Source organism: Lytechinus variegatus, chromosome 9, assembly GCF_018143015.1.
Source record: "Lytechinus variegatus isolate NC3 chromosome 9, Lvar_3.0, whole genome shotgun sequence".
In the NCBI taxonomy this organism is placed as follows: Eukaryota; Metazoa; Echinodermata; class Echinoidea; order Temnopleuroida; family Toxopneustidae; genus Lytechinus; species Lytechinus variegatus.
In genome coordinates, this window is record NC_054748.1 from 20,014,008 (window position 1) to 20,086,096 (window position 72,089).

The following is a 72,089-nucleotide window of genomic DNA, read 5'->3' on the forward strand; positions in this document are numbered from 1 at the left end:
CATGCGCAGTGTGGTCTGATAAGCAGGCAAGGCGGGAGATTCAAAATCACTAGCCCAGCAGCCACCCACGCCGCCGCGCCCAACAACACGCTGGGATAAAAGTTCCCGTAATTTGCTTTCACATCGCCAAAATACCTGCGACCTTGGAAAAATCCCCACAAAAGTTCTCGTAATTTCGCCAAGTACCTACTATTTAGCGGGTATTTTCTTTCGGGGAAATTACGCGTAGTTTGCTTTCACATTACCAAAATACCTGGTATTTTCTGATCGGGGTAAATTTCCCGATCAGAGAATACCTGGAACTGGCGAACTTCGAGGCGGTCTGAAACCACCTATTGACAACTCATGGGGAAATCGAGGCTTATCTCGAACAGAGAAGGGATTCAAGTCTTTCACTTGGCTGCATGCCTGGGGGTGTTATGTAATAGACGCCGGCATGTCTGGGAGGTCTTGAGAGCAATTATAGACTAACCAACCAGATGTAAACTGTATGTTTTCACTTTGAATCATGTAACTTCACAGTGGCTATCTATTTTGGTTTAGCAATCAAGAGACCTGCCATGAGTCTAGGAATTGGGATTGTTGGAAACTGGAACTGTGATGATCCGAAGTAAATAACCATCACGAGTTCGGTCAAATTCGTGCTTTCCGAACTTTTATCGCATTAGTCCGACGGGCGCTCATGACGGACGGATTATATTATGCAAGTCAATTGGCCTTTTGCAAATTTCGTATTTCCCCATGATTTGTCAGTTGCTGGGCCCTTTAACGGATTTGGGAACAACTAAAGAAACCAGAGTTTGATGATCGAAGGGACCCGACAGGAGTGTATTTGGAATTAGGTCATGTTTAGCATCTTAATATTACAAGTGTTGAAAAACTATTTAACTCTTACACTAATACACAAACCTATACCCCACTAGTACACATATACATAATATGTGCTAATTTGTTTTTTATCTTTAATAAATAAATGGAAAAATGGGATGCTTCTCAGTTCGGTTGATAACAAATCTTAAAAACAGGGCAACTCCTGGACAAAAAGGAGAAAGGAGTGGTTGGCAGGCCTGCTAAGAATAAGGGAATATAGGATTCTTAACATAATATACATATATTAACATTATTTCAGGAATGTTTCCTTTCAGTTGAAAAAAGGATATCATAGAGGTCCTTTTATAGTTTGTGATGAATAATAATAATTATACTTGCTTATAGAGTGCTTAATACTTACTTTGTCAGAAGCCTCTAAGTGCTCTACAGTATATGCAGCATGAATAATAATATGTCCATTTATATAGCGCAGTTACTATGTGCATATACTCAACTGCGTTTTGATACTTGGTATCATATTATTACCCCGGCTGTAGCTGAGCCGCCATATTAATAGGCGCTAAAGCGTTCAAGGAAAAATCCTACCGGGTACCCATTCACCTCACCTGGGTCGAGTGCAGCACAATGTGGATAAATTTCTTGAAGGAAATTACGCCATGGCTGGGATTTGAACCCATGACCCTCTGTTTCAAAGTCCGGAGACTAATCCACTGGGACACAACGCTCCACATAACATGGAACTTTTGTGTACAAGTACTGGTATTTGTACATTGTATTCACAAAGCTGAATGAATTAATATCTGATCCAATTGAATTCAGTTTAAATGGTATATATTTTTGTAAGATTAATGTGATGTGAACCCTATTACAGAATCTAATATCATGAACCTATGTCAGAAAACCTATAAACAAATGGCCTTAATACTAATCTAATGACATCACATTTAATCTACATGTATTCATGATTAAAATTCAGCTGCAAATTTTAGTTTGATTCTAAATTTTTTTTACAATCCTATAGTCTATTAGATTTCTAAAAAAATAAACACCAATAACTATACACCATAGTATGTACCATATCATACAGATAGGGTCAAAATTACGCCAGCATTGTAAAGAAATTCACATTAATTTTCGCAAGTCGAATATGGGCCTCAAAACAAAATCTGAACATATTGCAAAGTTGTCTGATCTACCTTGATAATTAGCCCACATTGACACTTACAAGTCATACACAGTGTAAAATGAAATCATAAAATAAGTAATATAAAATGGTTTTGCAATGATTGATGCAAAAGAAACATTGTTTACACAATCAACAGTATTAAAAGGATGAGATTTGGCAAATAATTATAAACATAACATGTTATTTCAAGAGAAAGTCTTCTGTCAGTAGCTTAGACAACACCCATGATTGTATCTCCCCCCCCCCAAAAAAAAAAATCAGACAATGAAGCTCAACTTAGGGGGCAATGCAAGAAACCTACATTCATTTGCAGATCAAGGGTAAGTCCTAAAACTTAAGGATAAAGGGGTGATAGAGGAAGTTCAGTTGGAATTGCATGCACATCAACTACAAATTTGCATTCAACGAAAGAACTTTTTAGGTATGTATTTTGATTAAAATGCAAATTTGAAAATTTGACTAACTAAATGAAGTTCAACAACTTAGGCCCATATTCTGAAGTCAGGAACACTTTAAACTCTGGGGCCATTCTTACAAAGAGTTACGATTGATCCGATCGGTCGTAACCCTATGGAAATCCATCAATGTCATAATTTTTTCTACAAAAAATTTGCACAAAGTCCTTTGTATGCAAAGAGAAGCACGGTGTATTTTCAAGATAACAATGAATGCATGAATATACAGCATAGCTAGAAAATATTTTGAACAAACGTGCATAATAGATGTTGACTTTGCTGGCTTTCCATAGTTGCGATTGATCGGATCAATTGTAACTCTTTGCAAGACCCAGGCCTTACTCTTTGTAAGGCCCAGGTCTAAAGAATCAGCTCAAACCAATCTTAAATGTCTGGAAAGGATAAATGAGATAGTTGTCTTCACCATTATTAGGAGCACAGTACACACAAAAACATACATTGAAAACAAAATTTGGACATTTTTGGCTTCCCATAATTCAAGCACAGTCAGACCTTGGTCTAAGTCAGACCTTACTTAAGAATACAAGCCAAAGATCAGGGTCCCGTCTTACAAAGAGTTACAATCGATCCGGTCAACCACAACTATGGAAAGCCAGCAACACCAACATCTCACATGCATGTTTGTTCAACATTTTTTCTAGATATGCTGTATATTTTATACATTCTTCTCTTTCTTGAAACTTCATTGTTCTTCTCTTTGTGTAGGAGGACGTTGTGCAAACTTCCTGTAGAAAAAAATTATGACATTGATGGATTTCCATACAGCTGAGATTGATCGGATCAATCGTAACTCTTTGTAAGACGGCAGAACTGCCAACCTCTGGGAATAAAAAATTGTATTCTGTTATTAAAAAAAATGTATTAAAAAAAAAATGTATTTCATAATAAAATGCATGGCGCGCGCGCTTATCGCAGCGCTCAAGCTGCATGCAAGCTAAAATGCGCACTGCTATTGCAGATGAAAAAAAAAACACTGAAACATATGTGTATATCTCACCATGGTTTTAACAAAATGCTTGAAAAAAAACAAGTTACCTGAAATTACATTGATCCAATATCGATATTTGTGTAAGTCTTATAAAATAGAAACATATAGAGATGATTTTTCTCAATAAATTACAATTTTATAAAAAAATAAAAAAATGTACTGGTTGGCAGCTCTGAGACAGGGCCAATTAAACCACGTGACTACAGGCTTCCTGTAGAAAATATGACATTGATGGATTTCCAAACAGATGAGATTGATCGGATCAATCGTAACTCTTTGTAAGACGGGACTAATTAGACCAAGTGGCTATAGACAAATTGACAGAATACCATTACAAAGCCCCGCTGAAGCTGTTGTCGTAGTTGGCCACCGGTGGATAGCTATTTGCTTCGACGAGGGCATCGTAGACGAGATGATGCTTGAGCTCGGCCTTGATGGTGATCGTCTGGAATTCTCTGATGAATGTGAAGTAGTACAAGAGAAAGGCGATTGCCACAACCCACTCAGAAACGGTGGCTACTATGTGTTCACGGTAGCCCTGCAATGATACAAACAAACAAAATAGCTGAAATGTATCAACAGGATAAAAACCTTAGCGATGAAGACACAATTATGTTCATAATGAAACTTGATGATAACATAATTGATAATTTCTGTAAGTTCATCAAAGCAAGGTGAGTTTTAACATCAACTACATGTTTTTTTTTCATTCAAGCTATCTAAAATCCACCAAAGCCACCAACAGCAAAGATATATCCCTAACATTAGACATTTATATTATTTCCTGATCTGTATTCAATAAATAGATAACTTATATATACATGTATTGCATTATGCAATACCTTCTCTATTTTAAATTTCAATTCGTCATTTCTGTCTGTATATATGTATAATAATTGCAAATGTATGGAAAATGTATAGATGTATTTCTGATTTATACGACATAGTTATGAATATTTTTGTTTATGTTATTGTATATATTTTAAAACAAAATGTTCATGCCAAATGATTGAAGTTTGTTATTAAATTCAAACAAACAAAGATGTGTTTGATGCATGTTCTTGCTTTGATATTGTTTTCATGGGAGGAGAATTGGGGAAGGTGACAAGAACTGATCAGGTATCATCTGTAGAGTTTTTATTATTTACATGAACACAAGTTTATTTGGAAACAGTGGCTACTATGTGTACAGGATGGCCCTGCAATAAAAAGCAAACAAATAAATGTGACTCAAAGATTTAACCCTATCTAGGCCGGGGGGGGGCCTCGGAGGCCCCCCTCAATGAATCGCGCAATATTTTCGCCGCGCAAAATTTTTTCACCGCGCCGCTCGCTGACTTTTTACTTTCAAGTCTTGCGCAACTTTTGAGACCAACTTTGCGTCACCCTGGTACGTGGTTCCAAAATTACAAAACATTATGTAAGTGCATGTCAGACCGAAAATTGCTCAAAAACGTGATTTCGTGTACAAAGTCAATGCAAATTGTGTTTTCAACCAAAATTCATAAATGTATGATTATTTTTAGTTTTGCTGGTCTAAATGTATTCATTTTATGCTTTTTATGATCACAGAAGAGTCCCCAACAAATTTCTTTGAAAAAACAATGAAAAACAAAAGGTAAAAAAACAAAGAAATACATAAGAAATTGCAAAAAACAATAAAATACATAAGAAAATGATTTGATATCGCAATTTTTTTCATGTACACTTGCTAAGAACACCACAAAGAGTTTCTATACCAAAAATTAGTACATTTGGAGCTTTATTTAGGGAGTTAGAGGAAAAAGTATGATTTCGCATACTAATTACGCATAAATTAGCATAATCACTTAATAGCGTTTCGCATTAAATAAATTAGTATACAATCTTGTAGATTATGTCCCAGGCAACCCGCGTGCCAATTTTCGGTGCAATCGCGCAGTTGACGGCCGAGATCTTAAGGGGGGCCTGGGAGGCCCCCCCGCCATATGAACTCCCAAAAGGATTGTTGCTTTCACTACATAATTGCTTGTTACCCCTTAGAAGTAGCCATTAAAATGAAAGAAATGGCCCCCAAAATTCTGCAATTCCCCAACGTGGGGAAAAGAACGCCCCTAAAATAAAAGTGACTTCCTTCCCTGATCTAAATGCATGAATGAGCTCTTGTTACTCAGGCCCAATCTTACAAAGACTTACGATTGATCCGATCATATCGTAACTCTACGGAAATCCATCAATGTCATAATTCTTTTCTACAAAAAAAAATTGCACAATGTCCTTTTTAGGCAAAGAGAAGTGCAGTGAATTTTCAGGGAAACATTGAATGCATGAATACACAACACAGCTAGAAAATATTTTGAAGCATGCATAATGGATGTTGACGTTGCTGGCTTTCCATTGATGTGATTGATCGGATCAATTGTAACTCTCTGTAAGACAGGGTCCAGATAAGCTTCAGAAAGACAGCCTTATCCGAAGGGCCTGAAAGACATAATCACCAATCCAATGATTGCCACCTTGGAACTAATACACTCAATAACCCTAATTAATGCATTGACGTCATCGTGCCATCTTAGAGGCTGAAGCCATAATTTTCTTGCATGCATTAGTAATGTACAGCTGGCACATCTCTGACAACTCAGTTTATGCACATTCCTATATCCTCTGAGGGAGGGCGCAATGACGTTATGTCATATACATAAAGCCTATATGAACTTACCCCATCTTCAGGTGCCCAATGAAGGATAGATCCTGATTGATGTGTCAGCTCCTGAGCAATCAAAGTAAAAATTGTACCTGATGGGGGGGGGGGAAATTAAGGAAAAATCTAAGACAATGTTACAAATTTCGACCTGTGAACTCAGAAGCAGCCTAGGAAAGTTTTTTACTCATGCGCCACTGGATGCTATTAATGTCATCCCCATATTAAAGCAATGATTGAACTGCCATTGTGTTGTTTTTTTTTTGGGGGGGGTTATTTTTAGTCTGTCTGACAAAAACAGAAGTATTTTTTGGAACGAAGCTCTTCAGTTTACAAAATATTAGGGTCAAAAGGTTTAAACGCTGTTCACACAACCATTAAAAGCATAAATGTTTATTTCATCTTAACAGCTGGTTAGATTTAGGGCCAAGTGGGGGGGGGGGACCTTCTCAAAATGTTGCAGTAATTTCATGTTTTACATTATTTTCATGAAACATAATAAAACAATCTATCAAGAGTCAAGAAAGATGGTTTCTAACTAAACCAAACAATATCAAGAAAATAAGGAAAATAGATGGCCATTTCATGGACTTAAAGATGCAAAATGTAAAATTTCAGCAACTATTGGTGAAGTTTTTTTTAAATCCTTGTTTATTAAACGATTTTTAACGTTTTGAAAATAAATGTAATGACTCAGGCCTAAAAAATATCATCTTGACAATTTGACACTGATGATCTTTCTTTGTTCTGTTAAGGAATGTTGCTAATTTGACAATGATTATTGTTGTTCATTCAGTTAATGTTTGTTGCCAATTTGACACTGACCATTGTTATTGGTTCAGTTAAAGTTTGTTGCCAATTTCATACTGATCATTGTTATTTGCTTAGTTAAGGTTTGTTGCCAATTTGATACTGATCATTGTTATTATTTTTTTCGGTTAAGGATTGTTGCAACTGACTATTTTTGTTCGTTCAGTTATGGTTTGTTGCCAAATTGACATTGATCATTGTTATTATGTATTCGTTTATGGATCGTTGCCACTTCCTACACTGACTATTGTTGTTCGTTTGGTTAAGGTTATTGCCAATTTGACACTGATCATTGTTATTATTTATTCGTTTAAGGACCATTGCCTCTTCCTACACCGACTATTTTTGTTTGTTCAGTTGAGGATGGTTGCCAATTTGTTAAGGATACACAGTGTAAAGAAGATTGCGATGATTACTGAGAGGATGAGACGGATGTGACAGACGAGGATGGAGGCGTGTCGAGGGTACATCTTGTACGACAGCCATGCCTGCAGGAAACCGTACACTGCTCCGGGAGCAAACAGAAGAAAGGCACCACTAAAATGGACTGGCATTACATTCCCAACCTGAAAGATGTTAAAGATAAGAAAATCTTTAAAAAAGACCGAATATATTTAACTAATCTTGAGAATGAATGTCATATGGTGATGATGGTGATTTTTTAATTGGGGCCCGTTTCATAAAGAGTTATAACTAATGTAACTTTGCCATTATAGCAACTTCCATGGCAACTTTGATTCTGATTGGCTGCTGAGCCCTGTTACCATGGTAGTTGCCGTAATGGCAAGGTTACAATAGTTGCAAGTCCTAAATGAAATGGCGCCCTGATTGCTAAGAAAGCATGAATGCTTGTTAGCAAGCAACCAGGGGACCAATGGCTTAAGGTCCTCTCCGAGGGACCTGGTAATGAGGATTTAAATGCCTTACCAAAGGGCACTAGTATGGTACACCAAATGGGAATTGAACCTGGGTCACTAGAATCCACCCCCCCCCCCCTCCTCTACCGATTGAGCTTTCATGCCTTCCCATATGTGCTTCCAATCTAAAAATAATTTCTAACAGAATCCAATAAAATAACCACCTAAAAGCTTATACCGTTTTAATGTATAAAATGAAAAAAGAACATGTGCCTAATTATTCTGCTAGAGAATGTGTAATTGCTGAGAAATTGACAAAATAGGCATGGCATACTAGCCAGATGTTAAGTCTTTATATTTTCTGAGTAATAAAATAATGTAGTGTCCCACATGTGCTTATTTGTGTTGGTGATATTCAGTGTGATCACTTTCAGCTTAAATCCCAAGATTTGATTGAGTAATAGACCAGATAAATTTCATCTAAGTATCTTGTTTCATTAAATATTTCCCCGGTCATCATATATATTTTGTTTTCAAGTGCATTGAACCTTCGATTTTCTTAGAAGAATTCTAATTAAAACCCCTTGTTTATAAACAAACAGCTTTATAAACATCCCAGGGCCCTATCTTACAAAGAGTAAATAATTGATCAATATATCTCAAGTATGGAAAGCAATCAATGTCATTACTCCTCTCCTGAGTGTATGCATTGTCCCTTTGTGAACAAAATGTTTTAGCAAACAAACAAAGAATAGTAATACTAATAATGAATAATAATAATGGTATATTTACCCAGGGTAGCCACTCCAGTTCCCAAAAATTTCCTCCAGGTGGGCCTTGCTATTATTACTACCCCAGCTTCAGCTCAGCTACGTATAAACGGCGCTAAAGCATGATTCAAAGAATTTTTTCCTACCAGGTACCCATTCACCCCACCTGGGTTGAGTGCAGCACAATGTGGGGAAATTTCTTGCTGTTGGAAAACACGTCATGGCCAGGAATCGATCCAAGTCCCTTAGACTGAAAAACTACAGTCATAACCACTAGACAACAACATCCCAGTATACACAAGAATCTGAGATAATGAATGTGACTTATAAAGCGCTGAATCCACTCTGTAGAGTGCTCAAGGCGCATAAAGAGTTAAGAGATAAATAAAAAAAAGTTTTTAGAAGATTTTGAAAGTTTCGACAGAGGTACATTTTTTTTGTCTTCAGGAAGGCTTTTCCACAAAGTGAGACATGCAATTTAAGCAAATGATCTTTCCCCCCAAGTTTTTGAAACTTTTGGAATAACAAGGAAGCCAGAAGTGGATGAGTGCAAGACCTGCTTAGTCTGTATTGATTGATAAATGAAAGACTCTATCATGGTGCTGATCCAAGAATACTATGAAAAGCGAGCAACAAAATCTTAAAGATAATCCAATTTTTGATAGGGAGCCAGTTCAGGGAATTCAAAATGTGAGTGATATGAGAACGTTTATTTGATAAAATGACGATGCGAGCAGCTGCATTCTGAAGCTTATATAACTGAGACTGCGGTAAACTGAACAATACGATATTACAGAAATCAGATATTTACACTTGAAAATTCTAGCTGACAGTGTTCGTAGCTTTCCATACTTGCGACTGATCAGACCAATCACAGCTCTCTATGAGAACAGGACCTTGAAATGGGAACACCATGTTAACTTACCTGAAAATTAGCCACCACAGACATACCAAAGCAGGCTATGATCCCAAGAACCAGGCTTATTTTGTTAATCTGCAGCATTCTACCCCGTTTAGAATCATAGTCATCTGAATACAGTATCACTTGCTTGTATCTCACGTATATACCCGCAAGCCCTTTAAACAAAATTAATAATAATAATCATTAATTTAAAAATTTCCACTTATAAATAGCACTTTCAATAATCTTATTTTTCTTTCTAATGATAATAATAATAATAATAACAGCAATAACATCAACCACAACAACAATAATAATGATGATAATAATAATAGAAGCAGGCATGATATTTCCCTCTGAAAAAAAATCTGAAAAATCGTAAAGGATCGCTATTAAAAGTCACCAACGAAGTCCAAGGTGCCCTGGTCGAAAATGATTTTTCAAGGTGAGTTTAGAAAGCAGTAAAAAACAGCAAGAGAATGTTCTTGGGAAAAGGATTAAACGTACAAAAAAATAGAATAAAGAAAGTTTGAAATTTTTTAAAAAATGATTAAAATATAGGATGATAATAACAATAGAAGCAGGCATGGTATTCTCCTCTGAAAAACAAATCTGAAAAATCTCCAAGGGTCGCTAAGTCACCTACGAAGTCCGAGGTTCGGGGTTACGAGCTCTTGCATTATACAGCAATCGAAAATAATTTTTCAAGGTGAGTTACAAAAGCAGTAAAAAACGGCACGAGAATGTTCTTGGGAAAAGGATTAAACGTACAAAAAAATAGAATAAAGAAAGTTTGAAATTAAAAAAAAAATAATTAAAATATAGGATTTCTGAATCTAGTCGGGAGAATATCATGCCTGTAGAAAATAGAAATCATAGAGCACTGAATACATCCTGCAGAGTGCCCAAGGCGAATAAAACAAGAAAGAGATAAAGAAAGAATACGTATCCATGCAATGGTAAATAAAGAACTCGAGGAATGCACATTGATATCAACTTTGTCATTGATTGATTGAAGTGCCTACAAAGGGATTGAAAAAAATATTTCAAAACATGTTTAAAAAAACCTAGATTAATATGCTTTCATCTGTTTCAAAATTGAGATCGATAGAATGATATTAAATTTGTAATTGTTTAAATCAAGTTGCAAACTTTTCTTGCATATATTTCCAACTTGAAAATAGTCAACAGAGTAAATATTCTACATGTATATAATCTAGTTAGAAATGGAAATGAATGCCTCAGATGGAAATGTATTCACACAGTAAAAAAAATGAACTCAAACTCGAATTATAAGGTTTTAAAACGTCATGTAAAAGAGAAAGTTTTCTCTCTTCCCAATATAACTGCTTGGGGGGAGTCCACGTTGACCACTACATCGGGGTTTCCAATACTCTTATACGAATAGTGCAGTGGGTTCTTAACGTGCAAAGGTGTACCCCTCTCCTCTACACGGGGCCTCCATTTAACGTCCTATCCGAGGGACGGAATGTTTTCCATTTTAACATAGCCTGCATCTATGAAACATGGGAGAGACGTTTTACACATAAGGCACTGGCTTCAGTCTTTCGCCTGGGATGGACTCGAACCCATGATGATCTTTGGTTCGACGGGCAGACGCGTTCCCGACTGAGCCAACAACGTTCTCTGCCGTGATTAATCTTTTTTATATGTACCTCAGCCACATTATCTCATTTCATTCAAACCACCCATATGTAGCTGGTACAAAAATGTAAAAACGGCTGTTTTCGACCCGCCGTATGGTGGCCGTAGGGGAAATGTGACTGTGGTATAAGGTTTGTGGATTTATAATAAAATATTAGAAGACTCTTGTCCGATTTACCTAACCCAGCTGCCATGTTTAATAATTGTCCAAATATACAGCTTTCTGGTGGGACTGTACCTGAGTCACTGGAGGGGGAACAAGAAAGAACAAAGGAAAAGAGGGTATAGTAATTAATTATCATGATTATGTAACAGTATTACACGTATGCACCAGGGCTCATCTTACAAGGAGTTACGACAAATCCAATCAATCGTAACTCTATGGAAATCCATCAGTGTCATAAGTTTTTCTACACAAAATTTGCAAAATGTCCTTTGTACCGGTAAACAAAGAACACACCAAATTGTCAAGAAATCAATGAATTGATGGATATTCATATCTAGAATTTTTTTAACAAACATGCAAACTGGATGTTGACGTTGCTGGTTGTTCATAGTTGCGATTGATCAGATCAATCGCAACTCTTTGTAAGATGGGCCTCAGGCCTGTGAATCTGGAACATGAATCTTGCAAACTTCAAATTTTATATTGCATCTATAAACTGTAATAATCTCACAAATGATTGTTGGGAAGTTTTTGGAACTACACCAGGGCTCCGTAACACAAAGATTAGCGATCAATTGCTAAATGAACTGACAAATCAAGATCATCATTACAGACGCATGCTACTGACCAGGAACCAATCAGAAGTGTTCTCCCATATTTGCAATTCATCGCTAATCTTTGTGTTACGGAGCCCAGGGCAATCTTTTTTTTCCACATCGGGGCAACTGAAGAATTTCGGGGGCTCTATCTTTCATTTTAAGGGCTACTTTTTAGGGGTAAAATCAAATACCATTATTCTGCCATAGTTTGCATGTTGATTTTATATAATCTTGAATATTGTTTGTGACAAATCTTGGGGCAACTCTAGAACGAATGGTCGCCCCAAAGCATGCATTATCATGGAGAAGTTAAGGGGCAATTTCAGCTGTCATGAGGTTTATCATTGCCCTCATGTATTACCTATGCTGAACTATATATGGTTATTTTATTTCAAATCGAGTGAACAAATATTTGTATTCGAATAATTAGGACAGGCATGTATAATCTATTATACTGGGTGTCCTCATTAGAGGTCACGACCTTTATGAACAATGACCGAGTATAATTTGGTCTGTCAAAACACAGAATTGCACTTCCCTGGTCGAACTATACATGCAGCAGTTGATAAGGGACTGCATGTAAGACAGGAAAAAGGAAATCAATGGGGTATTTTCACAGGAAATTCATTGACTGATATCATTTCATTACAATATCAAACTTGACCCACTGATAACTGGATTACTGCATCAGGTTTATATTCAGGTTGACCAAGCCCAAATAATCAATGCCATCAATACTGACTTCATACATATAGATAATTATAAGGGCATAAATACTTCCGTTATTCAAGGGGGAATAGATCACCCCCCACACACACACACTCACACAACGACGTATAATGTAGGTTTGCTGCTTGAATTTACCACAATGTTCATAGATAAGTATTTATCAAGATGATTTGAGACATTTATAGAATAATCTTACCCTCTAAGTAGGTCACTTTCGTATTAATTTTTAGTTCATCGTATGCACTGTACGCAAATTCAAATACAACTACAAGCAATACAAGGGAAAAGGATGAACATGAAATAACATGATTCTAGGCCAGAACTTGTAATAATAACCAAGAGTGTCGCTAAGGCGAGCACATGATACGCCCGTTTGTAACACGAAAAATAGAGTTATTGGTCCAGCAAGAAAAGTGGAAGATAGTGACTTCACCTTTGACCTTCTGACCTCAAAATCAATAGGCTTCCTGGGATCCATGCTTGTATCATACACATCAAAATATATGAGCCTACATGTAGTTTAAGTTAAACTAAAGTTATTGTGTTTACAAGGAAAAGCTGAATGATGGACGGACAGACACCACACATGATACCATAATACGTACCGTTAAGACGGACTTATAAAAATGCCCAATTTCTGTAGCAACTGCTCTACCAGCCATTTGGATTTCAGTAAAACAATGCTAATTTGTCACTTTAACAAGTTTCATGAAACAGGGTTGAGTACTTGGCACGAATGATATACATGTAACAAATCTTGTATCACATGAAAGTCACATGAAAATTATTTTTAACCGTGATTTCATTATGCTCAAGTTTATGGTATTGCTTTACAGAAGGAAATAAACACTTATGATCTTCAGAAGTTACAAAAAGTAGAAGTGAACTTTAGTATCATCATAAAATGCCTCTTAACTGACTCAAGTGTGAAGACTCAATTGAATAAGTTTGCAGAAAATCCATGTGTCCATGTCTATTGTCTATGAAATTATGGTGAACAAAAGGGAGAAAAACAAATATTTAATGTAGAAGTGACTATTTTTCTTACTGTATTTCTATGTGTATGTTTGTTTCAAAATCGTTTAAGTTGAAAGTCATTTTATAGCAAAGAAGGAGTATCACCTTGTAACTACAGCTCATGTAATTAAGAAAAAGGAATACATGGGATAAAATTGCAATTTTCCATGAAAATAGGAATGTTCCTTGGAAAACTAGGCAGGTTTGCCTTCATGGGTAACCTTTGACCCCCCTCCCTCTCCTTTATCTTCTCTTCCATCTTCATCCTCCTTCTCCTCCCCACCCTTCTTTTCTTCCTCCTTCACTCTAAAAATATTGGGTAAAAGTGCTCCATGCAGGTAATTACATGTATATGTCCAACCAACATTAAAGGAGAATGAAACCCTTGGAACAAGATAGCTTGTGTGAAAACAGAAAAATCAAAGAAACAGATCAACAAAAGTTTGAGAAAAATCGGACAAATAATGAGAAAGTTATGAGCATTTGAATATTGTGATCACTAATGCTATGGAGATAGCAAATTGGCAATGCGACAAAGATATGTGATGTCACTTGTGAACAACTCTCCCCATTACTTTAGTATATATTTCACTTGAATTGCCTCATGTGTTCTTTCTACATGAGGGCATGTAATACATAGTTTTTAAGAATACATCATGGATAGAGAGTTTGTATCATCATAAGAAAAAGCAAAAAGAGACATTTTGAGGGTATTTTATGATCCACCAAAGGGAAAGTTGTACATCAGTGACATCACTCATCCTTGTCGCATTGCCAATTGGAGGATCTCCATAGCATTAGTGATTGCAATATTCAAATGCTCATAACTTTCTCATTATTTGTCCGATTTTTCTCAAACTTTCTTTATTCTTATTCTTTGATTTTTCTTTTTCTGCACAACCCTATTTCTTCCAAAGGTTTCATTCCCCTTTATTTCTTTGGGGCATTTTTATTAATCCAGTGTGATGAATATTTTGCCTATTCTAAAGTAATTGCTGCTCATTTATTAATCTTTAATACTGGACAATATGCTTCCCGCATTGGGTAAAATACTGCCCAAAATTGGTTGGACACATAATTTCCCTCGTGCTGGTTAAAATGGTTCTTCTTCTCCTTCTTCTTCAAGCGCTGCTTCAAGATGATTAAGATAAACTCACTGGTTGTGTGTGTATGTGTGGAACTTTTTACGTATTATATCTACACAGATTCCAAGGTATACATTGTTTATGGACTATCGATGTTCAATGAAACATGATGAATAAGAACTTTGAACTTGTGGAAATCCCCAAAACAGTAGGGTATTAACTGGATCATAAAACATAAAAAAACAATTCCAGGCATTGGGAGGAAGTGGAACTTTGCTTTCTGTTTCAGGGAACTTGCGTTCATGTGTCAGACAATCTTTGAATTCTCCCATTTTTGGGGACATCATTATTTTGTTTAGCTGGCCAACCCTGATAGCCAAGAGAGGGTGCTACATAACTTTTTAGAAGAACTTGCCTATTTGGGCAGGTAATTTTTCAAATAGTTGGAATATACTTGCCCCCAAATCTATTTCACTTGCCCCCCAAAATCCTTGAAAAAAGTTTTGCCCGATTTGGGCAAGTAGTTTTGGTCTTTTACTTCAAAACACTTGCCCAATTCTAACTTTTACTTGCCCCGGGCAATCGGGCAAGTGCTTATGTAGCACCCTGCAAGAAATGGGCATTAGATAAAAAGGTTAAAAAATACAAATATCCAAAGAAAAAATGAACAGGTTTGTTTTTGGTTGTTATTACCATTATAATTACCCTTTAATTTTTTTTTCTACTTGTACAAGCAAAGGAAATACAAGAAGGCATGTTTCTAAAGTTGCCCCAATATTTATCCACCCCCCCCCCCCCCCGAAGAAAGTTTAGAAAATTTTCTACAACCAGTAAAATGAGAAATGGTTGTATCACAATTGCTTGTTGCACACAACAGCAGCTTTTGAAATGAAAGAAAAAATTGAACAATCAATTGAATCATCCCAAATGTGGAAAAAATAGCCACTAAAAAATTTAAAAGAATTCCTATCCTGACTTGTACACCACTGCCCCCCCCCCTATATATAACCCTCCTCCATCTACAAGGGTTTCAAGGCACGCATTGTTTACGAACCATCAATAAAACGTGATGAATTAGTACTTGTGGAAATCCAAAGAAGGGTAAATTGGATCATAAAACTTTACAAACAATTCCAAGGATATAGGATGGAACTTTGCTTTCTGTTTCAGGGCCCTTGTGTTCATGAGTCACATTTCCCCTATTATAGATTCCTTTTTAGATCTTTTATTTACAAAAAAAGTACTCAAATAGAAATACATGTAGATTGAAACACCTCCTCCTCCCCCTCCTTCTTTTTGTCTTCTCCTTCCCCTCCATACGTTTACCTCTCATTTTTATTCTCTTTTCCAATCTACTTCCCTTCCTTCTCAATTATCTTTACCTCAATTTTCCCTCTTATTTTTTCTAACTTCCCTTCCTCTTTCTCTTTCAACTAATGTCAACAGCAGAAGGCCAGCTATTACAAAATAAAACAAAAAGTCCTCTTAAACTGCCAATAGAAATCCGCAATATTTCTTGTCTCACCACTTTCAAAAGTTCTCTTAAAACCTGGTTATTCACGCAAGCTTTTAGGTAATTGTTATTCTACCCCTTTTTTTAGTAGGTTTTCTTTCTTCCTTCCTTTCTTTTTCTTTTTCCTTTTCTTTTCTTTATTGCGCCATGAGCATCTTTTTGTGGTGGAAACCGGCGCATTACAAATGTTCATATTATTATTATTACAACTCATCTGCTGTGCAACCCTTCACTCAAGTTAAGGGTCTGAATGTGCAGCCTACTAATGCCTTGTGGACTGGAGGCCCTCCCGCTCAAGAATTGAAACAGCAAGTTTTGTATGTGCTAGTTTTTGCGTGGAGACTCACTTGTTGATCAAAGTTTCAATCAGGGTCTGTGACTGCAGACTACGCATCACCATCTCCTGAATCAGTTCTCAGAACCACTTCACGTAAAAGTGGTCTTGTTGCTATTGGAACACTCTCATGTGAAATTTGAAACCGCAGTGTACCATAGGCATTCTACACACAGTGTGTGGACCAGTGGACTAAAGACAACGTCCGGAAGAACGGTTTTGTCCTCACCGGCGCAAACTAGCTTAACGAAGCAGAGTTCATAAGAACCACATTACGAGGTGGTTTTTTCAAACTGGTTTGGAAGACCACTCAAGATTGCTTCCAAGATTGCTTTGAATGTTCCCATTAAATTTTTAAATATTGCAAATCAATTTGCAATATTTTGAAACTGTTAAAGTATCTATTTTACATGGACACTTTGCTGCACACTGATATAAACTGTTTCTTTTGATATTATTTCAACTCCAAGCAACATTAATTCCGTCTTTATTTACACGACAGACATACTTTATTTAAATTTCAATCACTTGACCTTTGCTTCAACTACACCACTCATTTTCTGCTTTTGTTCATTGTTGTTCATTTAGCCCTTTTTGTTTGTTTCTGTATTTTGATTTCAAACACAATAGTAGAAAATCGATTTATTGTCATTTCTACCAATTGCATTTGACATTTTATCAATGATAGTTCAATTTGTGTTTTTTCTCTCACCATTGCATAATTATACTATCTCTGTTGATTTTTTGCTTGTAAATTGAACATTTTCAGCCTGCGAGCTGCCTGTTTGATATTTTTTTCAATAAACCATACCAATTCAATTCAATTAAAAGTTGAATTACTTTCCAATAAACCGGTTTCCACTAAACTAGTTTTAGGACTGTAATGAGAACGGGGTCAAAACCTATGTTTAAAAAATATAAAAATTGACTTTTTATCAAATTCCTGTTATCATAATTTTTCATTCATGTTACATGTATATCCATCTATAATTTTTCTCAATGTATGAATACGATTAAAAAAAATAATTAACGAGTGTTGCCAATTTGAGAAAAAAACAAACATTAATTTTGAACTTAAGAAAGCTGCGTGGCGTAACTCTATGGTTTAAAAGTTTAGCCTTGAAGAGAGACTAGCACTCACCTGATGTAGGGAAATCCCGGTGATACATGTTTCAAGCCTACAGCAATGCAATACCTACAGGAAAGAGAAGGTGAAATCAAAAGGTCAAGAGAAGTCCCTTTCAGGCAATTTTGAATTGAATTCAATTGTCAAAAGTGATTATATCTATTGTCTTTTGTAGGAAATTCCTTTCACACCGGGTTTACGTAATAACAAATACATATGCACATAGACAGAATGAAAGAGACTTACAATACTGTTGGGATTACAAAGAAGAATGTTGGATACATTGTCCTAAATAGAAGAAGTAAAATATAACAAGGAAAGGCAAGCATACATAAATGGCCCTTATAAAACAATTAAAGAGAAATTACAGTAGTTGCAGTAAACACTGATTTCATGAGAAAGTCTGTAAAACAAGGCTTAATTGTCAGTATATCATCGAGGATCAAGATCTGGTACAGTTACAAGTACATTAACTGAACTTTGTGAAATCTTGAAATCTACGCTGATAAATGTTCACACAGTAGATCCCCAACACAGATAAGCGCACGTGGACAATGTATTACTTAGAGCGTCGGGCCCGACACCCTACCCGAATCCTGTGCTTATTTGCTGATTTCTCAGCAATTACACAATTTCTTCCAGAATCCTTTGGCACATATACGTTTTATTTATACAAACAGACACTTTGGTGGTCATTTAATTGGATTCTGTACGAACTCATTTTGATATCGTTACCAAAACTAGCATTTACCTTTAACATTATTGATATACAAGCTAATGTGCAGTAAACCCATTGTGAGGTCCATACAAATAAGTTTGATATCCCCTTTTATTGACTTTTAATAAATATTTGTCTTTTCATACAATCATATGAAAATAACAAAAAAATCTCAAAGTTACTTGTAAGATGCTAATGTACACATGAAACCAAAGTGATTTTCATGCAGGACAACCAAGAAAGCTAGTTATTGACTAAAACCATAAAAATGTGGTCATGAGTAGGTAGGGTGTATCGAAAGAAGGAAAGAAAATTAAATTATCGACTGCCCTTTTATTTCTTGACTTTGTATAAGACAAAAGTACAAGGAACACAAAACATTGGGGTCATTGCATCTAAAGCTTAAGTTAGTTTCTGTTTATACTAGAACATGGTTCATTAAATTGTTTCAGTTTCATATTCATAATCTACTGTACAAGTACATGTGCTGTATGTATTTTAGCCTTAAACCACTGGTATACATAGCATGCAAATGGACCAGCACAAAGCAAAGGTTTCAAGGTTGTTTTTTTATTCACATCTTCATGTACAGTGTACCTTTCATATTTTTGAACAGTATCGAAAACTGAATAAAATCATAAACTTCATCTTAATACTTATAGAGGAAAATTTTCATAAACAAGTGTTAGATAAAAACAATTCCCTATAAACTGTTAAATTGCATGCAAAATTTAAGAAATATTGATAAGAAAGCACCAATAATCATAAGGACCCTATATCTTGTAGTTTGTTAATAATAATAATAATAATCCGCTTTTATATAGCGCTTAATCCATCGGAACGACGTTTCTAAGCGCTTTACAGATATATTATTACCCCGGTCATCGGATTCAATCAGTCATTCCCGCACACAAAGTGTGCACATCCTCCACTCCCTGGGGAGTATTCCAGTCAGTCGCCTGTGAGGCGCACACAATACTGGACAAGCTACAATGACTTTCACATCCTACCGGGTACCCATTTAGCACCTGGGTCGAGAGTGGCAAAGTGTGAACATATCATTATTAGAAAATGAGAGATGTAGATAGCCTGAGCAAAAAGTAGAAGCATAGCTTGTTGGGGGGCATTCCAACAAGAGTTCCAAGACTCAATTGCTACGTACATTGCCTACATGTAGGCTTTTGCATCCTACCTGGGTGGAGAGTGGCTAAGTATGGATAGTTGCCTTGCCAAAGGATGTGAGGCCGCGGTGGGATTTGAACACAGGACCCTCTGATTGCAAGGCGAGAGTCAGGCTTAGAACCATATGTACACCATGATACTTCAAGATTGCAAAGAGCTTAAATACTTGTGGAGCGTTGTGGCCCAGTGGATTAGTCTTCTGACTTTGAAACAGAGGGTCGTGGGTTCGAATCCCAGCCTTGGCGTAATTTCCTTCAGCAAGAAATTTATCCACATTGTGCTGCACTCAACCCAGGTGAGGTGAATGGGTACCCGGTAGGATTAATTCCTTGAATGCATGAGCACTGAAAGTCAGCTCGAGCTGAAGTCAGGGTAATAATAATAATAACAAAGTGCCTCTGAATAGAATATTTTTAGATAGATGGCGCTATGTAAATGCCTATCATCATTATTATTATTAATACTTACGGTATGACGATACTGAGAGAAAGGAAAATGCCGACCAAGATGGGTAACCAACCGAGACCGATAAAGAACCAAGGATGCCAAGAGGGGCAGCATCGACATCGAGGAGACTCCATCTTATCTTCCGATGATGATGAACCACTTGCTCCTCCTGAAAAAAGTTCGATTCAATTCAATTCAATTTTGTGTTATTGTCCACAGTGTGAATTTGTTTTGCTCACAAAAATAAACATTTCTTATACAATGGCATTTCATTTATAAACTACACAGATTCCATGTTCAAGCTGTATGCAATCATGTACCTGTAGAATGACATAAGACAGTAACAAAACACCTAAATACTTGATGTTTTCAGTAATGAAAGTATAGACTTGTAGAAGTTTAAGTCAAGATGAAAGCCAGGTAAAAAAAAAAAAAAAGAAGTTAAGAACTGATACAAAAATTCAGCGGGTGAGATTACATGTACATCATGTATGCAGAATTGCAGAGATCAAGGCAATAATCTCAACGCATAAAAACATAACTTGAGAAGAGTGGGGTATTTTCGTTTTTCAGTATTCATTCTATTTCTAGTGACTAGTAGTATTATCGTTAAGCAGGCATCATTTAAATTTTTAGTCTGGCCAGTGGTGACCTTTTCTGCTTGTTTGTTAATTCTCTCAATTTTCCTAAATTCCTTCTTTCGACAACCCCTGTACAAAAAAATATTATAATTCCATTATTTTATACAGAATTACTATATACATGTACCCCTGCTCTACACATTCCTTGGAAGCTAAAGCATTCAAGGAATAAATCTTACTGAGTATCCTTTACTCTAACCTGGGTCAAGAGCAGCAGAATGTGAATAAATTTCTTGCTGAAGGAAATATATAATGAAGCTTCAAGGTCAAGGTCGATTTACTTTTGCTCTCAAAATGGTAACAATGATTAATTCATATTCCTTTTTAAACTTAAAAAAATCACTGCATGGATTTTGTATGATCTTAGCAGTCTTCGAAAAGATGGTTCCTATTCATTGGCTAGGGCCTTTTATAGAAGACTGGTCCTGTGTGGAATTTTGATTGCTTTAAATTCCATTGTGTGAATTGCACTGCCTAACACCTGGGAAAAAAATCATGTAATTCCTGTAGAGAAGTCTTTCTTGGCAAAAGAAGGCTCAGCTCCTAGAACAAGCATTTTCTAGGCTGTCCTCTTTTTTTTAGACAAGAGGTTTAAATAGCCCAGCCCAGCACCCAATGACAATATAGGGGAGACCAGGGTTAGTTGGAGCATGGGGTAAGTTGAAACATTGTAATTTTCTTTAACGCCTGTAAAATAAATTTATGCAATATTGCCCTCAATTTATTGTTAGTAATAATAAAACTGTTGTAGTATCAATAACAATAAATTGAGGGCAGTATTGCATAAATTTTACAGGCATTAAAGAAAATTACAATGTTTCAACTTACCCCATGTTCCAACTAACCCCGGTCTCCCCTACTATCAAACTTGACTTTACATACACAATGTAACAGCAGGAGTTTAAAGAGAAATTCCAGTAGTTGCAGTAAACACTGATTTCATGAGAAAGTCTGTAAAACAAGGCTTAATTGTCAGTATATCTTCGAGGATCTAGATCTGGTACGGTTACATTAACTGAACTTTGTGAAATCTTGAAATCTACGCTGAAAAATGTTCACACCGAAGAACCCCAACACAGATAAGCGCACGTGGGACAATGTATAATTATTGCTTAGGGCGTCGGGCCCGACGCCCTAACCGAATCCCGTGCTTATTTGCTGATTTCTCAGCAATTACACAATTTCTTCCAGAATCCTTTGGCACATGCATTTTATTTATACAAACAGACACTTTGGTGGTCATTTCATTGGATTCTGTACGAACTCATTTTGATATCGTTACCAAAACCAGCATTTACCTTTAACATTAAAGGTAAATTCTAGTTTTGGTAATGATATCAAAATGAGTTCGTTCAGAATCCAATGAAAAGACCACCAAATTGTCTGTTTGTATAAATAAAACGCATGTGCCAAAGGATTCTGGAAGAAATTGTGTAATTGCTGAGAAATCAGCAAATAAGCACAGGATTCGGTTAGGGCGTCGGGCCCGACGCCCTAAGCAATAATTATACATTGTCCCACGTGCGCTTATCTGTGTTGGGGATCTTCAGTGTGAACATTTTTCAGCGTAGATTTCACGATTTCACAAAGTTCAGTTAATGTAACTGTACCAGATCTAGATCCTCAATGACAAACTGACAATTAAGCCTTGTTTTACAGACTTTCTCATGATATCAGTGTTTACTGCAACTACTGGAATTTTTTTTAAGCACATCAATCTACCAGCTCTTAAATCCTAGGGGTGTCAAAAGCACAATAACGAAAAAAGGGTATGTATTTCACTAGGAAAACTATGTGTTTACAGTCCACTTTGCAAGGGTATAAAAAGACAAATAATATCAAGGATGTACATACTTTTTGCCCCAACACATGTTTAGGGTCCGAGTTGAGCGAGGTGTGTGGGGTGGTACTAAACCAAATGAAAGAAAAGGTAAGGCCGAGTTCAATGAAATAACATTTAAGATATTGTTGTGTTTCGGGGGTCAATTCAGGGAATACTTGTCAAGGGTACCGTTTTGTTTCCAATACTTGGTATTAAAGGGGTGCATTTTCAGAATATGGAAATACTTGTTTAGGGTACTTTTCGGAACCTCATGGTCACGCATTGTATCCATTCATCAATGTAAGTCAAGTTTTCAAACCTGCATGAAATATTATATTTTTAGTTGATTTTAGGTGCTAAAATCTTGGTGAAACACAACAATTTATACAGAGATATCTTACGTGTTGCATCATCTTGACGGACGTTTGGTTGTTCAAACAACCACTCCGGGATGAGAATAGAACTATCTGTTCCTCTCCTTCCTTCTCCCCCTTCTTCTTTTTCATCTTCTATTGTGTACACTTCTTCTTTTATATCATCTTTCAATTCTTTTTCTTTCTCTTCTTCTTTTCCTTTTGCTATTTCTAATACTCTTCCTCCTTTCCCTCTTTCTTCGTCTTCTTCTCCTCTTCCTCCTCCTTCTTCATCTTCTTCTTCTTTTTCTTCTTTTCCTTCTCCACCTTTGTTCTCTACTCTTTCTTCTCCATTTTCTCCTATTAATTTTCCATTCTTCTGGTTTTCATGACCTTCCTTCTTACTCTGCATGCCATCCATGTCCATTTTGTCTTCTCCTTCCTCTAATAGAGTTACACCATCCCCTTCATTTTCTAATCCTTTTCTGTCCTTCCCTATATTGTTATCCTCTTCTCCTAGTTCATCTTTTGAAATATATACTTCTATCTCATTCCATTCATTGTCAATCCTGTAAAGATCCTCCCCTTCAATTTCTCCTTTTGCTGTAAGAAGCTGCGCAGAGTTTCCTTCTTTCTGATCCATTTTCGTTTTTTAGTCGAGTGACAACTACATAGATTGATGCTTGTGGAAATATAAATCAGCTGAACAAGTTTAAGCAGCAAAGCCTGAGGTATTTAAACTCGTGTAGATAAATATGGCACCACCACTAAAACTGTTACTCCATAAATTGTAGAGACTAATATTAGATATATCCAACAAATGCACAACAGGTTGAGTTTTAATGCTCAAGAAGGGCTGATAAACTTCATCCTTTTTTCATACACCTATTGATGAATTGGATAATACAATGCATAATATTACAGTGTACATCAGATCAAATATCCTCATAGAACCATAATGCACTCTGGCTATTAAACCTCCTATTGAGTAATTCCACAAATTACTTGTGAAGAATCAACTAAAATATATCCAACAGGTACGACATGCTCCTCTCAGAGTTTAACATCTCTTGTAACTGCAAACATCTATCGCAGATGAATGTACAACTCAAAGTACACCTTGAAACAGTACATGTAAAATACAAAACAACAAATGTAGATCCGCTCCTTGCCAAATCCTCACAGCCACACAATTACAGATACTGCATGATGAGAAATATGCTTTCATTCAATTTGACGTTCCCAAGTTAGTGGCAGAAGTCCATTTAATTTTGCAACAAACCAAGGTGGTGTCAAAGACAAACTTTTTATCTGAAAAGTGCATGCTGCACTCAACTCTGATGAGACAGCATTATTCAGGCTATACCACCTGATGTATTGAATAAGATGACACAATATATTAAAACTTTTAACTCAATGCACTGAACAGTACAATGGATACTCACCTGACCAAAGCATCTTATCTGCTGACAAAAAAAAGTTTTGACGAATTCAAAGAGTTTACTGAACCGAAATACCCATTATGATGTCAAACCTTTGCTTTATTCAACACAGAGTACACACTGCATCCTGATTTAACTGAATTGTGACATATGTAATAGTGTCCAACCTAGATTATTCCTTTGTCAAAGCTACATGTACATGTACTTTTAAAGCACTGTCCTGATAAAATGATGTCATACCTGCCTATTATGACATCACAACTATATGACTTTTTGTCAGATAAAAACTACAAGGGTAGCAGGAAATTATTTTAATTTTAAGGGACTATGTTTTTGTGACATTAAGGCAATTGCTGATTTTTTTTTTTTTGGGGGGGGGCTATGAAGAGTAACAACAATGAATTCTACTCTCAAAGTGCTTACTTAATATGAAGTTCTGCAAGAATCTTCAGGATTGAAGGAAGCAGACTACACAGAAGAAGAAGAAGAAGTTTGTGTTTACAGAGAAAATGTTTTTAGCTTGTGTTTGAATAATTGCACGGGACATGAGCAGATGTTGCTGGGGAGACCATTCTCCCGGACTGCAGTCTGTGATTATAAAGCGACCCACATCACCAAGCAATCACATTCGCAATTGAACGTATGACCACAGCCACCAGCTAGCTCAGGGAATAATTTTCCTGGTATCTACCGTATCGCAATTTGCTCCACATTTTTGAAAGACTGCTATGCATAAAGTTTTTTGTATAGCATATTTTTATATAGGACCACTAGCGTACCTACATGTATGGGGGGCAGTGACCTCATAAGTTGAAGACCTTTTTCTTTCTTTTTTTTTGCTCGTCAATTTTTTTTCCTGGTACGAAGTCCTTTATTTGTGGTAGACTATTTTGGGGGATGTCAAATTTTTTGGCGGACATTTTTGCCCCCCCCCCTTGTGGAAAATCCTAGGTGCGCTACTGTATAGGACTGTTCATTACTAGTTTTCAAATCAACGGAGAAAGTTTTTACACATGAATAAATACATAAAAACTATAGGTACATGTAGATCTTCGAGTTTTCAATCCATGGATCTATGGGTTTTCAAAGTGATAAATGAAAGAACCATGCCCTAGGAAAGTAGATCTAAACTAGTTGCTTATCGCTCGAGTAGGGTCTACATCTAAAACTTTAAAGATACCTGGTTAGTTCTTTTTTTCATAAATTAAACAAAAATAATCCAAGCCGTTAATTATCAATGGTCCAAATTCGACTATGGACTCATCCTGATGATGGCTCATGTAATGCAGGCTAGCCGTAGCTTACATGTATGTACAAGATCCATCATCAGTCACCTATAACTGTTAGTAAGTCACTGTTTTCCCCCTTTTTAAGTTTATTTTTCCCCATTTTGGTGCGTTTCAGGCCAAAATGGAATAATAATCTTTATTTTGGTAGGCCTAGTTCTTTAATTATATACCGGTCATGCCGGTATGATGGGGTGTCCAAACTTCGCGCACTTTTCAAAAATATTCATCAATCTTAATTTTGTCCACAAATTATTCATAATTTATACAAAACCAATTCAAGAAATAGTAACCACACTGACGGCAAGATCGTAAACTATAAAATCATGGACGAAAATGTAAAGTAGGTCATGGGGTTTCGCCGGTATCGCGATCTCAAAATTCTATTCCGATCGGCGAATGAGGGCTGTGCTGGAAAACCGTTCAGAAAGAGTGTGACCTAACTTCGCGCACCAAAGCTCAAAAGTAAAATATTTATATCAGATTGATGGCAAAATGCTATGGAATCGGTTAGTACCACATTTAACTCACAGTTTTTATGATTTCTGCTTGTAAAATGGTGATATCGTGATGCTTGTTGCTTTCTTCAAAACGGGCGCTAACGGTGACAAATTTGCCGATCTTTTGCCAATATTTTCATAAATACTGGACTAATCCTAAAGAGACTTTCAGCGAAGGTTAATTTTTGGTCGCTTTTCACATTGATGATGTCAGATTTTAAGGATATTGGCTAGTTTTTTAGATAATGACCGTCCGCGAAGTATGGACACGCGCGAAGTTTGGACTCACTGCCATACAGTATTTATATGAAATAAAGAAAAAAATTGATGAGCCTCCTCATGGGGGATTTTGCATTGTTAACCCCTCCCTTATATATGGTGGCTGCATGATAGCGAGCCGTCTGTGCACGAAGTTAAGAGAAAAGAACTTTGAAAAAAAAAATTTAAAATTTAAAAAACTCGAAACAGACATGACAGACAGCTGCTGTCTACACTACACAGACTACAGCTACAGTATGGTAGTGGATCGTATTACCGAACACTTTTCATGAATTTGATCATATCAAACACATTATTCCAATAAAATTCACCAAACTTTCACCATAAATACACAAATACCTACAAAATACAAATATGCAGAAATTTTGCCGAAATTGTTTTTCATTTTTACGACATCAGCTTCCAATTGGACCCCTCTTCGCAAGTGAAAAATTTTGTTCACTTGAAAAGGTATCGTATTACCGAACGTGTGTTTTCTATGGGAAAAGTTGGGAAAACAACAAAGTCACTGATGAGCTATTTTGACCATATTTTATTGTTTCGAGGATATAAAGACTTCGAAATTGTGTTTTTGATAATTTTTCATCATTTTTCTATTTAAGTTCCCTTTGGAAGGAAGTTGCAAAGGTTTGAGCGTATTTGATTATTTTCTGACGCATATGATGCGCGCGTTCGGTAATACAAGGCCGGTCGGTAATACAATCACTCACTATACTATACACTGCCCCAATCCAGCCAGGCCATGCATCAGCTCAGGAGGTTCAGTCCAGACTCATAAACCCACTCACATCATTCACACTGAGCATGCAAGTCAAGGTCTAGCACACAACATATTTCTGCAGGGCTAGCACGAGCAGCATCAAGAAATTATGATATCAGCCATTCACTTGTGTGCATTAGAAATCGCACACATAGGAAGAGGCTGCGGTCATGCAGCTGCTGAATGAGTGTCACGGGCTGGTGCCCGTGCACAAACGAATGACGGTTCGACAACATCAACAACCAGCAAATACCATACATATTGACCATGAAATTGCCTTGGCATTAACAAAAGGGATCAGCAACTCAATTAGGTACCAAACAAGGTCATCTTCAATACCTGTTTTCAGGACAAATTGCTCGATGTAGGCATCTGTGGCAGAAATACAAATCCCCGGGTTGAATCCTCGTCAGCTGTTTACCTCAAATATCGCTATCGCGATCGGAAGCGATATTGAAACGCACGATACACAGAATTAGTGCATGCAGCGGGCGAGCGCGCGAGCTCAAGTGATTGCGTCGTGAACTTTGAAATTTGATTGGCTGAAAGTTTTTGATACTTAACAACGCAGACCCCTTGAAATTTACAAAATAAGATGTGAGGGTGGCTATGGGGCAAGATGAGAGATGGATCCGTGCCCGCGTCCGCGACTAGGACTTTTCCTTTTATCTGTTTTGCAGATTTTGAATCAAGCTAGCAGCCCCCCCTCCCCAAAAGAATTTAATAAAAATATCACATATTAAAGTTAATGCCAGTTTGTGGCAACATTTTGAAAACAAATTCAAACAGAATCAGAAAAACCTCACCATCCAAGATAATACATGCAGTGAAGTATAGATGGGGGGTGGCTCATGGGGCATTACCCCCCCCCCAAAAACAAAAGGGGAAAGAAAAAAAAATCGCGATTAAGAAGAGGGAAACGGAAGGAAAAAAGAAAGAGAGATAAAAAGGCATGATACTAGGAATTTTATGTCAAAGTCTATCAAAAAAAATAATAAAATAATAATGTCAAACATTTTGCTTGCTTGCTTCGCTTGCCACTGTTTAGATTTATTTATTTCTGATCAACAAAATTTTCATAATATAATCAAAGTAACAATACATATTCAAAAATAATACAGACAGATCAATGTCATTTCATAACAAATATTGAAGAAAAATTAAACAAAACTAAAGTGAGTTGCAATTTATTTTATCTATGAAAAGAATGTAGAAATGAACGGAGGTACTTGCATATCTATATAATTTATATATGCCAAATGTTTCTGGTATTGTACTGTATTTATTTTCCATCAAATAAAAATTACAGCAACGATAGATATCTTTACAATAACAAAGAAATGATCATCAAAAAGACGGAGAAAATTGGTATTTGGTGTATGTAATCTTACAAATTTCCTTGAATAAAACACCCTTTTCCCCCTTTTTAAACAGACCTGCTCTGTTAAATTGCAGAAAATTCCTGTTTTATGAATTTACAGAATGATTTTGTTATTGCTTTCTGCAAAATCTTTTCTTTCTTCTGTAAAATCACTCTTTTTTAACAGTGTGGCAATTAACCTTGATTTAAAAAAATACATATCATGAAATAATAATAATCTTTATTTAAAAAAATGTATATCACAATGTACAATATTTCATTTGTTATATGGCTGCATACATGCACTTCACTTTATTTTTTATATTTTATTTATAACCCTTGTATGTATGAAAAATGTAATATCATCTGTATAAAGGCTAAAAAACATCAAAAAAGTATAGCGATATAATCTCTTTGAAACAGCTACAGAGTAATAAAACAAAAATATAGTAAACATCTATACTAGTAATAACTCCGACTGCAAACGTCGTAGCCATGACAGTGTTGACGCCCTCTAAGTTCGTTGATGAGAAGTTACAGTAAAAAAAGTTACAGTAAAAACCTAAAAACTATAACTGGGCGTTGTGGCGTGCGCATGTAATCCAAGCTACGTGGGGGGAAGTTACAAATTGATGCAAAAGTTCGAGGTTCGAACCCTGGTCATGTCTTTCGGATGGTGGCGTTAAAGGTCGGTCCCAGACGTAAATAATCATATCTGATTGATACACGTCTGAAAAACTCAAATACACACACACACGTAAAAATATGACGAAGCTCAGGTGTTGCATATAATATTTTGATAGGGGGTCGGGTAAAAAAAAATAAACATGACGTTGTTTTGTGTATCAATGATGAAATTGATGGATACAATGGAGGTACACTGCGATACAGACGTCTATCTTCGCTCTCCTTTTCCGTTCATTTATCTTTTGGTTACTTCTCACATTATTTCACTACTTACAAAATCACAGCGGTCTCCCTGCCCCCCCCCCTCCGACGCTGGCACCATACCACCACTGATTAGGAACTATATCTCTTCTATTCCCATTTCCCGTCTATTCTTAGTCTCTCCTTCCTTTATTCATCCAAACCCCCCAAAGAATATGAAAGTCCACTATAGGGGGCGCTCCCGTCCACCCACTGGCGTAAATTATCATTATAAATTTATTTGGAAAGAAAGAATGAGAAAGTTTGGATGAGTGTCAAAGTGCCAATAACTAGTACAGAGAGAAAAGATAAGACTTCAGTTTAGAATTGAAGGTCTCCAGTGATTGTATAATTCTTAAATTTAACGGCAAATTATTCCAGAAAGAAGGTGCTAAGGCAGAGAAAGCTCGTGCACCATTTGAATACATAGTTACAAACAAGTAAACAAGAATAGAGTTGGTGAGGCTGCCTGGTTTTGGAAAAGGTTAGCTCAATAACCATAACACGCAGGTCTTCCTCCCCAAACCACCCCAACTCCATCCAATGCATAATGAAACAAAAATAAATAAGATGAAGAGAATTAGAGCAAAGGTGATATTGTGAACCGGTAAAAACAATGGTCAAACATGTGACTTGGTCACACTTTCAACTTTAAGCCAATCGGTACCTCCTCAATCTCCCCCCCCCCCATCACATCATTGCGTATCTACTGGCATTAACATAATAATCAAACATTAAACAAGCATGCAGTGAAGCAATCGTTCGGGGGGGGGGGTGATCCTGGGTGATCTACTGTTACACCCCTCCCCACTTGAATCGTATATGACGCCATGGATTGACGTCAATGCCCCCGCCCCCTTTGCACTGCACCACACGTTAGACCTAGTCTACAGGCACAGACCCTGATTGACACTTTGATCAACAAGTGTGTCTCCACGCAAAGACTAGCACATAACTTGCTGAGATGGCCTTCAGTACACAAGGCATTAGGAGGCTACACATTCAGACCCTGAACTCGAGTGAAGGGTTTGCACAGGAGACTATGTTAGACAACTGATCCGGGCACTGATATAAATGTTATCAGGGGCCCGTTGCAGAAAGAGTTGCAATCAATCGCAAGTCTAAAAATCACGCGCAACTTGATTTTCAACCAATCAACAGCGCGCATTTGGGACTTGCGATTGATTTTTTGACTTGCGTTTGATTTTTTGACTTGCGTTTAAACGCAACTCTTTCGGCAACGGGCCCCAGATACACGTTTACCCTTGCTCGCTTTTCATTCAATCGGATATAATTATTTGAAAAAGGCGCAGAGTCCCGGGGTCGAAGTATCTTATTTGGGATTGGAACCTATTTGCATCCACCCGTCATTTATCGGAGCACATATGCTTGCACCCCGTTTAATACAAATTGAATGGGAACTTGGTGACAGTTGCTCACGTTCTATCATTTGATCCTTCCGATAAATTCATTGAACAACCTTCTTCAGCTGATATTTGGAGAAAAAAGTATTTGTTGAGTGGTAATATCAGGTACGTATGCATGGGGATTTATTTTTATTTTCATGACAATGTGCAAAGTTTCACCATGAATTTTTTAAAAAGAATTATTCATAATAATTGTACTTGATCTAAAAATTGCAAATTATCTTAGGGAGCTAATGAGTTTACTGAGACAAAGTAATATACAAAATGTTTTGCTAAAAATTGCCAGTATTATGATAAGAAAGCTGCATTGTATTGTCCAAAGAACTCATCTGTCTAAATTCTGTTAGATCATCTTAATGATATAGGTAAAGTTATTTCTAACAATTAAATTATAGTGAAAGCTTTATGAATAAGTAAGCTTCATTGACTTAGCTGGTGACCTTGTAAAACATGTTAATGTTGCAAAAAATAAAACCTGTGATGGTAATTGGTGGAGTGGTTCGGTCGATTGGCTCTTAAGGTCGAGGGTTCGAATCCCACACGACGCTATAATGTCCTTTGGCAAGGCTTTATATCCAAGTTTGTTACTCTACACATAAATCCCTTCAAATGACAAAGGGATTTTGTTGGTGGCTGACCTTTTGACGACAGTTATTACTCTTTGGTATTTTGAAAATTAAATTTAAGACAGTGGCGAAGTGGGGATTCGAACTCACAACCTCGCGATCATGAGTCCAATGCTCTAACCACTAGACCATACGAACGGTTTTCATCTAATTTATTCAATAAAATCCAACTTGACATTTTATTGTTATACCTTTCATAATGTAGGGCTTTTTTGCTTCGAAATCGTGAATCAAGAGTTCTCGAAATGAAAAACGTTCTGGTGAAAGTCTTCTTTGGCTGTGTGTTATTCATCCTCCTCATCCTATTGGCTACTGAGCTGAGAAAATACCCGGATGCGTTGTCTAAGTACGGTCGCTTCAAGAACATTCCAAAAAGTAAATAAACAGTTTCAAAAGACGTCTTAAAAGACGTTGTCTCTTAGCATTGAAGAAGAATCACGAGTTAGACATTGATGCAAAAAAAGCAAACCATTTTTTTCTTGAAAAAGCAAATATTTTTTATCAGCTACCAGTGGCGTACCGTGGGTCACGCAATGGGAAGGGGGAGGCACCAGCAAAAATTTTAATAAAGCGCGCTCAATTGCCAAGTATACTGACCTAATAGAGATATTTTAAAGGTAAAGTCCAACCGGGGAAAAGGTTTATGTGAATCAATAGAAAAAAAAATCAAACAAAAAAGGCTGAAAATTTCATCAAAATCGGATGTAAAATAAGAAAGTTATGACATTTTAAAGTTTCGCTTATTTTTCACAAAACAGTTATATGCACAACTCGGTGATATGCAAATAAGAGAGTTGATGATGAAATTAACTTGCTATTTCTTTTGTTTTTTATTGTTTGAATTATACATATTTCAATTACCACAGATTTGATATTTAGGACCCTCTTGGTTGAACCACAAAATGTTTAAACAATGGTCATACCACAAAACTTTGTTTCTCATGACAATGAGGAGAAAATTGAAATAATTCATATTTCATATAATAAAATACAAAAGAAATAATGAGTGGGTGATGTCATCAATCCCCTCATTTGGGATACTAACCAGGATGTGCATAAGTAACTGTTTTGTGAAAATAAGCGAAAATTTTAAATATCATAACTTTCTTACTTCACATCCGATTTTGATGAAATTTTCAGTGTTAAAGCCTGTGTATAGCTTTGGTAAAGGGTCAATAATGTGACTGATAATCGAATATCATCTAATATGACAGTCTTACTGAAGCGTAGAGACCGTTAAATATTTTTCCAACTGCACTTCTCTGAGAAAATTTCAAATATTCAAATCTTGGATATATAGCGCCCTCTCTCGGCGATGCTTGTTTTAAATTAAAAAAATGGGCATTCAAGCACTTATCTTATAAATTTAGTGATTAGATATCCAAAAGTTACAGACAAAGAACATATCTTGAAAGTTTCAGTCCATTCCATGATTTGGAATAGGATTTAATTGAAAGACAAAAACACACAGATATTTTAATTTGATCGGGTGACCCGATCAAGTTAAATTTCCATGTAAAATCGCAAAATTTATCCTGTAAAACTCATTTTCATTTCATATCCTGCACATCATAACTGTTATAGGGCATATCCATTCATATTAGCTAGCAATGAATTGGAATAGTGATAGGTGCATTTTGGTGGATTTACCAAAACTATACACAAGCTTTAAGCTTGTTTGATTTTTCTCTTTTTATTCAAATCAAGTTTTTGTTGGGGTGGACTTTTCCTTTAAGGACTGTGCCATTGAAATGATATATATCTCACCAGGCGCGTACGCAGGATTTTTGAAAGGGGGGTTCGAGCTGATTTTTTTTTAATCTCCCGCCCAGTCTCTTAAAAGTGATGAGCGGGGGGGGGGAGGTGATGATTTTTTTTTCAGCGCTGCAAATAAGACAATAACATTTAAGTGGGGATGGGGTATGTAACAGTGCGGTCATGACCCGCGAGCGAGCAGAAATGTTCTCGTTTTTGCGTTGAAAACATAACCTTTTTGTCAATAGTTTGTTGGTATCATAGTCGATGCTACATGTCCTTCGGATCGTAGCACTCATGATATGGCCTTGATCAGAACACTAGAAACTTGAGAAATGTCATGAATAATTACGAGCGAGCCGAAATATTTGCGTTTTCCGTCAAAACATACAATTCTTCTCAATAGCTTGTTGGTAATGATTACATATTAGTTGATGATACATGTCCTTCTGCTTGTAAGTCTCATGATATGGCCTTGATCAAGAGATTAGAAACTTAAGAAATTTCATAACTGATTACGAGCGAGCGGAGTGAGCGAGCCGAAATTTTCGCGTTTTCCCGTCAAAACATACATTTCTTGTCAATAGTTTGTTAGTAAATCAGGTATTATAGTCGATGCTACATGTCCTTCTATTCGTAACACTCATAATACGGCCTTGAACAGGAGACTAAATACTTATGGAATTTCATAAATTATACGAGCGAGCGGAGCGAGCTAACCGACATTTTAGCGTTTTCCGTCATTTTGGTTTTCATATTGGTAAAACATATTTTGTAAGAAAACGTATATGTCTTTGTCTTGGTTCACTTGTATTCATAAGTATACATCATGATAATCATGTATGGCCTTGTTAATGGCGATACCGTGATCATGTCGGCGACATGCGGAAATAAAAGATATAATAAAATTGAGCGAGCGAAGCGAGCAGAAATTTTTTCTGTGTTTTTCGTCGGAAACATGAGATTCTGTTCATTATTGCTGTCATATACATTATTTGGTAGGGGAACTGTCCGTAACCAGACCAAGGAGTTATCAGGCGCTTGCCCGATAACCCTTGACCAGACCGACCTCTGGGGAGACAAGCAAAAAAAAAAAAAAAAAAAAGGGGGGGTGAACCCCCTAACCCCCCCTTGCGTACGCGCCTGTATCTCACTGATCAAATAATGCGAACGCGAAGCGCGAGCTGAACATTTTGATATTCAGACCTAAAAAATGGACATTATACCAGGGCACTGGCAACTATTTTTTTGACTGGGGGTGCTGATGTAAATATGACAAGCAAAAAAAAACACCAAAAACAAATAAAAATAGGTGCACTAAAAATTTGTTATTTTTCTGGGGCCTCAGAAATTTGACAGGCAAAAAAAAAGAAGGGTTTCAATAAAATAATTAAGATCACTTTCGTTCTTCACATTATTTTACAGATTGTTACGAAATAGTTGTCGGAAATACGTTTCATAGCATTCTTGCCATTAAAAAAATATATAACCTAAAACGTATATAGTGAATAAATTTATACGTTTTCAATGCAGATGACCATTCAAAAATTTGCAATTATAACCGCCGTCTTTGATTTTTATGGTAAAAAATAAATTTTTAACAAAATACCATGTTTATTGTCAATATATATTACTCGATATTGCTCTAAAATGATACCAGTGTGCCTGTGACAAGAAATCTCTCTTGTTACAGGCACACTACCGAATTGCTTCTTGGACTTTACTTGTTGGAATATCGATGCCTTGCTCTACCGTGTATACGGCAATTACTTCATTGCAATTCTCAATCTAGGGAAAACTGAATAATTGCGGGACTCTTTGCTCTGATTGTAAGCTCAGACACCAATAATGATATAATGTTTCGCGATGAACTTTTGAATGTTGCATGGGAGCATTGTACTGTTAATATTCAAAGCGTGGATTTAAAATGAATTGGTTTTCACAATGATGATCTAGGAATTCGTTTATAACCACTCATGGGCGGAAATCTGTCCCGAAAGGTAGGGGGACCACAGGGGCGGATCCAGCCTTCGCCAATAGGGGGGGGGGGGGCGATTTTTTCAGCCATATGTTAATCCCCGATCGGCCGCTTGAGGATATTTTTGTTTGTTTCATCGAAGGGGTAGTCCTCATGATCACTTCTTAGCTTTATTCTTATAAATCAACATAAATATATAATATCACAGTCCTTATTTATATAATGCGAGCGCGAAGCGTGAGGAATTTTTTTTGGGGGGGAAATTTTATGTATTTTTTCTTAAAATTTGAACACTCTGGGCAATGTTTGTTATCCTGAGAAAGATGTGTATGCAACTAAATAATTACTACGAACGCGAAGTGCGAGCAGAAATGAACTGATGGAAAAGGTACCTGTTAAAGACTGCTTGCAGTTAGCCATGTAGACGTTACATATTTCAACAATCAAATAATGCGAGCACGAAGTGCGAGCTGAAATTTTTATTTAAAGAATGGAAAGTCTAAGCACTTTTTGAAATTTAAACAGATAATTTTATAACTAAAATTAAGCAATTGATGCGGAGCGCGAGCGGAAACTGTGTGATTTACCCTTAGAACGAGACACTCTATTCATATTCTGTAAATCATGAAAAGGATGAGTAATTGAGGGTCTTCCTTACATTGATAATGCGAGTGCAAAGTGCAGCCAGGTAATGTTTGTATACGTTTAATTTGAACTGATCGAAAAGGTACTTGTTAAGCAGGGGCGGATCAAGCCTTCGCCAATAGGGGGTGGGCCAGATTTTTTACAGCCATTTTTTCCCCGATCGGCCGCTCGAAGATGATTTTTGGTTTTTATTGAAGGGGTAGTCCTAATAGTCACTTCTTAGCTTTATTCTTATCAATAAACATAAATATATAATATCATAATCCTTATTTATACAATGCGAGCGCGAAGCGCGAGCTATTCTTTTTATAGAAATATGTATTTTTCCTAAAATTTTGAACATCCGGGGCAATGTTTGCTATCCTGAAAAAGATGTAGGCCTATATGTGAATGAATAATTACTACAAACGTGGTGCGCGAGCAGAAATGAACTGATGGAAAAGGTACCTGTTACAGACTGCTTGCAATAAGCCATGAAGACGTACATATTTTAAAAATCAAATAATGCGAGCGCGAAGCGCGAGATTATTTTTTTTTACATTTTTACCTAAGGAATGAAAATTCTAAGCACTTTTCTAATTTAGACAGGCATGTAACCATAGAGATATATACTACATCTCTATGTGTATACAGCGCGTCTCCAAAAAAATATCGCTCTGATATGCGGCTTAATAACTTCCAAAAATAAAAATTATTATCAATGAAATGTATGGAATCAGGAAGCCCATCTCATGTTCTAACTTCTATAAAATTTCATTGGTCTCGCTTCAGTGGTTTTTAATACACAGCCTATTATGTAACAGTGGTGCTTTTCAACCCATTCCAAGTTTATATGCATGCAACACTGCTTTGTGTTCTGCACTTTCTTGCATATCAACCCCCTTTGACCATTCTGACCAAGGAGATATCACCTCTATCTCCTTGTTCTGACCAAGGAATTCCCTGATCTGACCAGGGAAATCTCCATAATCTAACCAGGCTCATCAAATCACAACCTTGAGCATGTTCAGAAGGGCAAAAACAGTATTTGACAGTTCATTTCATGTTTGATAAACGGGAGATGCACAATGATTGAGACAATGGGTCATGTCTGTTTCATGCATAATTCCAACAATACTGCATTTTAGTTTTCATTACTTTTTTGTGTTAATTAGCTACTGAGGTCAAGTTCAATAATTTAGTGTAACTGTTTAAAAGAAAAAGTCTAATTTTTCCTTTTCGCAAAGGGTGATTAACTTGCGGATTCCCCCTTTTCAGCTCATTTTACTCATCCATCATTCACATTTTCTTTCAAGTTGGTGCACTGATTCCCCTTATCAATCATCAAACAAAATTAAATTTGTATGTTTCTTGTCCTTCTGAACATGATCAAGTTTATGATTTGATGAGCCTAGATATGATTAGGGAATTATCCCTGCTCAGATCCTGGATGTAAGAATGGGGGTTAACATGCCATAGACAATGAAGAAATGCATCAATGCTGCAAACTTGGAATGAGCTAAATGCACCACTGTTACGTAATAGAGTGTGTATTCAAAACCGTTGAAGCGCGACCAATGAAATTTTCACAAAAGTTAGAACATGAAATGAACTTTCTATACTCATGAAAATTTATTTGAGAATCCTACCACATTTTAGAATTAATTCAGTCCTATGTCAGAGGGACATTTTTTGGGGGGTCGCGCTTTAACTAAACAATGATGCGAGCGCGAGCGGAAAAAAGTCGAGATTTAGTCCTAAAAACGAGACACTCTATTCATGTTTCGTAAATCATGAAAAGAATGAGTAACACGGGATCTTCCTACATTAATAATGCGAGCACAAAGCGCGAGCAGAAAATCTGAAACTGGATAATTATTTAGATAGAGAACAAGTTGAATATCTGAATAAACATGCGCGCTCGTGTTTCATATTTAGACCTAAAAAATAGGCATTCTAAATACATCTTTTATCATCAAATCAAAGCGAGCGCGAAGCGCGAGCTTAAACTATTTTATATTCCGTTCTGAAAAAAGAGTCAATTTCAGCTCTATATTTTAAGCACTTTGTAGGAAAATTGTGAGGTGGATATGGATCGCACTTAATTAAGAGCTGATATTTTTCATTATTATTACTTTGAGTTTTAACATAGGACGGGATCTTTTTTAGGACATGCACATGAAAATGCTGACCATCTTTCTATTCATCTTGCTAAGCGCGAGATGAAACAAAAAGGACAATTTAATTATTAAATTAATATCTTGTTCATTAATGCCTATAATGAGGGCGCAAAATCTGATGATATTATGGCCTGAAAACTGGATATTTCAAGCACTTTTGTTATTATGAATATAATGCATCAGTTAATCGAGCGTCAAAATCTTTGATAAACTGTTATGAAAATATCAAAATGCGAGCGAGTAGCGCTATCTGATACGTGTTGACAATCAGACTTGAAAAGGGATTTAAAAAAAAAATCAAATGGAGTACACGAAAATAATATAGGTACTTAATAAATCGAAATTTGTGAGCGCTCAGCGCGAGTAAAAAATTTCACTATTCAGACCATAAAGATGTCATTTTAACAGAGCACTTTTAAACAATCAGATTGTAAATCACACAAAATAATGAAAGTTCGATTTGTGAGGTGAAGTGTGTAATGTATATTGACTTCCAAACTTGATATTTAAGCTCCATATTGAACAATCACTTATGCATTATAGTGACATGAAAGATTACTTTTATTTTTACGGTCTTCCCTTCATCTTATTTTATTCACTCTGGAAAATTTGACATGCAATAAAAAACATTTTCACCCAAAATGTAAGGTCATTTAGTAGGAAATATACGTATAATTTCGAATGTGAATGATGTATTTTTTTCCATCATAAAAGAACCAAAATAGTAGGGGGACATTTGATATCATGTCCCCCCTACTATTTTTGGTATAGAGGGACACGTCCCCCCTGTCCCCCTGGGATTTCAGCCCATGTAACCACTTACTGTTCTTCAGATTTTCAGTGTTGTCAATCATGGCAACAAGAATTATTTGTTTTTGTTTTTTGTTTTTTTTGCTATTTTCAAAAAGAGTAATGTTGAAACTACACCGCCGGTGTTAAAAGAGGATGATCACACCGAGCGTTGTATATACACTACAGCGCAGTGGCGTAACAGGCGGGGGGGGGGCAGGCTGCCCCTGGTGGATTTCACCGGGAAAAAGAGAAAAGGGAGTGAGAAAGAAAAGGGAAGGAAAGGGGAAAAGAGGAATAGAGGAAAACGAAAAGGGAAAAAGTGAAAAGAATTATTAAGAATCCCCGCCGTAAAAAAAATGGAAAACGGAAGGGAAGTGGTAAAAGAAAAGAAGGGAAACATGTGAGAAAAAAATCATTCCGAAATATACACTGTTAAAAAACCCTGATTTTACAGAAAAGGGAAGAAGATTTCGCAAAAAGCAATAACAGATTCATTCTGTAAATTCATAAAACAGGAATTTTTCTGCAATTTAACAGAACAGTTCTGTTTAAAAAGGGGAAAAGGGTGTATTATTAAAGGAAATCTGTAAGGTTCCATACACCAAATACCACTTTTCTGTATACGCAATCTGGTAAGATTACATGTGTTCTCGAAACTCTGCTGTAGGAACTTCGTTTATTTTAGGGATAAAATTTTCTAACAGTGTATAGGCTTACTAATACATTAGCATGATTAGTAAGAAAGGAAAATAAGTTAAAAGGTGACAAAATAGCTAACAAAAGCGGGAAATTAAGGTAGAATGGAATGAGCCAAGAACAAATTTGGATAACGAAGAAAAGAAACAAGAAAAAAAAATCCCACTCAACACGACCGGGCTGCCGAGGATCGAAAATGGGGAACGGGAAGAAAGGTGGACTGTATATGACATTAAGCTTGCTAAATTTTATGCAATAATTGGTCGCAATCAGAACAAAAATGTCCCAAGCCAAAGGCTAGAGACATCCTCCCGTTATTCGTTATATTCCCTACCTAGGTAAAGCTTTTCGCTGGCAAGAGTTACCGCCAAAATGTCTTAATATTTACTTTGGCTAAATCTCCATCATGTCCAAAGTTACCGGGACTCTGCCCCCCATACCCAGTACGCGGTAGGGGCTCTTCATCTATAACCTTCAAAGGCCTGGGATCTATAACGCCCCCTGTATGGACCCTTCCTTCATTAAGCTTAAAGTTCAAATACTGACGTACACTTCGGGGGGGGGGGGGTCTGGTTTACATCGAAGAGGAAATAAAGAAAAAGGGGGCAACGTAATGAGATACTGGAAAACAATATGTTATTTGCTGAATAATGCAAAAATATATCAAATAATTAGAATTTCATTTCGAAAGGCCAATTCTTTTCGGGCTCGATTTGCTTGCTTTCGACAAAATTTCCCACATTGCTATGCGGTGTCCCCTCAAAATATTTGTTTAATATCGCAACTGCGTTGAATTAATAGTTTTTTTTGTAAAAGATACTGTATATCTGCGATTTGAAATCGCGGTAACCTGTTTAAAATGGTTTAAAATGGCTATGATATCAAGAGGTCCTGGTACCCACCCGCACATAGCCTTTTGTCGAGGTCCTGGCGGCTGCTTCCCGAGCGAAGCGAATTAGGCCTGGCGCAAACCTGTCTTGTAGCGCTCTGCTTCGCTCTCTCCCTAATAATTGTTTCGCCATGTTCGCTCGGAAAGCAGCCGACAGGGCCTCGACAAGAGGCTAACCCGCATAGCACTCGTGGTTGGGGGATGGCCATAAAAGTTCGACAACCAAGAATAAACAAAAAGAAAGTAAAGGAGGAAAGAAAAGCAAAGAAGAAATGCAAGATATGATGTTATAGGGCCTATTTACAGAACACGATGTCAGAAATGTCCCAAGTTAAAAAAAAAGGTCTATTTTTTTCTTTCACACTACGTTTCCTTCCTTCCTTTCTCCCTCTTTCCTCCTTTTTTTTTGTTTTGGCCAGCCGATGGGGGAGGGGGGCACGTCCCCCCATGCCGACGAAGTTACGCCACTGCCAGCTACCAAATACTCTGCTTGTTCATATCATCTCAAAATCTTCGACTTTTTCTAGACATGCTGGACATTCCACAAGCTATGTTCAGAATTTACATTCTCCATTATAATAATGATGATAACTCGCTTTTTATACAGTGCGTATAAAAAAAAAGTTTACACTTAGAAAAAATCCTGTAAAATTATACATTTGTAATATCCTGAGATTCTTTCCACATTTTAACATTGGTACAGATCCATTTAAGCCAATGACGATATAACTGTCGAAAAATATTTCCGCTTGAGTGAGCACCACTTACTTTTGAAAAGTTAGTGAAAAATAATTTGCGCAGAACTTTGAAATAGCTATGCGAATAAAATTAGACCAAAATCATGAAGAACACGTAGAATTTAGCTTGTAAAATTGATTTGAAGATATCTTTTACCTTTTTAACCTATTTCCTTGCCCAAAAAACTTCGAAGAGTGCATTACGCCCCACCCCACTCCCCCACACAACGAGGCCATCGTGATGATATTTGCTTTACACTGAGCTGCGATTTACATGAAATGTCTTAGGCTTGATTTTCATTTTGTTAATCATTGTCAAGCTTGGGAAAAGTGTGGAGAAACAAGTATTAAATGAAAAATGACATGTAAACCCACATTAAATGATAAAAACTTAGTGAAAAAAGGTGAAAATGCCTGATATAAACTTTTATTCAGATTCAGTTATGTCCTCAGATCCAGCTGGCACAAAAAGGGTAAAGGTTGTGCTTACTAAGTGTTGAAATTTCAATTTGGGTGGCAAAATTGATACAAAATGCTTGAATGTATCCTTTTTATTTCAACTGACCAAAAGTCCGAGGGAAATTTACGAGAAATGTTTCGCAGGGTAAGTTTGATTTCGCCCTTTCCTCTTGACACAGCGTGAAAACGAGCATTTCTGCGCAAACAGATTTCTGCGAGCTGTACAAAAATGGACAGTGCTCACTCAAGTGTAACATTCTGTCAAAACTTTTACTTTCATTGGATAGATGAGACCCAAACCCAAGATAATATGTGAAAAAAATGCCTACATGTTGTATATTTTTTAATTCCCAGGGCTTTTTCAAAGTGTAAACTTTTTTATACGCACTGTACATGTACATGTTTTTCCAAGGCGTATCAAGGCACTTTAAAGAATATGATTATCCCCGTCATTGGATTCATTTCAATCCCGCACGACAAGTGCACACTTTCCACTCCCTGGGGAGCATTCATTGCATTCATCGCAGCTTCATAAAGACGCTCTCTCGTTTGAAGTGACGGATCGGGGGGGGGGGGGTATGGGTTTTAACTCTCACCTCTGGCTCCCTAAAATGAAAAAAAAGGAGTGTGGGATCAAACTCTAACATCTCTTCCCTTTTTACCTCTGTTTACGAGAGTCGCGCAAGCAGAACAGTGGTGGATGTATGGGGGAGGAAGGGGGGGGGGATAGCCCAGGTCATCGTTATTGGGTCAAACAAACTTGTCAGTTCCCAATTCCCCCTCTTGGCCAAAAAAATCGCAACACTTAAAATAAAATAATCTGTCTCCTACACTTTCCCCCCATAAAATTTGACCATAGACATTTGATTTTGCTCGGGAGAGAGAGAGGGGGGTGGGGGGAGCGGCCTAGGATGGGGAACTCTGCTTTGTACATCCCATTTTCTTAAAATAAGCCTATAGACTCATTATTGGGATGAAAGGCGATATTTTGTTTGTATTTTCCGCAATTTCAATCACTGGCGTAAATCCCGGGGGGATGGGGGGATATATCCCCCCACTTTTCGAGGAGGGGGTTTCCTGTACAATCACCCCCCCCCAGTTTTTAAGAAAGAAATGAAAAAAAAAATCAAAGAGATAATTGTTTTATTGGTGAAAATTCGTCCTGAAATACCGCTTAACAAATAAAATAACATTATTTAATCATACAATGCAAATAAAGAGCCAGGCGGTTCACCATTTCCAAACGAAATACTTATGTCCTTATTATAACATTGAAGAGAAACCCCCGTTTCTTCCAATTCATCAATGTTGGGAAGGGGTTAAGATGGAATGTCATTTTTTACGGAATCTCTAATAAAACCATTAAACCATCATGGGGTAAAAAAAAACAATGATATTGGACGGGTATTTGTCATAATTATGGACATACAGTGGCGTAACTACGGGGCCGGGATGGGAGCACGTTTCCCCTCCCCCCCCCCCCCCCATCGTCTGACAAAAAAACGGGGAAAGGGGGAGGAGAAAAGAGGGAGAAAGGAAGAGAAACGTAGTGGGAAAAAAGAAAATATTATTCATTATAATGTTATATTAATTATGTTATGTTGCATTACATAACAGACATTTTTATCATAACTTCATGAAACATAATTTGCCCAGGGCCTACGTCTTCATTGTTCCTGGTGCTCGCATTTTCTGTTTATGAGATATATAATCCCGTTGTACTAAAACATCCCGTTTTCAAGTCAATATAAACCAAATATATTTGCTAGCACTTGAGTTATCATTGTTTTATGTAGTGACATATGCTTCTTTTTCATGGGCTCAAAAAGTGATTTCCCCGTGTTAAGGTCTCCGTACATATGAAACATTTCCTGTCCGTGATTTAATGGATTGGTGAGATATGTCTGCTCTTCATGAATTCCTAAAATCAGTCCTCAAAATGCCCCACTTCAGGTCTGAATTATCTAAATTTTCAGCTCGCGCTTTGCGCTCGCAATATTTAATTAGTGAGATGGTATGATAATCATGATTGCAATGACTACAAAAAGTGTTTCATGTGTTCAGATGTAATTCTAATAAAATCAGTAAGCGCTTGGCACTCGCATTAGATGACTATGGTGAGATATGCATACTTTAAATGGATTTCCAAAATGTATTCCTTAAAATCTCGCTGTTTGGGGTCAAAATATACGAAAACTTCAGCTCGCGCTTCGCGCTCGCATTGTTTCCGTTTCTGTTTAGTGAGACAGGTCGCTATCATGATTACACAAATTTTATTATAATGTTCCTTTCAGGTGTAAATATATAAAAAAAAAACAGCTCGCGCTTCGCGCTCGCATTATATGATCAGTGAGATGCATATCCCTTTAATGACCTAACGGGGGCATCCCGATAGACCGCGGGTCCGATAGACCGCGGGTCCGATAGACCGCGGGTACGTTAGACCGCGGGTCCGATAGACCGCCGGTCCGATAGTCCGCAGTGCGTGTAAAATTATGATCAGATATATCAAATGTCATCGAGAGGTCCAAAGATCAAATGATACGAGACCATGGGGTTCTATCAGGTGCGGATTCATGGGGGCCGAGGGGGAACTGCCCCACCCCCACCCCCAGCTCAAAAAAAGAGGGGGGAAGGGAAAAGGAGAGAATAAAAAGAGAGAGGAAGATGGAAAAAAAAGATAATAGAAAAGAGAGTAAGAGGGGGAAAGAAAAGACAAAGAAAAAGGGAAAAGAACAGGGGGAAAGAAGAGAAAAAAGTAAAAGGGAAAAGGAAGAGAAGAAAAGAATGGAGAAAGGAAAAGGAGGAAAAAGAAGAAGAAAAAAAAGAGGAAGGAAGAGAAGAATGTTTAAGTAGAGAGGAAGATGGGAAGAAAGATAAGAAAAAAGAGGGATAGAGGAAGAGGGGAAAAGAAGAAAAGAAAAAGAGAGAGAGTGGAAGGGGGAGAGAAGAAAAAAAAGATTAATAGAGAAAAAAGGGGAAAGGAAAGAAAAAGAAAAAGAGAGAAGTAAAGGGGGAAAGAGAAAAAAAGAGGAAAAGGGAAAAGAAAGGAAAAGGGGAAAAGAAGAAGAAAAAATAGGAAGAGAATATTGAAAATAAAGGAAGATGGGAAAAAAAGATAAAAAAGGGGCTAAAATTATCCAGTTTCAGATCAGAATTAATATCAAAGATTTTCTTCTCGCGCTTTGCGCTCGCATTATTATTGTAGAAAGATACCAAAAATTACCCATCCTCTTTCATGATTGACAAACGTGAATCGAATGTCCCCTTGGGGGGTTTGAAATCTCATCTTTTTAGGTTGGAATATCAAAAATGTTCAGTTTAATTGTTGAAATATGTATCGTCTTAATGGCTAACTGCAAAATATGATTAACAGACCTGTTAATGATTGGCGGCGGAAGCCAAAAAATTTAGAGGGTGTCCACCTAATTTTGGGGGATGGACACAGGTAAAAAAATTGGACAAGCGCCCCGAAAAAAGGTTATCAACCTAAATTTTAGGACGTTGCTAGCCCACAATTTTTGAAAGCAAAATAAAAAAAAAAAAAAAAAAAGGTTATCAAAATTTTTTTTAAGGGGGACCGTCCCCCACCTAAAATTTAGGGGGGGGGGGACACGTCCCCCGCTTCCGCCGCCTATGCCAGGCCATAACGAATATTTAACATTTCTGCTCGCGCTTCGCACTCGTGGGAATTATCTAGTTACATACGCGTCCTGTTCAGGTGCACAAACATTGCCCAGAATGTTAAATTTTCAGGACAATATACAAGAAATTTCATTTTTAGCTTGCATAGGGCTTACGAGATTAAAACACTATTAAGTTGCCTATAAAGTAAGTCTAGGAAATGACTGTTAGGACATGGGCGTTTGCCCCCCCCCCTTACAAAAAAGAGAGAATCAAGACTAAGAAAAAATAGAGAAAAAAGGAATGGGATTAGGATGAAATATACTTTTATTTTCAAAACGTTATGTCAAAATCTATCACAACCTTGTATTTTTGTAATAAAAGTGTTAACATATTTGCTTGCTCGCTTCGCTCACTGCCAACTTCTTATTAATCTTATGCGATACGCCGTACCAAGCCCCCTCGAAACTGTTGGCTCATTACGGCATTTGGACAAATCAACTTTGAGCGGCCGATCGGGGAAAATATGGGTGAAAAATGACCCCTCCCCCTATTGGCGGAAGCTGGGTCCGCCCCTGACTTAGGCTTTCAGGATAAAATACAGGAAAATTCTAAAAAATAAAAATCAGATCGCGCTTCACGTTCTCATTATTTATTTAGGTCTTATGAGATACCTCAATGTGTTTTTCAAAAATAAAATCTCAGATTTTCTTTAACGTCTACCCCCCATTTCATTTATTTTTTTATCTTGGTGCCCTCGCCCCCCCTGCACCAATGCTGAAAGAATACGCCAATGATGAGGATAATTAGTCGAGATTGCATATTCCCAAGAGGTTAGCATTAATAATATTGAAGGGTATACTAAAACAACACTTCAGCTCCCGTTCACAATATTCTAGTAGGGCCTACTCTGGTGAGAAGTTAAACCAAATTGAAACCCCCAAATTGCTCGTGCTTCGCGCTCCCATTGATATTACATCATAGGCGGAAATCCCAGGGGGACGTGTCCCACCTACTCAAAATAGTAGGGGGACACAATATCAAATGTCCCCCTACTATTTTGGTCTTTTATGATCATAGAAATACATCATTCTAAATAAAAATAAAACATGTATTTTTGGACGAGATGACCTTACTTTGGCGATGATAACCTTGTTTTTTTTGGGGGGGTTTGTCATATGTTCCCGCCCCTTGTCCACATAGGCGGATCCAGGGGGCCGAGCTCCCCCCCCCCCCTCTTGGCGGAGCAAAAAAAAAGAAGGAAAAAGAGAGGAGAAAAAAAGAGACGGACGACGAGTTTATAAAATAAGATGAGGGGAAGATTTGGAAAATAAAAAGAATCTTTCGTGCCACTATATAAAACTTTCGCTCGCGCTTCGCGCTCGCATCGCCTGTTAGATGATTTACATATTTTGTTCAATATGGATTTCGAATGTCAAGTTTGGAAGTCAAAATACAACACGTATTTCACCTTGGAAATTGAACTTTCATTAGTTTGTGTAATTTACAAATTGGTTTTTAAAAAGTGCTCTGTAAAAATGTAAGTTTTATGGTTTGAATGTTAACATTTGCTGCTTGCGCTTCGCGCTCGCAAATTTTGATTTATCAGGTACCTATTTTCGTGTACTTCATGAAGTTTTCAAAATATCCCTTTACTGGTCTGATTGTTAAGACGCGTCAGCTAGCGCGCTGCATTTTGATTGGCGAGTTATATAAATGTTTCAATATTGTTTATACAACAAACTACTTAAAATCCCGTTTTCATGACAGTTTATCAAAAATTAAAGCTCGCGATTTGCTTTCGCATTAATGGTTAAAATATATTAACTGATGCATCCTATTCATAATCACAAAAGTGTAATGTCCAGTTTTTATGCCATGATATCAATTTAATAATTAAATTGTCCCTTTTGTTTCATCTCGCGCTTAGCAAGAGGAATAGGAAGATAGTCATCATTTTCATATGATGGCATGTCATAAGGATGTCCCAGTCCTATGTCAAAACTCAAAGTAATAATGATATCAGCTCTTTTTTAAGTGCGATCCATATCCACCTTACAATTTTTCTACAAAGTGCTTGAAATATAAAGCTGAAATTGACTCTTTTTTCAGATCGGAAGATCAAAGTTTCATAATTTTTACGATTAAAGTTGTATTAAGTTTAGAATGCCTAGATTCTAGGTCTAAATATGAAACACGATCGCGCATGTTTATTCAGATGCCCAACTTGTTCTCTAATTTAAATCATTATCCAGTTTCAGTTCACAATATCAAAAATTTTCTGCTCGAGCTTTGTGCTCGCATTATTAATTTGGGTCTCATCCTTTTGATGATTTACAAAACATGAACAGAGTGGCCCACTTTTAGGTCTAAATCTCGATTTTTTTCTGCTCGCGCTTCGCGCTCGCATCAATCTTTAAATTACGTGGCTGTCCTGTTCACGATTAAAAAAAAAACTGATTGAAATTTTCCATTCTTTCTTTAAAAAAGTTCAAAAATGTTCAGCTCGCGCTTCGCGCTCGCATTTTTTGATTGTTGAAATATGTGACGCCTTCATGGCTAAGTGCAAGCAGTCCTTAACAGGTATACCTTTTCAACAGGTACCAGTTAATAATGTATATATATATATATATTTGCTCGCTCTTTGCGCTCGCATTATTAATACTCATCTTTTTCAGGATTTACTAATCATGAATAGAGTATCTCGTTCAGTAAATATTATAGGATAAAGTATCTCGCCATGTCGTCAAGTCGATGGCATTTTAGAGGTTCCGTATGGCGTCTAGAGTGTAAATTTCCGGGGGGTAACAGTCCCCGCCGATAAAAATATGGGGATAATATTTTCCTTGAAGTAGATGACAGGGGGCGATTGTCCTGTGGGTCATCGTTATAGAACCCCATGGACTCATATCATTGAGCTTTTGACCTCTTGATGACAGTGGATTTCACTATTGTCCTGATCATAATTTTACACACACCGCGGACTTTCGGACCCGCGGTCTATCGGACCCACGGTCTAACGGACCCGCGGTCTATCGGACCCGCGGTCTATCGGGCTGTAACCCCTTAAAATATCCCTATTAGGTCAGTATACCTGGCAACTGAGCGCGCTCGTGCGGTGATTTAAAAATTTTTTTGGTGCCCCCCCCATGCCGTGACCCGCGGTACGCCACTGTGGACATATCAATGACAATTCATTGCATATCTAAAAGCATGATTGCAAAAAAATGCCAGTCATCCCCCCCACCCATCAACATGGATTTACGCCAGTGATTTCCATATTACTGCTAATATGTCGACGAAGATAATTCATTGTTTTGACAATAAATAAACACGTGTTCTGATATTTCTGTAAAGAAAAAACAACAACAAACGCAGCGCATTAACGCTATACTGTTTAGTAAGGTCAGTTTATAGGGGGCAGATAATGCGTATCGGGCAAAATTCATAAAAAGTTGAGAGCGAGCGAAGCCAGCGAGCAACACAATTTTGTGATAGATTTTGACCTCATATTAAGAAAACAATGTCTTTTCTTTTTTCTTGCTTTCTTGGTTTTACGCATTCTACCATACACATAATCTAAGTATTATATTAACTGCTTTTCGATGTTTTCATTTGTGTACTTTGTATGAAAAATGAATGAACAGTCAATCGGAAGAAAAACATTTGTTTAAGCATAATTATGAAGTACCAAGGGATTAATCAATTGCTTTCACCTAAGATATGTTCAAACGCTGCGGATTTTATTGTACATTGCGTCCAGAAAAAAGGAAGATTCCCATATCGTTTTTCTTCAAAGGCAAATCAGTTATGATATTCCTTTACATCATCACACAATTCAATTATTCTTCTACATTTTGATACCTAATATGTGACGAAGACTTCACGAAATAATAATGAGCAAGAGGAGTTTGACATTTAATGTTAAAATCGGGTTGCGCTGAAAATGGGACAAGATTGATTCATAATGAAACAAACGTGCTTAATTCGACGATTGGCTCATTCGCATTTCTTTTGTATTCTTTGTTAATACCATGGTCACATTTGCCCTACGGCGGCCGTACGGCGAGTCGAAAACAGCCGTTTCAACATTTTTTGTACCAACTACATATAGGTGGTTTGAATTGAAATTAATAAAACGGCTGTTGTCGACTCGCCATACGGCCGCCGTAGATCAAATGTGACCAAGGTATAAGCTTCTCTCACCGATCCCTGAAATGAGAGTGGATTCAGATTCACACGTGAGTTTCTGAGCAAATCATTTCTGACATGCCTCAATATTCATTGTTCGTAACCAGCCATGCGTGAATGTTTTGCTAAAATATTGGTCTCATATTAAAGATGAGATTTAATTCTTACCATAAATATCAAATTCATTAGCAAAACACGTTGAATAATTGTAAAATCCATCTCTGAAAACATGTTTCCTTTTTGTTGGACGCACTGTATGTTTGTTTCACAATAAAAACGCGTTGCTCATTTCATGCTCACTATTATGATTGATCGTATTATCAAATATTAATATTTACCTCTTTAGTCGCACCTGTGTTCCGTTCCAAAACTAAATAAACCCTTATCGTAATCTTTGCATTATTCTGAACCCAAAACTCTATTACAATCCTAACTCTAACCCAGTGATCACTGATCGGAATACTATTCAGATCAGCGTTTACACTGCAAAAACTCCGGTGGTGATTTAACACCAGCACAGAATCTATATGTCCACACCAAAGAAGTATTGAAACAACACCAGATTGGAATCAAACCGATGCTGTTTTATTACTAATTGATGTTATATAAACACTTTCTGGTGTTAGACCAAAACGAAACTGGTGTTGTTTAACACTTCTCTAATGTGGACATATTATATAGATTCAGGGCCGATGTTAAATCAACACCAGAGTTTTTGCATAAATTACCAGATGTAATTCTTGATATTAAAAATGGGATTTTAGTGCAAAAAGGCTGGCCGCTCGCATACACGTACAGTAGGTCGACATATTCTAAACTATACACATATTTTGAACTATGTGCATCATCATTATTATTTTGTCTTTATCATCTACCACTTCATCACTTCGTTTCATTCAACAGGTCGTTCAGACGTTTCTATTGAACACGGCTCCAACGGTAATCGATCGAATGACAATGAAGAGCTAAAGGCAAATGTAAGCATATTGTACCTTACTTTCATGATTCGTTAGAAACGTCAGGACTTGTTACAGTAAAAAATGCACAGGGGCCCGTTGCAGAAAGAGTTGCGTTTAAACGCAAGCCAAAAAATCAATCGCAAGTCCCAAATGCGCGTTGTTGATTGGTTGAAAATCAAGTTGCGCATGATTTTTAGAGTTGCGATTGATTGCAACACTTTCTGCAACGGGCCCCAGTTCTTATAACAAATTTACAATCAGCCAATCAGAGTGAAGGATTTCAGTAGCTTTTAACTGTTATAACAAATTTATTATTATCACGAGTTTTATGAAATGGGTCTCTGCTCTGTGATATAAGATCCTATATATCGTTCATCTGACTCTCCGCTGAGAATTATCGTATGGATACGATGAATGGATAGACAACGTATGGCTTTTGGACGAATTGATATAAGACGTATGGATAAAGGAAGTACTGATATGCAACTTATAGTAAGCATGTATTTATTACTATTAGAAGGAAGTGATATACATTCAGACTTAGGACGTAGAGCTGTAGGACGCATGGATATACATATGGATATAGGACGAATTGATATAAGACGTATACATAAAAGAAGACAGCATTGATACAAAAAGTATTAATATACAGATATACAACATGGATATAAGAAGTATGTAACTGGACGTATAGAATGTATACATTAGGACTTACCTATAAGTAGCATGGATATACGACGTTTGAATATACAACTTATGGATATAGAAAGCATGGAGATATTGGACGTATATGATATATGTTTGGAAGAATAAGACGCATGGATAGGAATAACTGATATAAGACGTCTGGATATAAGAAGTATGGATATACAACTTTTGGATATAGAAAACATGTAGATATTGGACGTATATGATACGTACAGATGTAAGACGCATGGATAGGAATAATTGATACAAGACGTCTGGATATAAGAAGTATTGATATACAACTTAATATGGATATAGGAAGCATGTAGATATTGGGAGTAAATTATATATGTTAGGATGTACAGATATAAGACGCATGGATGTAAGAATTATGGATATAGGACGCATGTATATAAGACTTATGGATAAAAGACTTATGGATATAGGACGCATGGGTGTAGAACTGTTGATATAAGACGTATGAATATTGGGCATAATCGTATGGATATAGGAAATAATGATATACCATAATTATGGAAGAAGTATGTAGATATTGGACTTATATGATAGGACGTGTAGATACAGAACGCGTGGACATATAATGTATGGATATAGGACGAACGAATATAACAGGGGCCGCGGAACGGTTTTCAAGGGGGGGGGGGACTGACCATGCAAAAAATCACAATCACATGGTAATTTTTACGTTTTTGTACACGGTTTTGGAAAAAGTGTGGGGTGCTGACCCCCCCCCCCCGCCCCCCGCTTCCGCGGCTCCTGTATAAGAAGTAAGGATATAAGAAGTATTGATATACAACTTATATACAAGAAGCATGTAGATATTGGACGTATAGGATATACGTTAGGACGTACAGAAAAACAAGACACATTGATTTACGATGTTTGGACATTTAAACACGTATAGATATAGGTTGTTTGAATATAACTGTGATATGAGACGTATGGATATAAGAAATATTGATGTACAATGTATGGATATACGACGTATCTGATATGTAGACGTATAACCCTACAGAAATTTTCAAGCTTGCGGCAAGCGTGCGACTAGCTTGCGCAAGCTTGCGGCATGCTAGTAACTAGCATGCGGCTAGCTTAATAAGCGTGTAATATGCGTGCAGAGTAATAGTTAAAGGTCAAGTCCACCTCAGAAAAATGTTGATTTGAATCAATAGAGAAAAATCAGACAAGCACAATGCTGAAGATTTCATCAAAATCGGATGTAAAATAAGAAAGTTATGACATTTCAAAGTTTCGCTTATTTTTAACAAAATAGTTATATGAACGAGCCAGTTACATCCAAATGAGAGAGTCGATGATGTCACTCACTCACTATTTCTTTTGTTTTTTATTGTTTGAATTATACAATATTTCAATTTTTAGGAATTTGATGATTAGGACCTCCTTGCCTGAAGCACAAGATGTTAAAATAATGGAATTCCACGGCTTCAGGGAGGAATGGAACTTCATTTCACATGACAATGACGATAAAATATAAATATTTCATATTTCATATCATAAAATACAAGAGAAATAGCGAGTGAGTGACATCATCGACTCTCTCATTTGGATGTAACTGGCTCGTTCATAAAATTATTTTGTTGAAAATAAGCGAAATTTGAAATGTCATAACTTTCTTACTTTACATCTGATTTTGATGAAATTTTCAGTGTTATGCTTATTGGATTTTTCTCTTTTTATTCAAATCAAGTTTTTGTTGGGGTGGACTTGTCCTTTAAGCGATCTTTTAGCGAGCAGGGACTGTTCGCTAGCATGTACTAGCGAGCGCCCTGCTAGTCGCATGCTAGTTACTGGCAAGCGGCACGCTTAAATTTCTGTAGAGGTATATGCATTTAGGCCGTAGAAGACTAACGTCAGGATATAGTATAGATATAGGATGTGACACAATGATGTATACATATGGGATATATTGATGCACAACATATGGATACTAGAGTGCGTATCAAAAAAAACGGGACAGATTTGAAAAGTCTATAAAATTTTTGTTTGAAATAGTGATGTCTATATTTTGGTGTTAATAGATGCTCTAAGGTCTTATCTTTAAAATGCAATTTAAAAAAATAAATTTTATTCATGCTTGAGCGAACACGGGACATTTTTGTTGGGGGTTCAAAAAGAGGCTTGCGCCAGAATTGCAGAATATGTGTAATACAATGATCAGACTTCTTGCTAATCAGGAGACTTTCTCTTGACCTTTTCATTATCTGTGCCACAATTTTCGAATTATGCTCTCAAATTTCATTTACAAAGTTATTTATTTAATTGAATATTTCGTTTTTTCATTTAATATTCTCTTACCTTTTAATTTTCCTTCATAAGTAACTGAGAAAAGAAGATTTTTTTGTCAACCCAAGCAAGAAGATTTGAATGATTAATTGGGAAAACTTGTGATTATTAAAATCGTTTTATTATGTGAAACAAATAATGTTATGTACCTCTAAAAGACATGAATTTATTTTTCAATGGGTCATTAATTCCTTGACCAAGTTTAATTGCTTGACAGGAAACACAGTAAGGGATTCATGTCTTTCAATGACAATGGTGTATTGAGTCAATTTTGAAGGAGCTAGATATGGCAGATCGGGTAAAATGTATTAAAAAGTTGTGAGCGAGTGAAGTGAGCACGCAAATATTCCCACTTTTTTAATTACAATATCAAATTTTGTGATAGATTTTGACATAATATTCAGAAAATAATATCATATTTTACTTTCTATCTGTCCTTTTATTTCCTGTCCACTTTTTTTGGTCATGATTTTTTTAATGGGGGGGGGGAGCAACCCGAGCACCCACCCATCTGTGTGGCTTTGTTCAAAAGGCACCATAATCTTTGTAGCACATAATGAAAGGATTTGAATAAAAAAATCCATGCTCTCCCATAATTCAGTTGAAAAAAAAATTAGCTTGAAGAAGGAATATTCAAAGCTAACAGAGAGCATATTAAAAAGAAATAACAGAATAATTCAAGCAAATAAATAGATCTGAAAATGAATTTTGACCGCATGATTTGAAAATTATGGCAAAGATAATGAAAAGGTTAAGAGGAAGTCTGCTAATAAGCAAAAAGTCCGATCATCATATTACTCATATTCTGCAATTCTGGCGCAAGCCTCTTTTTGAACCCCCAACAAAAACGTCCCGTGTTCGCTCAAGCATGAACGAAACTATTTTTTTTTAATAGCATTTGAAAGACCAGACCTTAGAGCACCTATTAACACCAAAATATAGAAATAATAATTTGAAACTAAAATTTTATAGACTTTTCAAATCTGTCCCGTTTTTTTTGATACGCACTGTAGTAGATGAAATATTGATACACCCTTACACTTCGTAATTCCGAAAGTTCTTTATTTCGAAGGTTCGTAATTCCGAAACACGTAAATTGCCTATACCTCGATGTTCGTTAATCCGAAAACGTAAAATGGTTCGTTAATCTGAACATTTGTGGTGTTATTCCGAAGGTTCATTATTGCGAAGGTTCGATAATCCGAAAACGAAATAAGGTTCGATGTTCCGAAGGGGCGTTAATCCGAAAACGAAATAAGGTTCGTTGTTCCGAAGAATCGTAAGTCCGAAAACGAAATAAGTTTCGTTAATCATTTACTTTTCGGACTAACGAACCATCGAAATTACGAACCTCATTTCGTTTTCGGATTAACGAACCTTCGGAATGACGAACCTTCGGAATAACGAACCTTCGGAATATCCGAACCTTCGGAATAACGAAGCTTCGGAATTACGAATGTATGCGTTGATATATCACCGTACTGTATGGATAGGAAATATTGATATATACAACGTATATGGTTACAGGACGTATGGATATTGATCTATAATTAATATCACCAATCTTACAATAATTGTTATTTTATATTTCATGGTCAAGGCGTTGTTCGCAGACCAATGAACGTAGACGACGTAAGCACTTAAAGTGTTCACGCCCTCTACGTTCGTTGGTGCCGTCCATTATGACTTGCTTGATCTTGATGATTAAATTCCAGGTTTCACTTAAGGATGAAGGAAAAACGGAGGCATCAGTTGGTGCCTGGTTAGAGAGACAAGCTCTACGACAGCAGCTCCTGCGGGACGAGTGTAGCAAGAACCCATCACTGAAACTAAACCTGACTCACATCATAAACAATAAGAAAGGATTGCTATGGCCTTACATTGTCGACGATAAGTACAGAATAATGTATGGCTTCATATCGAAGGTCGGGTCGACTCACTGGAAGAGTGCGTTTCTCGTTCTGAAGGGAAAATTTAAAACTGTTGAGGAAATACCCGGATGGAGAGCGCACGATCCGAGCTTGAAGAAACTCGGCGAGTACAGTCCAGAGGAGATCAAGTACCGTCTGAACAGTAATTACACCACCTTCATGTTCGTGCGCGATCCTCTTGCGCGCATCCTTTCCGCGTACAGGAACAAACTTGAAGAGGACAATAAAGTGTTCCAGAAGTCCTACGGAAGAAGAATCATCGAACGCTACAGGGATAACCCATCCAAGGAGGAACTCGAAACTGGGGTGGGCGTGACGTTCGCGGAGTTTGTTCGATTTATCACAGATAAAGAGGCGAAGAACAACATGGATGGGCACTGGAAGCCGATCTATCAAATGGTTCTCCCGTGTAACATGCATTATGATTACATCGGGAAGTTGGAAACTGGGAAAGAAGACTCGAAGAACATCTTAAGATACCTGAAGATCGATCACCTTGTCCACTTCAAAGAATCAACCAGGAACACGAGCAATACCGAAGAAATATTCACCAAGTATTACAAAACGATTTCCAAGGAATATCTCCTTAAATTGTACGAGATGTACGCCCCCGATTTCAAACTCTTCGGTTACTCAATGAATGAAGATTTGACGCAACGAAAGAATCCCCTGCTGAATTAAAGGCACTAGGGTTGTTTTTTGCTAGACGACGCAATACGAATTCAAGAACATAGAAAACGTATTCAGGGGCGTCGATCCATTTTTCAGATTGGGGGGGCAAAATCATGAATCAATTTTCCAAAGGCGCTCGATCTCACCCACACACATATGCCTATATATATGTGTACATATATATATGTATATATATATACACACACACTATATATATATATATATATATATATATATATATATACATATATATCTCACCAGCAGATTAATGCGAAGCGCGAGCTGAAAATTTTGATATTTCGATGATCTGGAAAAAAAATTGAGTTTAATGGACGTTTTTAATAAAGAACAAGATATATATATATACATGATATATCCAACAAAAGATTATTGCAAATCGAAGTGGGAGTTCTTTTGAGGTTTAGAACTGAAAACGGGACCATATTCACCTATTTAATCATGGAAAGTATGGGTTTTTGTTACAAAAATGATGCGAGCGCGAAGTGCGAGCTGAAATTTTTTGATATTCCAATCTGAAAAGTGGACATTTTGAGCACGATTTTAGACGAAGAACGAGTTGTGTATCTCAATCTCGCTTGCTGATTTCTGTGTAACATTACAATCTTATTTTACTTTTAGCACATGCGGAATTATTGGGGGGGCAAAATGATATGTTTGCCCCCCAATATTTTCATTGGTGGGGCGATCGCCCCCCCTGCCCCCCCCCATAATCGACGCCTCTGAACGTATTGTCAGATGCCCTTCATAACACAGAGAAGCCAAGAAGTCTTTGTCGAAAATTTGTGAAAGAAAACGGCAGTTATGTCCCCGACTCGGGACAAACGACACATTTACCTTTGTTCGTCAGCTCCAGAACTAAAGACGAAACTACTGTCCCGGTGTCCGTTTCATAAAGCTGTTCGTAAGTTAAGAGCGACTTTAAGAACGACTGGTGATCCTTTCTTATGCGCCACACCATCTTCAATGAACTTTTTGGGGTATACCATTCACTACAAGAAAGGATCACTACTCGTTCTTGAAGTTTTTTTTTTTTTTTTTTTACCATAGCGCTCAATGAGGGAGGAGCAGCTCTGGAAGCTCTCTCTTCTAACAGTATTTTGAAAGGAATATATTGTTCTGTATATGTTATGTATATTATCAGATTGTCAGTTATACATCTTAGAACCTGCTGGACAAAGTTTGGACTAGGTTTCATCGTAGAACATCAATTATTCCTTGGTCTTATTTTCATCTTGCTCACTTGGACTGTAATAGCTGATAGAAGCCATATTGCCTTGCTGCTCAGTCATGTACACTGTGTTCTTTTCTTCTATGTCGCATTGTTGTGAAAAGTTGGACCTACAATAGTGGAATTAGTGCTCTGATTATCTACTCATTCTTCTCAGAATTCAACAATGGGATTCCTCAGTATACTGCTCCTTCTCTTCTTGTGCGGTCCTTTCATTGAGGATTTTCCCCCAAAGTCAATCTCCTCAACATTGAATGGAGTTAATAGTACATCACACCCACTCAAGTACAATGGAAAGAGAATATACTACTACAGCAATTCTACTGCAACATTTAATGTATCATTACTAGTCGCAGGAGATATTGAGGCAAACCCTGGCCCAATAAATATAGATGGGTTGAGATGTCTTAGGAATGATGAATTGGGATCCCCGCAAAGAATACGGTACAGCAGAGCAGCCCTCTTGGATCTTAATCATAATGGCTACGTTTCTTCTGATGTTTGGGCCAATGTCAAGTCCCTTGGTATCAACGCTAAGAACCCCACAGTGAGAGGGACCAGAGGTGGTGTCAAAAGAAAGATGAATGCAAACTCTCTTCCAATGGAACCAAACTCAATTCACAAAATACCGATCTTCTTAGATGACCAGAAGAAGAGCTGCAAGCTTTGTCTTATCAACGCACAGTCTGTTAGTAATATGGCCGATCTTTTGACTGACTACTTCATTGAACATGACTTTGATATTGCATGTTTAACAGAGACATGGTTGTCAAATGGAGAAAAACACAGTAAAGTCATAGCTGATCTTACGCTTCCAGGATATAAGTTCTTGCATACCCCTCGTCTGAATCGTACTGGAGGAGGAATTGCTGTTATTCATCGAGATTCACTCAACCTCGTAACATCATCGACTCATACTTTCGCCAGTTTTGAAAGTATGTCCTGTGATATCTTGCCTGAGAATGGCTCTTCGGTCTCTGTTAAGTTGATAGTGATCTATAGGCCACCATACAGTCGAAGGAATAGGACAACAACATCTATGTTTCTCCAGGACTTTGCTGATTACTTATCTGTCTTATCAACTTCCCCTTCTAAGCTTGTGATAGCCGGTTACTTCAATATACACTGGGATGACCAAGCGAATGTTGAAACCAAGAAATTTGCTGACATGCTGAAATCTCATGACCTTCTTCAAAATGTATGTGACTTTACACATACAAGTGGGCACATCTTGGACTACATCTTATGTAGAAGCGATGAGGACATTGTTAAGTCAGTAGAGGTATCTACCTTCCTTAGTGATCATGCAGCTGTACACTGTGACCTTAAGATCTGTAAGCCCATATCAGGTCGTAAAGAAATAGTGTACCGGAAACTGAAAGCAATAGATCATGATGCCTTCGCTAAAGACCTCGACTCATCTGACCTCTTTCAGGAACCAGAGACTGACATCAACAAGTTGATCGATCAATACGACGGAACTCTTTCTGATATTCTTGACAAGCATGCTCCCGTTAAGCGTTGTGTTGTTGCCACACACCCGCCAAATCCTTGGTATTCGGAAGTAATCACTGAGGCAAAGAAGCTGAGGAGGAGTTTAGAAAGGAAGTGGCGAAAGACCAGACTTGAAGTGGAGACAGTGATTCAAAGTTCAACGCCAGGTTGTCTGGGACATGGTAAAAAATGCAAAGGCCTCTTATTACGAGAAGCAGATCTCAGAGTGCTGTGGACAAAGAGAAGTGTACAGAGTCATAGACAAGATGCTTCACAATCGCGTCAAATCTATTCTACCTGCACATCGCAATGACCAAGAACTTGCGGAAAAGTTTTGCCTATACTTTTCCACAAAGATTAAGGACATTCGAGAAGAGCTTGATGCTGAAATGGTAGCTGGCACTAATATAATAACTGATCATTCTGCTGGGAAAGATGAACATCTTGACACCTTTGATTTGGCTACTGAGGAGGAAGTAAAGAGGATTATTAATAATTCTCCATCCACTTCTAGTTCACAGGATCCAGTTCCTACGTGGATTCTGAAAAAAACATCTAAATCTTGTTCTGCCAAGCATTACACTTATCATAAATAAGTCACTGGAAACAGGCATTTTTCCCGATTCGTTCAAGGAAGCTGTTGTTCGTCCTATTCTGAAGAAGCCAAGACTGGACGCGGAAAACCTGAAGAACTACCGACCGGTGTCCAATCTCAAGTTTATTTCAAAAGTCTTGGAAAGAGTTGTAGCCCAGCGTCTTCAAGATTACATGGAACAGAATGATCTTTGTGAACCGCTCCAGTCAGCTTATAAGAAGCATCATAGCACTGAATCTGCCCTTGTCAAAGTTCACAATGATATCATTCAAGCACTTGACCAGAAGCAGGCTGTCTTCTTGGTCCTTCTCGACATGTCGGCAGCCTTCGACACCATCGACAAAGATATTCTAATCAGAAGGTTCTGTTCGATAGGCTTGACTGGATCTGCACTCGCATGGATTTCTTCGTATCTAAGCAACCGCTCGCAGATTGTTAGGATCGGCGATTGTGTGTCATCTGAATCTGAACTTCCGTACGGAGTGCCGCAAGGATCCGTCCTGGGCCCATCATTCTTCAGTATTTATGCAAGCCCTCTTGCCAAGATTGCAAGATTACACGGCATCAGCATACATCTTTACGCAGATGACACCCAGCTCTACACACCGTTCGATCCATCGGATCCTTTAAGTGAGGCCTCTTCTAGACGTAAACTTGAAGCTTGTATTGATGATATGAGGGCATGGATGACAAAGAATAAACTGAAACTGAATGATGATAAGAGTAAATTTATGATTTTTGCCTCTAAAAGCCTGTGTGCTAAGGTCCGTATTAAGTCAATACGCATTGGGTGTGTTGAAGTACAATCTGTGTCCAGTTGTAGGAATCTCGGTGTTCATTTTGACTCTGAGCTGTCAATGTCATCACACATCACAGCTACTTGCCGATCAGTATACTTAAAATAATATTCATAGCATAAGGAAATCTCTGTCATCTAAAGTTGCAGCATCTGTGATTCACTCATATGTAATATCTCGTATTGATTATGGAAATGCTTTATTGTTTAAGATCACATCGTATCAACTTGCCAAGCTGCAACGTGCTCAAAATTCTGCTGCTCGGGTCCTCAGTGGAACATCTCGTTTCACCCATATCACTCCAATTCTCAAAAATCTTCACTGGTTACCGGTATCTAAAAGAATAGAATTAAAAACCTACTCCACACATGGAAAACATTGCATGGTCAGTCTCCTTTATACCTTCAAAATCTAATCTCTGAATACATTCCCGTAAGAAATCTCCGATCCTCTACTAATAAACAGCTAAATGTACAAAGAACGAATTTAACTCTGGGAGAAAAGGCATTCGCCTCATCAGCTCCATCTCTCTGGAATGCTCTTCCACTGACGATCCGATCAGCAGAATCACTTGAAGCATTTAAAAAATACCTAAAATCTTATCTGTTTTCTTCTTATTTTTGTTAAATATTGTTAACTAATTTCATTTATTCATGCACCCATACATATGCAAATTATTTGATCTGTAATTCCCAATCCCTCTGCGCCTCGGAAGAGTTCACTAGATAGATGGCGCATAATAAATGCTGTGTTTATTATTATTATTATTATTATTGAAGTCGCTCTTATCTTACGAACAGCTTTATGAAACACCCACCGGGTTCACCAATTTGCGACAAAGGCCCCACAACTGTTTTTTTTTTCAGAAGGGCACTTTCAATACATTTACCGTGTTTTTTAATGAGTTCTCGATCTGGTGCGAAAAAAATCCCTATTATGTGGAAGGGATACTAATTCTCATTAAATAAATTCGAAGTAGTAGGTCTTAATCTGTAACTATGGCACTGGGAAGCGGGGTTCTTGGGTGCTTAAGCACCCTCAAGTTTTTACTTGGGGGTGCCGCGTGTGTTGAAATGTGGTATGATAAATGACAGAAATGTAATGAAAATGAACAACATTTCGTAGGAACCCCCCCCCAACACACACTTCAGAATTTCATACACAGTGCTTGAAATAGTGCTTAAGTGGACCCTTTTTGAGATCGGAATATCAAATATTTTCAGCTCGCTCTTTGCATTGGCTTTATTGATTTTCATGAGAAAAATAAACATTTAGAATGCCCAGAGTATGGATATAAATTGAGCTTTTTTCAAGTGTGCTTGAATTATAAAGTTTCAGATCGGAATTTCAAAAATTTTCTGCTCGCGCTCCACGTTCAAATTATAAATGAAGAAAGATTTCCAATTACCGATCCTTTTACTGATTTACGTAATATGAATAGAGTATCCTGTAAATTTTGTTAATTCTGCGCTCCGTGCTAGCAACAATTGTACGCATAGTTATATAACTACATGTGCATGATTAGGAAAGTGCTTAGAATGTCCCGTTTTTATGTCTGAAATCTCAATTCTATTTCCACTGGCGCTTCACCCTCGCATCAATTGTATATACCTATCCTGTTTATGTAACTTCTGAAGGTTTCCATGGCGAAGAAGAATAGTTAGGTTTTATGGTACACCATGTACACCAAGTGTGGTCCTGAAAAGCACCCCCTCCCCCCATCTCGACAATTCGACAAGTGTGTTCTTGTCGTCCTCATTCTCAAACATTCGGCAATATTTTTTATTTGTTTTCTGCTATTTTTCTGCTATTTTACATTAAACTTCTTGTCAGGGTGAACTTCCCCTTTAATTCTAAAGACACACTGGGGGAATTTTCTTCAATAAATTAGCAATAATTTGACAGAAGAGGCGTCTATCACTCAATAATAGTTTGATGGAAATTACAATCTGTTTTTCGTTTGCTTACATTATAAAAAAATAGAGTGCTACATGTAAATCAATAGAATCAGGAGTTTGTATAGTGACCACACTTTTCATGTTTAAACGCCACCGCATACATTACCTTACGATGAGTCAGCGAGCCGATATTGGAGTAAAAAACGTAGTATAGAATGTAATTGATTGAGACATGGAATATCTTACTGCATAATGTTCTAAATCATCATACGTAGTGTACCCATGTATACCGAGCCTTGAAAGTGCCATCGACTTGACGAATTGGCGAGATACTTTATCTTGCCATGTCGACATAATAACCTTATTATATCGACATGGCGAGATACGTTATCTCGCCAAGTCGACTTATAAAAAGTTATATGTCGACATAGCGAGATAAGGTATCTTGCCATGTCGACATAAAATGTTTTATAAGTCGACTTGGCAAGATACCGTATCTCGCCATGTCGACATAAAATGTTTTATAAGTCGACTTGGCATGATACCGTATCTCGCCATGTCAACAAAAAATGTTTTATAAGTCGACATGGCGAGATACTTTATCTTGCCATGTTGATATAATAACCTTATTATGTCGACTTGGCGAGATACGTTATCTCGCCAAGTCGACATATAACCTTTTATAAGTCGACTTGGCTAGATAAAATATCCCGCCATGTCGACATAAAATCTTTTTTAAGTCGACTGGACGAAAAAACGTATCTCACCATGTCGTTAAGTCGATGGCTCCGTACCTATGTTCAAATCTGTGACTACAATCCTAAATGGAATGAACGCGACTTCTAGTAACGTCATATCAATCATACGATTGACCAAGAATTTAAACTGATTTGGGTTTTACAACAAAATAAAGGCCTAGAATCATCAAAAATGGTTATATTAATGTATTTAAAGGAAATATGGCTTCAAATAAAAATACACTATTCATTGACGTTATCAGAAAATATGTTAATGCGATTTGTTCCAAAACCGAATCGTGGACCAGTCGTAAGGTGCTCTGCACGATGGCCTTTAGGCGCTTACTTTTTTTTTTGAAGTGTTAATAACAGCCGCATACATTCGTAATTCCGAAGCTTCGTAATTCCGAAGGTTCGTATTTCCGAAGGTTCGTAAGTCCGAAAACGAAATGAGGTTCGTAGTACCGAAGGTTCGTTTATCCCAAAACGAAATGAGGTTCGTTGATCATTTCGTTTTCGGACAAACGAACCTTCGGAATTACGAACCTCATTTCGTTTTCGGACTAATGAACCTTCGGAATTACGACTCTCATTTCCTTTTCTGATTAACGAACCTTCGGAATTATGCCACAAATGCTCGGATTAACGAACCCTTTTTCGTTTTCGGATTAACGAACATCGAGGTATATAGGCAATTTACCTGTTTCGGAATTACGTACCTTCGGAATAAAGAACCTTCTGGGAGCGTTTCTTCAATATTTTCATCCGACAAGTTGTCAGATCTGACATCTTTCCATGATTTTGATAGGCTGAGAGCATGGACCTATGCTGAGAGGCTCTGTTCCTATGGTAACTGTCGGATAAAATGGGACTTGTCAGATAAAACGTCCGACAAGTCCTTTCATGAAACGCTCCCCTGAATTACGAAATGTAACCGCGCTGCGCGATGGCCTTTAGGGGCTTATGTTTTTTTAAGTGTTAATAACAGTAGATGACATGGTTTCACATCAAGCACTCTATTGGCATGATTGGGGTGTTGCAAGAAACTTACGATCAATTGCAAGTCACTTTTTAGTCCCTTAATCAATCATAGGTCTTGCAGTTAATTGCAAATTAGTAGTTTGATTGCTAATCTGCACCTTAAAACAAGAAGTTTAATCTGATTTGCTACAGCTAGCATCGATCTATCAGTTGTAAAAATTGCAACAGAAAATTTGCAATTGAACGCAAGTCTTTACTTGCAACACCCCCTTAGTACTGAAAATCGGCAATTTGAGTGCAGCCACTGTTCGAACTCTTAAAATGCTAATTAATGCATTTTAATGTATTTTTTTAAATGTACCAGGGGTGGCGCCACATGCAGGAAAGAAGGGGGGATAGGAGACGACCATCCCCGAAAAGTTTAAAGTGAAAATAACAGGAGAAAATGAAGAAAACGAGGGAGTTAGAAGAAGGTGAAGAAGAAGGAGAATAAGAAGGAAAAAAGGATGAGGAGATGATAATGATGAAGGGAAGAAAGAAGAAGAAGAATGAAAGGTATACTAGAAACTAGAAAGAGTATATATAGAGAGAGAAAGGCAGGGAGGGTGGAGGATCCCCCCCCCCTCACCCTGAACACCAACATTCTTTCAAAATCCGAAAAAATTATTTCCTTCCGATTGTTCAAATCATCCGTTTTTTGCCACAAAGTTTGACTATTATCAAATGCAACAACGTTCATAGTAAATTAAAGGAGAAAAGAGATGAACTTTTTATTTTAAACCGAAAATCGTTAAAGACTATCGGACTATCGGTAAATAAGACAGATAAACAAAACAAAATTGTAATTAGGCCTATCAATAATGGGCAGACGACATCTTTAAAAGCCGAAATTGATAATTAGTGTAAACGCGCGCGTGTGGAATTCGAATGCGCGAAAACCACAATCGCAGATTTCACCGGGGAACAATGGAGTCACTGCGCGGCCACCGCCATTAAAACACCTGTTTTCTGTAATCGAGAAATGTGATGCGATTATGCGTCAGTCACAATGGCTCCAAACCGATCAAAGCGATAGCACTGTTTGCAATGACAGACCGTTGGTCGGTTAGGAGTGATTTCGTTGGTGTAACTGAATAGGCATCAACTTCGCATCCTACATGTGAGAGTTTGAAAACTACGGGTTGGTGTGATTTCTATCCCTTTCTACAACACGTGTTCGCTTTGATCTGTATGAAGAACGAATGAAATGGAATCAACTAAGATGGCAGGTAAGTTACATTACTAACAACATAAATTCCAAGAAGTCCTAACATTTATGCCAATTTAATCTACATAAATTAGAATTAACCAGTTAACAAGTATATTGACGTCGGTCCTCTGCAATCATTAATGTTTGAGTATAGCTTCGTAGACCTAATTAGGCCTTACAGTATAGTACAAGTAATAGGTACACGTTTGGCGATTGCAGCCATGGTCATGTCTTATTTATCTTTCTCGACATTTTCGTCGTAAGAACAAGAATCGACATCGTTTTTGTTGGTCTGCTATGCACCTAATTTGACAAGTATATTTCACTAATCACTGGTCTTGATCTTGGTCTTGGCTGAGGAAAGGCATATGATATGTAATATTCAGGGGCGGTGTTACCCCGGTGTTACCGAGGGCGAACATCCCTATTTCTTTCAAGGAGTGAAGAGGGGAAAAAAGAGGGAAGAAAAGGGAAGAGAGATGAAAGAATAAGTCGCGTAGCTCTCTCAATTCGCTCGACATATCAGGGGCCCGTTGCAGAAAGAGCTGCGTTTAAACGCAAGCCAAAAAATCAATCGCAAGTCCCAAATGCGCGCTGTTGATTGGTTGAAAATCAAGTTGCGCATGATTTTTAGAGTTGCGATTGATTGCAACTCTTTCTGCAACGGGCCCCAGGCCATGCACCCGTGTGGTTTATACCAGAGTGAAAATATAAGAGAGCTAGAGGGAAAAAAGGGGCGGGGGAATAAAAGGAAGGGAGAAAAAAAGGGCCATCAAAAAGATATCTAGATAGGCCTTGTATCTCTGAATCAACACTGTATGACAATAATAGATCGCCCCCTCCCTTAACGTTACTTGTAAATCGTCATGAGATTGGCTGATCAGTGGCGGACTACCGGGGGGTAGGGGGTTTACCTTGGGCTGCCAAGCCCCCCAAATAATGACTTACATTTTTGAGCCAACCCCAATTTACCTTCACTTTTTAGTAAACCCTTTTTTATGCTTGTAGAAAAAAATTCGGTACCAAAATTATCGACCTTCATTTGATGTATAGTGAAGCCTCTTATTTTTTTTTCTTTCTTTTCAAATTTCTTGGTCAAACCCCCTCCTTGGAAAAAGCTGGATTTTTAGATTTTCACTGCGCGGGAGAATGAATGTTAATCGTAAAATTGATATTAAAGTGTTTTATCTCCCCTTCTCTCCAAATTAACAGAAATAAATATTGACGTTCAGAGATACATGGACGCTCTGTTGTACAACATCTCACTGGATAAATACAGCCCTCCCGATCACACGGTCATCAGCCTTGCGTGTACCGTGTGCAAAAAACTCATGGAGGCGGGGCGATGGGCGGAGATCGACTCGCTGTTCGAAGGCGTGTTCGCGGGCTTCATCGAGCATTACCGCGAGATCGAGCTCCTCCTCCGCGTCGAGATCATGAACGCAAAGACGAAGGGGAACTACCAGCATGCGTGTCATTTGATCGAGGTAGGTTGACATTTTGTTTGAAAATAATAATTCATATTCTTTGACATTGTCCTAGTGAGGAACTTCGTGCTCGGTGTTCATGAAATCCGTTTGTTTTGAGGAGTTTTGAACTTTAATTTTTTTCTCCCAAGAGGAGATGTAGTGAAGCAAGGCACAACCGACAAAACAGATGAGAAAAAACGCGTGTCTATTTTTTTAATCATTATTTTTTTTTCATTTTTTAAAATTTTATTTATTTTATTTATTTATTTATTAATTCATTTATTTATTTATATATATATTTTTTTTTGGGGGGGGAAATCAGTTTAAGGATCCGTGTTATTCTGCTCAGCACTCTGTGAAACTATTCGAGGGTGAATACGTAACATTAGGTAAATGATGTCTGTGACAAGTGATATTGAAGTCAAGTTCAAAGCTACATTTGAGGTCAACGAACTTAGGATATTGTTACCAAAAGAATTAAATGTTAGTTATTATCCATCTTAGTTGTTTTCCAAGACAGCATGATGCAAGCGAGACTGACAGAGGCGTTCCCTTTGTCGCAGTTTTTAACTGCCTTTATCAGGGGCCGCGAAAAAGGGAGGGGCTAGGTGAATCCAGCCCCCCCCCCCCACCTGTCACTTTTTTTCAAAAACCGTGTACAAAAACATAAAAAATACCATATGAATGTGTTTTTTGCAGGGTCAGCCCCCCCACACACTTTCAAAATCGTTTGGCGGACCCGTTTATTATTGATAAGTCAGGACTTTATTTATTTTTATACTGGGGATTAATTATCTAATTTCTTTGACAGAATGGATCATTTCGGGACGGTTCTGATCTTATTGGCGTATGGGACGAATGCATTGTTGAAATACAGAAGAAAAATCTAAAACGCCCTCTAACGTCAGTATCCAAGTATCGAATTCGTGAAAGGTGAGTTAAAAAAAGGTCCCTTTATGATGGAAAAAAATTGACTATGGTAATGATTTAGAGAATGCGAAACGAGCGGGTCAAAACTGACAGTCATAAAAGCATAAATTTAATCAGTGGCGGCTTCAGGGGGTGGGGCACCTCCGGCTCGTGTCCCCCCTTTGAGGACCAGAATAAACAAAAACGATGTAAATTTGCCGTTCTTACACAAGTGTGCACCCACCCTTTGAAAGTCACACAAGTTTTGGGGAGGTTGACAAATATGTGCCCCTTTTTTGTAAATCCTATGGATCCGCCCCTGAATTTAATAATGCATATGGAAGAGGGATGTTAATGTCAAATTGGTTTTATTATGCAGAGAAGCACAAGGAAAAAATCCACGGTGCATTCAATAGCCCCGTAATAAGAATTCTTATCATCAAATGGTGTGAAATCTTCATTTCCCAAAACTTTTGGTTGGATTGGCCATGGTTCTGCAATTTTTCTAACAGGGAGTGCTGGTTTAAAATTGACAAGCAAAAAAATGATCAAATGAATAAATGAGGTTTCCACTACAAACTGAAGGTTATGTTGGTCATGAGAAATTTCACGAAAAAAAGGTTTCGCTAGGAAAATGAAGGTGATTCTGCGTAAATTTCTGCAATGTAGCAAACAATACATACTATCATGGTGTCACGGGACCCCTCCCCCCGTTGGATTGAATGTTATATAGGCATACTTTATTTTAAACGAGTCTGCATGCGAGTACTATTATTATTTCACCATTTCACCATCATCTTCATCCTTATCATCTCCATCTTCATTGCTCTAATTACATTACTGCTGTTTTCATGAAATGTACTGTTTATCGATTCTGCTGTATTAATGTATTATATTAATTAATGAGTTCTAACCTGGGGTTGTCATTTTTTCAAGCAATCTGCTTATGATGACAATCCTTCTCCTGCAAATTGTAAATGTTAACTAATTTGGTATGAGATCAGTTTTGTTTGTAATGATAATTTTAGTATATTTAGTTATGATTCATGCCAAAAAAGTTCTCAATATACTATGTTTGTTATGTTATGGAAAATCATGATATACGAATGATGTAATTGCAGAAGTAAACAATAAAATCAAAATCAAAATCAATCAAATTATCGTCATTATTACCACCACCAGTCTGATCAACACCACCATCATCACCACCACCCTTACCATTATCAACATCATTATCATCATCATCGTTAAAATTACCGCCATCATCATTATCATCACTATAGATCCCCCACCCCCGGACCAGGCCCCCGGACCAGACTTTCGGAACAAACACGTAATAATAGTCAAGACTTTGATGAAAATATCAAACTGTTTCAAGTAAGAGGGGATACTTACCATTAAAATCGTTGATTAAAGGCGATTGAAAAGTCATGCGGCACACGATACCTCGAGCCGAGCTAGGATTTCGACCGCGCATCGCATGCAGCATGCATGCAATGCATAAACGCCACGATATCCGACGTCACTTTTTATCAAACTACGGTCCAATCACAATGCACTATGATTTACCATTCAGGGTGATGTTGAAATACCATTTAGAAATGTGTTATTCGATCGTTTCAAGACGTCCGGACCCTCGACTGGTCACATTTTCTAACATTTAAAAGTGTAAAATAACACTTACTGAATCCAACACTTAGTAAATGTTAAAATTTAACATTTCAGTTTTTAGCGTGTACTGTCATCATCATTATTATCACCACCACCACCACCACCATCAACAGTACTTTACCACAACTGGCAACTCCGCCATCATCATCACCACCATCATCATTCACCACCACTGTTCATCACAAACATCATCATAAATTTCATTACCAACATCATCATCACCATGATGGTCATCATCATTGCCATCATCATCATCATCATCATCATCATCATCATGATCACAATTAACATCATCATTATCACCATTAAAATCACCATCATCATTATCATCATTATCACCATCATCATTACCACCATCATCATCACCACCATCATCATCACCATCATCATTACCATCATCATCAACATCATCACCATCATCATTATCATCATGATCATTACCACCACCACTATCATAACCATTGCTACCACTATCATCATCATCAGAAGCACTACCACAGCTTGAAACTCCACCATCATAATTGATATCATCGCGGCCACGACCACCCTTCGATGGTGGTCACCTTCTTATCTCTCTCTCTTTCAAAGGTTTCCGCCACCAAAAAGCATCTGCCCATCGGGATATCGCATAAAGCACAGCCTCTCAGCGTCTCAACGAGCAACACTCATGAATTACTTCCAAAGTGTTACAAAATTCCCCAAGAAAGAACAAAAGGTAGGAACACATTTGTAATATCTATGAAATTGCAATTATGTTGGACAATAGAAGTTATTTGAGTCGTTTTAAAAGTAGGCTATATGATTGTCCTGACTTGATTCTCAAAATAATATTTGTGTTTTCCTTTCACAACTGATATTCTCTTTTTCTTTTCTTTTCGAGATGGAACTTGCAAATAAAACTGGTTTGACAAAAACCCAAGTTCACAACTGGTTTTCAAACCGACGTAGGAGTTTAAATCGGCGTCTTCCGGACGAGCGAGCGCCGCCTAGCAACGCCAACCCAACTCAGAATAGTTGCAGTGGCAGCGAAAATCCACACACAGCAACCCAATCAACCAATCCGCTGACGATGCTCTACAACGCTGCCGAGTTCGCCGCTTCATTGGACAACACATTGACCTCAAGCCACGCCCCAAATATCACTCTGTACACCGCACCCGCTGCAACTGACACCAGTCACTTGCATTTGGGAAGCTCCGCCCATTGCAACGTTGGTGTGCACGCAGCACCAAACGGGAGAGAATTTCCACATTACGTCACAAATTATTACCGGGGTGAATACAGCCAGAGTCATTATCAGGGTGAATATCACCAGACTTACTACCGAGACGGCGGGTATAATTATTATAGACCCAATGACTGGGTTCCAACCTACTATTAAAGATTACCCCTACCAAATCCCGGTTGTCCACCACCCATTAAGCGGTTACTCCGCCATTCCTAAACCATTAGTGCGCCATCCCTAAACCGTTAGTCCGCCATCCCTAAACCGTTAGTCCGCCATCCCTAAACCGTTAGTCCGCCATCCCTAAACCGTTAGTCTGCCATCCCTAAACCGTTAGTCCACCATCCCTAAACCGTTAGTGCGCCATCCCTAAACCTTTAGTGCGCCATCCCTAAACCGTTAGTGCGCCATCCTTACACCTTAGTCCGCCATCCCTTAACCGTTAGTGCGCCATCCCTAAACCTTTAGTGCGCCATCCCTAAACCATTAGTGCGCCATCCTTACACCTTAGTCCGCCATCCCTAAGCCGTTAGTCCGCCATCCCTAAACCGTTAGTGCGCCATCCTAAACCGTTAGTGCGCCATCCTAACCCGTTAGTGCGCCATCCCTAAACCGTTAGTGCGCCATCCCTAAACCGTTAGTCCGCCATCCCTAAACCGTTAGTCCGCCATCCCTAAACCGTTAGTGCGCCACCCCCAAACCGTTAGTCCGCCATCCCTAAACCGTTAGTGCGCCATCCCTAAACCGTTAATGCGCCATCCCTAAACCATTAGTGCGCCATCCCTAACCCGTTAGTCCGCCATCCCTAAACCGTTAGTGCGCCATCCCTAAACCGTTAGTCCGCCATCCCTAAACCGTTAGTCCGCCATCCCTAAACCGTTAGTGCGCCATCCCCAAACCGTTAGTCCGCCATCCCTAAACCGTTAGTCCGCCATCCCTAAACCGTTAGTCCGCCATCCCCAAACCGTTAGTCCGCCATCCCTAAACCGTTAGTCCGCCATCCCCAAACCGTTAGTCCGCTATCCCTAAACCGTTAGTCCGCCATCCCTAAACCGTTAGTCCGCCATCACCAAACCGTTAGTCCGCCATCCCCAAACCGTTAGTCCGCCATCCCTAAACCGTTAGTCCGCCATCCCTAAACCGTTAGTGCGCCATCCCTAAACCGTTAGTCCGCCATCCCTAAACCGTTACTCCGCCATCCCCAAACCGTTAGTCCGCCATCCCTAAACCGTTAGTCCGCCATCCCTAAACCGTTAGTCCGCCATCCCTAAACCGTTAGTCCGCCATCCCTAAACCGTTAGTCCGCCATCCCTAAACCGTTAGTCCGCCATCCCCAAACCGTTAGTCCGCCATCCCCAAACCGTTAGTCCGCCATCCTTACATTAGTCCGCCATCCTTACATTATTCCGCCATCCTTACACCTTAGTCTGCCGCCCTAACACCATTGTTCCGTCATCCTTACACCTTGCTTTTTCTAAAAATCATCTTTAATCCATCTAAAATTGATGTTTGCCTTTACATTTAATGATGCATTAAATAGCTACATATTTGTTTAGATCAAACATTCAATTACAGTTCTCCTTTTGTTTTCAAGTCGGCGTACAGATTTTATTTTTCATTTCAACGTTGCATTATGTATTTTGGGGGCCAATATCCACGTATTATCTTATAATCTTTGTAAATATATCCGGGAAATATATTTTGGCTTCATCGTTCAAACATTTTCGTTAAAATATGTTAAATCATCTCATTTATCTTGGAACTGCAGACCCGTTATTCGCATTTTTTTTCAAATCGAAGTTGTTTCCTATGA

The 72,089-nt window shown here is 37.6% G+C and overlaps 2 protein-coding genes across 2 annotated transcripts; one reads left to right on the forward strand and one right to left on the reverse strand.

The window, feature by feature from the left end:
- Positions 1 to 3,312: 3,312 nt before the first annotated feature.
- Positions 3,313 to 23,539, reverse strand: LOC121421879 (DNA damage-regulated autophagy modulator protein 2-like). The gene is made up of 9 exons (XM_041616680.1): positions 23,224 to 23,539; positions 22,945 to 23,082; positions 20,102 to 20,249; positions 17,749 to 17,802; positions 11,343 to 11,410; positions 9,524 to 9,675; positions 7,360 to 7,537; positions 6,180 to 6,256; positions 3,313 to 4,019 (listed from the first exon to the last, which is right to left on the reverse strand). Exons 1-9 carry the CDS (start codon positions 23,537 to 23,539, stop codon positions 3,813 to 3,815), a joined length of 1,338 nt encoding a protein of 445 aa, XP_041472614.1. The 3' UTR covers positions 3,313 to 3,812.
- Positions 23,540 to 55,081: 31,542 nt separating this feature from the next.
- LOC121421880 (carbohydrate sulfotransferase 11-like) lies at positions 55,082 to 56,011 on the forward strand. The gene has a single exon (XM_041616681.1). The coding sequence runs from the start codon at positions 55,082 to 55,084 to the stop codon at positions 56,009 to 56,011; it is 930 nt and encodes a 309-aa protein (XP_041472615.1).
- Positions 56,012 to 72,089: the final 16,078 nt, after the last annotated feature.

Excerpts from the sequence above, each read along its gene's own strand:
- LOC121421879 (XM_041616680.1), bottom strand. The coding sequence starts at position 23,539 with ATGGATCAGAAAGAAGGAAACTCTGCGCAGCTTCTTACAGCAAAAGGA. Across the intron at positions 23,083-23,223 it reads AGAAAGAGTAGAGAACAAAG|ATGATATAAAAGAAGAAGTG; the intron begins GTGGAGAAGGAA and ends AAGAATTGAAAG. Across the intron at positions 9,676-11,342 it reads AAACATGGCAGCTGGGTTAG|GGCTTGCGGGTATATACGTG; the intron begins GTAAATCGGACA and ends TTTTGTTTAAAG.
- LOC121421880 (XM_041616681.1), top strand. The coding sequence starts at position 55,082 with ATGACTTGCTTGATCTTGATGATTAAATTCCAGGTTTCACTTAAGGAT.